At 34.8% G+C, this 72,089-nt stretch overlaps 3 protein-coding genes and 3 non-coding genes across 7 annotated transcripts; 4 read left to right on the top strand and 2 right to left on the bottom strand.

The window, feature by feature from the left end:
• The first annotated feature begins 13,357 nt into the window (after nucleotides 1-13,357).
• On the top strand, nucleotides 13,358-15,914 carry LOC111902680 (pentatricopeptide repeat-containing protein At5g16420, mitochondrial). Of its 2 annotated transcripts, none has more exons than XM_023898499.2 (2): nucleotides 13,358-13,513; nucleotides 13,692-15,914. In XM_023898499.2, the coding sequence occupies exon 2, from the start codon at nucleotides 14,116-14,118 to the stop codon at nucleotides 15,802-15,804; it is 1,689 nt and encodes a 562-aa protein (XP_023754267.1). In that variant the 5' UTR covers nucleotides 13,358-13,513; nucleotides 13,692-14,115; the 3' UTR covers nucleotides 15,805-15,914. The 2 variants fall into 2 exon arrangements, with proteins under 2 accessions (XP_023754267.1, XP_023754266.1); XM_023898498.3 differs by having other exon boundaries at nucleotides 13,360-13,513; nucleotides 13,689-15,914.
• A 5,561-nt stretch (nucleotides 15,915-21,475) lies between these two features.
• LOC111902701 (U6 spliceosomal RNA) lies at nucleotides 21,476-21,578 on the top strand. The gene has a single exon (XR_002853926.1). It is a non-coding gene; the product is annotated as a U6 spliceosomal RNA (small nuclear RNA).
• A 142-nt stretch (nucleotides 21,579-21,720) lies between these two features.
• On the bottom strand, nucleotides 21,721-21,823 carry LOC128127488 (U6 spliceosomal RNA). Its single transcript, XR_008225278.1, has one exon. It is a non-coding gene; the product is annotated as a U6 spliceosomal RNA (small nuclear RNA).
• A 307-nt stretch (nucleotides 21,824-22,130) lies between these two features.
• LOC128127489 (U6 spliceosomal RNA) lies at nucleotides 22,131-22,233 on the top strand. The gene has a single exon (XR_008225279.1). It is a non-coding gene; the product is annotated as a U6 spliceosomal RNA (small nuclear RNA).
• Nucleotides 22,234-32,585: 10,352 nt separating this feature from the next.
• Nucleotides 32,586-35,722, top strand: LOC111902679 (rop guanine nucleotide exchange factor 3). The gene is made up of 8 exons (XM_023898497.3): nucleotides 32,586-33,016; nucleotides 33,296-33,709; nucleotides 33,789-33,905; nucleotides 33,986-34,140; nucleotides 34,249-34,323; nucleotides 34,421-34,714; nucleotides 34,799-35,143; nucleotides 35,421-35,722. Exons 2-8 carry the CDS (start codon nucleotides 33,349-33,351, stop codon nucleotides 35,541-35,543), a joined length of 1,470 nt encoding a protein of 489 aa, XP_023754265.1. The 5' UTR covers nucleotides 32,586-33,016; nucleotides 33,296-33,348; the 3' UTR covers nucleotides 35,544-35,722.
• Nucleotides 35,723-37,302: 1,580 nt separating this feature from the next.
• LOC111902678 (uncharacterized) lies at nucleotides 37,303-43,897 on the bottom strand. Its single transcript, XM_042896387.2, has 7 exons — nucleotides 42,508-43,897; nucleotides 41,699-41,912; nucleotides 40,969-41,036; nucleotides 39,681-40,854; nucleotides 39,062-39,237; nucleotides 38,250-38,445; nucleotides 37,303-38,170 (listed from the first exon to the last, which is right to left on the bottom strand). Exons 2-7 carry the CDS (start codon nucleotides 41,853-41,855, stop codon nucleotides 37,566-37,568), a joined length of 2,376 nt encoding a protein of 791 aa, XP_042752321.1. The 5' UTR covers nucleotides 41,856-41,912; nucleotides 42,508-43,897; the 3' UTR covers nucleotides 37,303-37,565.
• Nucleotides 43,898-72,089: the final 28,192 nt, after the last annotated feature.

Below are 72,089 nucleotides of genomic sequence, written 5' to 3'. Positions count from 1 at the left end.
AACATGAGACAACGACGGTGGGTCGAGCAACTCAGTGATTACGAGTGCGAAATTTGTTATCATCCGGGTAAAGCCAATGTAGTAGCTGACGCCCTCAGTCGGAAAGAATATTATGGTCGTAAAGTCAAATCATTGACTATAACTATCCATTCACACTTATCCACGCAAATTAAGGAGGCTCAGCTCGACGCTTTGAAACCTGAAAACGTGGCGGGTGAATCCCTGAGAGGGATGGAAAAGAATTTGGAAGTCAAGGGTGGCGGAGCCTTATACCTCATGGATCAGATCTGGACACCGAAACACGGTGGCTTCAGAGACTTGGTCATGACAAAGGCACACACCACTCGTTATTCCGTGCACCCGGGTTCAGATAAGATGTATCTATAGATCTTAAAAAGTTATACTAGTGGCATAATATGAAAGCAGAGATTGCTACCTTCGTGAGTAAATGCCTTACTTGCGCCAAGGTCAAGGTCGAATACCAGAAACCCTCCGGTCTTCTACAACAGCCGGAGATACCGGAATGGAAGTGGGAGCGGATCACTACGGATTTCATAACCAAGTTGCCCAAGACAACGGGTGGACTTGATACCATATGGGTCATCGTTGACAGATTAACCAATTCTGCATACTTCCTGCCTATCAAGGAAACAGACAAGATGGAGAAACTTACAAGAACTTACATTAGGGAGATTGTACGACTACACGGTGTTCCCTTATCCATTATCTCGGATAGAGATTGTAGATTCACTTCGAGGTTCTGGCAGTCGCTACAAAGTTCCCTAGGAACTAGGCTAGACATGAGTACCGCCTACCATCCACAGACCGATGGACAGAGTGCGAGAATTATACAAATCTTGGAAGATATGTTGCGAGCCTATGTGATCGACTTTGGGAAAGCATGTGATACTCATTTACCCCTTGTCGAATTTTCCTACAACAACAGTTATCACACGAGCATAAAGGCTACTCCATTCGAGGCCCTCTATGGCCGAAAGTGCAGATCCCCTCTGTGCTGGGCTGAGGTGGGTGATACCCAATTAGCTAAAGGACGAGTTCCTGACAGCACTCTCACAGGTCCGGAGATCATACGGGAAACGACAAAGAAGATCGTTCAGATTCGTGAACGATTGAAAGCCTCTAGAGACCGACAGAAAAGCTACGCTGATAAGCAAAGGAAACCGTTGGAATTCCAGGTGGGTGACCGCGTTCTATTGAAGGTCTCACCCTGGAAGGGCTTGATACGCTTCGGAGATCGTTGAAAGCTAAATCCAAGGTACATAGGGCCTTTTGATATTCTTGCAAGAATCGGCCCTGTAGCTTACAAACTTAACTTACCACGCGAACTCAGTAACGTACATTCTACTTTCCACGTCTCGAACTTGAAAAAGTGTCTGTCCGACGAGACTCTTGTAATCCCACTCGACGAGATAGAGATCAATGAGAGCCTCAACTTTGTGGAAGAACCTGTAGAGATCATGGACCGAGAGGTCAAGCAATCGAAACAAAGCCGTATCCCGATAGTGAAGGTCTGCTGGATCGCCAAGCGAGGACCTGAATTCACTTGGGAGCGAGAGGATCAGATGAAACTGAAATACCCTCGTCTTTTTACTTAGTTATTTGTAACTACTTAATTGCTTAAACTCTAATTTCGGGACAAAATTCTCTCTAACGGGGGGATGATGTGATAAACCGAAATTTCTAACTTATACATTCTTCATTTTTATCAAAGTTAGCCTCGTTTTGCTGTTTTATAATGAAGTTTTGGGTCTATAGGAGTGCTTTAGACTTAGTATAATCAAGATATGAGTTGTAGAATGGGTTAGTATGTGTGTAGCAACACAAAATCGGGCCAAACACACCAAACAAGGTGTGTGCGGCCGCACACCCATGCCCAGCCGCACACTCTCCCATATATATACTACACTTGTCATTTTTGAACACTTTTTCACTTCTTCAAAGCTAGAACACGTTTTCTCTCAAGTACCATCCAAAGTTTCACGCCAAACTTCAATCAAGTGAGTGATTCATCCTTTGTTTAGTTAATATGTGACCTTAACTAGCCTTTCCCCTTGCCTTGATCCATGAAAACATCCATTTTTAGTCAAGAACACCAAGAACATGAAGAACACACACTAGTTTTGGACCTTAATCACCCTTTCAAGCCTCTATAACGTGTATACACTTATCATAACTTGTTATATGCTAAGAACACTTGATGATATGCTAGAAAACCATGATTTTATCATGTTCATAAAGGGTGTGCGGCCGCACACATCATGCTGGCCGCACACACCCTTTTTAGGTCCAAAAGTGGTAATACACTTCATATAAGGCTAAAACATGAAGTAAGAAACCTTCCTAAATGAGTCCTAAAGCTTTAAAATACATTTTGGCACATTCCATAGGGAGTGTGCGGCCGCACACACCCCCTGGCCGCACACCCTGGCCGCACACGCACAAATGGTGTGTATTTTGACCATACACTCCCTTATATAGCCATATACCTCTTATATACAATCATATATGGTTGTAACACTTCAAAATAAGTGTTTACTAGCCTCTAAGGTAGCTTCAATTCAATAATTAGATGTTATAAGCACCAATTATATTCATATATGTATCATGATATGTTAAATAGGATCCGCGTGTGTGCTCAAGTCTTCACTTGACACTTAGCATCCTATACAATCCGTTCATCCAAACCACTCACTACATGTGAGTTCATACCCCTTAATTAACCTTTTAAATGTTTTTAAATGCTATTATGGGGGAATACAAGTTGAACAATTATAGTTATTATATCAATCACATGTGATTAATAACTACCAAACAAGTGGTCTTCTTACTTTTCAAACCGTGATATCAAACTGTTTTACTTCAAACTGTCTTACAAACTCTTTTACATGTCAAAAACTATTTCTTAAACTCTTTTAAACTTATATTCTGTTAAAAGTGTATCTATATAGATATAGTTATATAAGTAGAATTGAAAGGACTTAGGACTGATAGCTCACCTTACTTCCTGTTCCTTGTTTGGTTGTGGACTTAGGGTATCAGGGTTATCTATCCGAGGGTCGTTTGAATCCTAGTTATATATTATGTATATGTATATAGATATAAAAGGTTACTTCATTCAGTACAATACCTTTGGGTAGCAAGGGTATACAAACAAGCTCATATACACAAACAACATTACTAGTAAACTATAATAGGTATAGTTTAGAGATATACTAATAGTATTACTAGAACAATGAAACATACAAAGAGTCAGTTCATACATGAGTCAATAACAAACAATAGATACTATGATGAGAAACTAACAAGAGATACTATAACGAGAAACACACGATAGATACTATGATGAGAAACTAACATACAGGCTAGACAGAGAAAGAACACACAATACAGCTAGCACATACATTAAATATACATTAATACAGTTATGTGAGCCATTAAACGGGGCATGACACTACCTTCCATGACCGTTTTTGTATCCAGAATCTCCTTAATTGGGGAGTGTATGAGTTTGTGTATAGATCTATACTGGATTGACTATCCTACACCTTGCTGCTCGCTACAGTGGGACTTGCAAGTCTACGGGTGCCAAATGTCATTTCTTACGGCGTCTTACATCATCGATTTACTATTGAGTCGGTAGCATAGTACAGGCCGATCACATGGTACTTTAAATAACAATTGGTTTAAGGTAGTTAGTACAGCAGTAGTGACTTAATACAACACTACAGTACTATAATATTTTTCCCATTACATTCACTTCGTGAACATTCACACGATGCACGGTAATGTAAAAACTATATTTTTGGTTAATGATAGTCGGAATTGGGAAAATACACACTCTTACAAGAGACACACATACATATACTAGATGCCTTGATAGAAGGCTACTTTTAGTAGGAAACATATGGTTTTCTAGGAGTGTTCAAACAAATACAAACTTTACAAAACTTATACATCACATCTTACAAACATCTTACAAATGCTTTCATACAAACACATACACTAATAGACTTATGATCTCACCAACTTTAAAGCCGATAAACTCTTTCAAAATAACTTGTACTCTCAGGTCACCAGTAGACAGGTAGCGGAGCTAGGTTTTTGAGAAGACGGAGCTCGTTCAAGACTCCTCTTTTATTTTGATGTATATTTTTGGTGTCTATATAACTTGACAGAACACACTTGTATGAAATTATATTTAATGCAATGGATGATGTTTTTGCTTGTTTACTACTTTGCATTGTTATGATAGTACATGACGTCCTCCACCCCCGAACGTTTCCGCCGTTCATGGTTTTGGGGTGTGACACCAACTCGCCGAGTCTAGATACTGACTCGCCGAGTTGAGTCGGGCAGAGGCAAGAAAACTCGTTTTCAGCAAGCAAACAATTAAAGCATCACATACAATTGAAACCAATCATGGCTATGATACCACTGATGGGTTTTATGCATAAGAACAATCTTATGTGCTCATACAAACCTTAATGCTTGGATCTAGGTTTCTCTATTGTACATGCTTTGAATCCGAGACTTACAAACCTAGATCTATCATATATAATTCGAAATTATCATTAAGAAAATAGATCTAAGTGTTTTACCTCTTTAAAGTAGCTTGAAATCCTTGTAATCTTCTTGGTCTTGAGCTTAGAGTCACAATTGTAACTCCTCTAATGGTTCACAAACCCAACAAGCAAGAAGGCAATATGAGAGAGGATGAGAGATGCTAAAATAGGCCCTAGGTTCTCTTGGAATCAAGTGTAGCCGATTTCCAGAGCCTAGGGGTCTTATTTATACTGCTGGCTGCTAGGGTTTCACTCTAAACCCTAATGGACAGCTTAATCACCAAGCAGCCCATAGAACCTTCTAGATTAGGGCCTTTAGAAAAAAAATACGATGGATCCCCGTCATAATTTCGTTCACCCCTTAGTCCATTAGGTTTTCAAGCCCAAAACTCAATTATCATACATTTAACAGTTTATACCCATTTATTCAATTAATCTCTTTTAGTCACCAAATTAATTCCTAATTAATTTATGACTAATACTAATTAAATAAATATGATTTCTCCTTTAATATATTATTCTTATAATATATTAATAAACCATAATATTCTCCCTCTCTCTCCTTAAATTACCTTGTCAAGTTGCTTTGGAGAAGGCAACCCAAAAGTACCATGCACAACCGGATCAAGTACATACCAAATATAATTACGGGCTTAGACACTAATCCAACATAAACTTGGATGTAGATTTCAATCGACTTCATTCTATTCTTTTTTTTATTAGGTAATTTGGTACTCTTCTATTTCTTCATTCTCCAAAGAAAGAAATATATTGCAAATATGTTTGAAGTGTATAGAGGCGAAGATGGTGGATAACTAATAGTTATGAGATTGGGTCAAAATGAATAATTTATCATTGTGAATCAGAATAGATGAATCCCAGTTGGTTGATTGATAAGTATTATTCTTAATATACATTATTAATTTGAGCTATTAAACATGCTTACAGAAGTATATTATTTAAATTATAATCCAAAGTTATCTATCTATGAATACATGAGATTCAAAGTATTTGAGGATATTTGGACACCTTTCAGCTCATTTCTATATATAGAACAATGTTAAATGTTTTTATCAAAATCTGCAATGAAAAGAGTTCTCTTACGAATTTAATCCCTTGCTTTTCAATCTCTAAATATTATTAAAAGAGAACCTTAAATTCTAATCTTAAGAAATCAGGACCGTTCATTACATTTCAATCATTGATTTTCTACCCTTGGATTGTTTTGTTGACATCATCCTGGATATTCAAACACCGTTACAAGATTGTCTCTTCTTTCCTTCGTGATCTTCCTTCTCTCTCTCAATAGTGAAGCCCGAATATCTTTGATTATTATCTTCGTGCGCACAACTAAAAGTCTTCTCCATCACCATATTCATTCCTCTCTCTCTCTCTCTCTCTCTATATATATATATATATATATATATATATATATATATATATATACACAAAAAAAAAACACGCTTCTGTTCTTCACATCTTCTCATATCCATCGCCTTTCGGTTTTCTTTCTCTACAATTCTGTTGATTATCGCCTCGATCTTCTCCGATCAATTGTCTGCGACCATGGTTAATCTCTTCAAATAACATTTCTCTTACTGTTTTTACTTCGTTTGACTTGTTACATGACATATCTGTGTACTTTAGTTTTCTTCCTTTAATCGCTATTATACTGATTGTTCGTTTTTAATCTATGCATGTGTTTCCGTATGAATGCATCGAATTATGTTTTGTTTAGTGTTTTGATGTTAGGTATTCGATCTGTTATATGTTCAGTTTTGATGAATTTGAAACCCTAAAGTTGTAAATGGACCCAGATTCGTTTATCCCGATGTTACTTTTCAGATTCGGAACTGATTTGAAAACTTAGTTGTCTGACTTAGTAGTGTTTAATCTTATTACAGTGAAACCGTGTGATTCTTGTTTATTTTCAAGTATAATTGATTTGAAAAGTTATAGCTGACAGTTGTTGTTCCATACATGGACAATTGTTTAACTTATAGTAAGCCCGAAGATTTGATGAATGTATTAAACATTTTGTTGTCTTTGTGTAAGGACATATGTATTGGTCATAACTTCTCGCAAAGAGGTTGGAACTTACCTTGGTTATCCTGTCTTCAGAGTCATGTCTATGAAGTTCTTATCCAGTAATGAAGGTTTATGCCATCTTAATAATCAGCAAGTAAGTTCATTTATTTTGCAAGTTGTTCCATTAAGTCTCACACCTTAATTGTTTCATAAAACTATCATTATACAGAAAAAAGATGAGGCTTACTTCCAGACATTGTTGAGAACTGTAGAGGAGACTCGTGGATTGTATTATTCCTACGAAACATATATTACATTAAAGTATGTGTTCTTATTGAATGATGAACTCCTATAATTTGGTATTTGGATATTGTTATTATGTTAGAAAACCTTTTTCATTTCAAAGAAATTTGATGTCTTACAGCTTACACAGAAGATATAAGATGGCTGACGGATTGATGAGTAAACCAATTTGGAAGCAAGTATATTCTCACATATGATATTCTGTTTTAATTGCAAATTTTATTGAAACTGAACAATTGTTGTAGTATGATGGATTCAAGTCATCATTTTTATAGGTCCGAGGTTCAATTCCTCTATTGTGGGAGCAAATTGTTGATTTAAGTTATAAACCGCGTCTTGTTGTTATTGAGCATCAACAATCAAGATACAGTATGGATTCTATCATAATAACTTCATTTGCTTTAATGAATTCATGATTTATACTTTAATGAGAATATTATATTATATATTATTTCCTTAAAGTGTGTGATGTTTTATTTACATAGTTAATTTTAACCTTGTGTTTAACTGGATGCAGCCCATGGTGGTGAAATGTCACTTTCATGATCTTATGCAAAGATATGGAGATACTATTGTTGTTGACTTAACTGACCAGGTAACACATTGACCCAAAGCATTAACAGATAAATGATGATTAAATATTTGACTATTTGGCCATCCCTGTTTAAATATATATCATATTTAATCTTTAAACTTGGAATTTGCCACAGAAATGGAAAAGCTTCCTGATGTTAAGTGATTCTTTAATATTTATTCATGTCTTAGGATTTAATAAGTTATATCATTTGATTGCAATTTTAATGTGAGCTTATTGTTGATTCAGATATGTCTCATTTTATTTCCATCAATGATGTGGCAACCAAAATTTTGAGAATTTGAAACTTTTGTATGATGAAATAGCTGATGACTTTGAAAAGAAGGGGTATTAGCAAAACTTAACTACACTGTTTACAATTTTGTCACCTGAAATGGTTTCCTTAAAAATGGAGCTATAATGTTTTTTTTTCCATAAAACCATTTATAAATTTCACTGTTCGAGCTCAGCAGACTCTTCCTCCAAACCACAAAAGGAGAGTTGGTAGCAGAGTAGAAATGAATCATCCGATCCAACTGCTTTTCCATTCTTCAAGCCCTAAAAGGGTAAAAATGTAAAATTGGTGTTTTTTTATTTATTTATTGTTGCAGAGTTATCTTGCAAGGATATCTTTGAATCAACGGATGTGTGCCCTAACACAATCAGAAAGCATTTGTAGTTTCACAGCTGATGAAGATCTTGAGATTTGCAGGACTTGTAAGGCCTTTTTTTCCATTAAGTTATGTCTGGCTAAAGTGATGTATAGATAAATTATGTTCAAACTTTTGGAATACTTAGGTGGATCAAGGTGATGAAATCGACCTCGAGTATTCTGGAACCAATGCTCTAAAAGCGGACATTGGCAGGTAATAATAATAATGATAATAATATTAATAATATTAAAATTTCTTATCTTTCGATTCTCATTCATGATGTTTTTTTAAGATATGGGAAACAGACTATCCGGCTTAATCAAAGATGGGATGAGTGCCCTTACAAGATATTCTTTAAATAATTTCCAAGATGGAGTTCGTCAGACAAGTTTCTCAATCTCTTGTGTTTGCAAAAAGACGTGAATGCCCTCATCATAGAAAATAGCTCTTCATCTTTTTTCATGATTATTATTATTATTATTATTATTATTATTATTATTATTATTATTATTATTATTTGTGTTTTTCATGATGCAATAGACCTAATAAGTGGTAACTATACTGCTAATGGAAACATTCCTTCCCCATTTCAACTAAACAAATTTGAAACATGCACTGTAAGTGATCATTACTTATCTCCAGATATTATATATTATATTTTGTGTTATCTTTTATCTTTTAATAATTGTTATATATTTTATTGGGGATATATATATATATATATATATATATATATATATATATATATATATATATGTATGTATGTATGTAGATATTCAGTTGTTTCTAGTGGCATCGGCTTTATTGATTGGAGGGTTAGCAACATTAACTAATGGAATCCCTGATTCCATAGCTCAAGATTGCAAATTACAGGAAATGTTCCCTAAGGTTTGATTGTTATTTCTGTTTCACTTTTGCACTCAAGATTCAACCATCATTATCCAGCTTATTATCACATTTTCTCTATTTATGTTCTATTTTTTTTAAATATTTTGATATCACAACCAAAGCAATGTCTTCTAATGATAAAATAGTAAGCATATCTTTTTGTTTTGTTTACATTTATTATGCGAACTAAATAGCAATTGAATCAGTATTAATTTTTGGAACTGATTACGATTAGGTTTTTCACTTCATATTAGGTGAAATAAATCAGATTTTGACAACCTAAAATCAATTGATTATGGTTCTTCAAGCCTAAATAATTGTTCATATTCAAACACAGGTTATGAGTAACTTAAAGTAAATTGATTCACAAGAGTTCTAAAAGGGCATCCAGTTCAAAACAAATATGGGCACGGGTTCTTCTTTACTCGAGTTCTTGTTTCCTTACAATGAAAAAAATATTTGTTCATTGTCATTTACAATTATTTTTTATGTAGTGGAATGGTAAGAATACCAAACAAGACAATAAGGCTAATAGTAACAACTTTTATCAGTGTTGTATTTGGATTCTTTTTAGGAGTATCCCCCCAACAATTTCATTATCGAAGGTACACTTTCAACAATTTTATCATTCTTTGATTCACATGAACATAATTTTATCAAAAGTAGTTAAAAAAAGTAAAAAGTATTATCTTTGAAACAGATGAACTTTCCATCTACTCTACTTCCATCCATTGATCTTGGTTACATAGAGGACAAATACTCAGGCCTCCCATCACAAGCGCTCTTGAATGTTTGGTCTTTAATAAGGCATCACAAGGGATTATAATCATATGAACCCGAGGGCAAAAAGATAATTTTGTTTATTGTTATTCCATTTTGTGTATCCGTGTGTGTTAAATGCTTTTAACTTGTAATGCAGATATGGTTGTCAACAAATCCTCAAGGTGTTGAAAGACTACCACTAGGTATATTTACTTCTAAGTCTAATCTGTACTCTATGGTGTTCCCAATGAGGTATATATGATATATCTTCTTTAAAATCCATTATTCTAATTTTATATTGGTAATTAGTTAACTACATTTAGTTGATTAGGTGAAATTTTGTATTTTTCAGGACTTGATTATCAAACCAAGGTACCTTGTAACATTTACAGTGGGTTATGAGTAGAAGGATAACATTGATAAAGCTGTGAAAAAGGTTGGTAATATGGAAAGGTTTCATTTCTTTAGGTATATTACTTTTTCGGAGGATATTAGAATGAAACTAATCCTGTTGATTATCAAACCATATTTGGGAATGAAACTAACTCTATTGATTTATGGTTCAAAGAATTTTGGAGGATATTAGACTGAAGTTGTTTGGTTTCAATTTAGGTTATTTGGGTCTAAATATGGAAATCTATAAAATTAGAATATTCCAGTTCAAAATGATGAATGTTTTCATGGGGATTAAAATCTTGTCTGATTTAGGTTGGAAGTTTAGATGGCAGAATTGCAGGCATGGGGAAAATAAATACAAAAGGTTTTACAAGCCTGCAGATTCTAATAACAGGAAAAATGATAGGAATTAGATAGTTAAATACTTAAAGGGGTAAAAGGGTAATTCCTAAATAGAGTTTGTTAGAGGTTTGCTAATAAATAGAAGGTAGGATTGCATTGTTAGGTAGGCAGAAATATTCTTAGATTGGTGTTAGTCTCAAGGCTGTTTGGTTCAAGTGTAGTCAAAGTTACTGGGTTATTTGGTTTTATTTGACCAAACAACAATTTTGGTATTTTCTTTTATGGAGGAGTTTTAAGTTCAAGATTGGATGCCTATCTTTTGGAATCAATAAAGGAATTGACTGTAAATGGTTTTTGAGTAATTTTTCCTATAAAATTACAATGCATTTCAGTTTTATCCTGAATTTCATTAGGTTCTTACCTTTTGATATAACTTGAAGTGTGCATGTATACTATATTTTTTCTTTCATCTAAAGTAATAAATTTCTTCTATATATATTTTTGTTAAACAACATATTTCTTTAGTATATAAATTTAAAGAAAAATGATGGAATAATAGATATATTGTACACATCAAAACTTTAAATGTTAAATAATGCAAATTGTAAAAGAAACGTAAATAAGAAGACGAAAAGAAACCGAATTATGAAATACAACTAATAATTTGGAGTATTAATTATGCTTACATAGTTAGTAAATTAAAAAAGAAACTCAGTTGACAAGTAAAAAAAACGACGCAATTGGCAATTGGTAAGTTAAATAGCAGTTTGTATATGAACTTATGTAATGTATATTAACTTATGTAAGGGAGCTGATACTTCCATTTATTGGCAATTGGTAAGTTAAATAGCACTTTGTATATTAAGTTATTAACTTATGTAATGTATATTAACTTATGTAATGGCGCAGATACTTCCACTTAGTGTTTTTATTAATCCACTTGATAAAATTGTATTTTTCCTTTTATGTACTTTAAAAACCTTTGAAAACATAGTCATAAAAAGCTTTGATTTCATCCCTTATATATTATATAGATTTTGTATAAGTTTTTTTATTTAAATCTGTTAAATAGCATCCTACTTTATGATTGTGCAGTTTCACACGTATTTACCATTTTCCAGTTTTACATGTTTTTGCCATTTTCCATTTTTACTGTTTTTCACTTATGTTTTCGTTTTCATTATGATAAGGATGAAAAGGGTATTCACATATTTTATGCTTACGAGATAGAGAGCAAGTTACCCCACCTTTTGAGTGAGAAATATTATTACTCTTTTTCTCTTCACAAAAGTCCCGATCTCAGTCCAATAACGCTTGTACAACTATCATTGCTTGATGTACACGCCACCAAAGAAAAATTATTGCAAGATATGTGTTTTTTTACATGTGTATTTTTGTTCATTTTTTCAAATTTACTTATATGTGACGAGGAAAGTCGTCAAACCAATAAAACAAAAAATAGTATCTACAAAGAGGTCTTTCAACAATTATAGATAATCAGAAATTTCATTTTAATTTTAGATAATATAATAATCAATAACACGAAGTCCATTTATGTTACTTTATTTTTTTTATGCGTTTAACACGGGTCATAATCTAGTTTGTTACTAAAATTTTACCGACTATCTTTACTGGAAAAATTAGCAAAATTTTGAAAGTTAAGATAATGTTTTCACATAACTTGATTAAAAGTTTGATTCGTTATGCATATTTATAAAATCATATAACTTCATTATTATATAGTAAGTTAATTAAAAACATCCCAAAAAAATTGAATGCCATCATCATTTCAATGGGCCGAATGAGTACGTTTCATAATGGATTTAAAATAGAAAAACAGATTGGGCCTCTTGTTCGTTTCAAAACGGTGAAAGACCCATTGTCAAACAACTACATAATATTTATATTAGAAGTTTAACGCATTTAGAAAAAATTGTACACTTAATATTTGGCAACTTGATAAAATGTTAATGAGTTTTCATAATTTTGTACTTGAATAAATTTATAAATTATACATGTTTTGAAGACTTTTAGTATAAATGTATATTTTATTAGGGTGAGGTTCAATAGAGAACCATAATTAACCAAGGAACCTAGAAACCATTTTTTTTCAACTTTTAGAACTTATTTTTTATAAAAAAAAACTAAAAATACAAAAATTCATAACTTTTAATCCTTTTTCCAATGATATCAAATTCGATTTTTTTTATTTTTATATTTTTTTACGTCAAATTCACAATGTGAATCCGAAATATATTTTTTATACGTCAAATTCACTCGGTGAATTTTTTACGTCAAATTCACAATGTGAATTTTTATATTTTTACATCAAATTCACAATGTGAATCCGGTGAATCCGAAATATATTTTTTAAATATTTTTACGTCAAATTCACAATGTGAATTTTTATATTTTTTTACGTCAAATTCACACAGTGAATCCGAAATATATTTTTCACATTTACAATGTTAATATATGAATTTAAATATTTTTAGATTTGTTTTCGATAATGAATAATTTCTAGAAATTGAAAAAAAATTTGTTCCTTGAAGAAACAATGGTTATGGTTCTCTATTAGACTTTTCCCTACTTCATTATATAATTTTTATTTTATTTTAAAAATATTTTTGTAAAAGTTTTTTTTTTGGGTGACAAAAACATCTTTAAAATAAAATAAAAATTAGTGAACATTCAAATAGGTAAGTTATTTCACAGTGATTTCGTACAAGCTATTACAGAATCATTTATATTGATCATTATTATGATTTTCTAAAAGAAAAAAGGAATGCAGTTAAAGTTAAACCCTAGGGTTAAGGGCTCTCCAATTTAAGCCCAAAATCAGATTCTCTAAAAAAAGCATCATTCCTTCCTGGGCTTTCTTCTCCATATCCATGAGAGCGGTATGGGAATGGGACTACTCCTTCGTCCCTCGACCTCCGTTTCTTGTCTTCCGGGCGAATTTCTCTGCTCCAGCTACTTAAGCGGTAAGTAAGTTATTTTAATTTGTAATTGATTCATACAATTTATCAGTCTTTGCTTTCCCTGTTCAAACCAAAGCGTGATTCTTGAGTTGTGATTATGTTTACGGTGTAAAATTAGGTTACAAATCAGCGACTCCGATTTTGTTTATTGACATACTGTTTATGTACGTATATACAGCAGTTCAGACCGAGCGATTTAAATGTCAAATTCTCATCATCGTCATATTAACTCACACTTGACATTGATTGATTTTGATTTGGGAAGTGGATGCACCAAACCAAACTGAAAAAGATCCAATATTATCTGCGAAGCTCATAGAAATTGAAATACTTATAAGGTGCTTTAGAAGAGGCTTGTTGATGCAACGCCATCCATGCCTATAGTTTGAAGATTTTGTGGATTTGTTTCTCTCATTCTTCTGGTTACCATTATGTTTGAGTTTGACAGTTAACCTCCTTGTTTTCAACCATGTGAGGAAGCAACAAAACCAGTCCAAGCTAAGTACAAACACACTGCAGATTGCAGAAGAAGAATCGACAAAAATACATGCTCTAGATATCTGGTATACCCATGCATATTGAAAGTTGCAGAGCTAAAGAGAAAGATGATGAAGGGCTCTCAAATCTTAAAGGAAGCCAGGAAAGTCCATCAACACATGAGCAACACATGCTGCTACTACTCCACCGCTAACACTCCTGTTCCTGTGGCTGTGGCTGTGGATCCATTTGCTGCCCACCCTTCACACCACCACCTCTCCACTATTGAATCCAAATCCCAACTTCTGAAATCCTACACAGTTACTCCCCCAATCAAACCCTGGCCTCAAAAACTCTACCCCAAACGCCTTGTCTCCATCATCACCCGCCAACAAAACCTTGACCTTGCCCTCCAAATCTTCTACCATGCTGGGAACTACCACCCTGGCTTTGAACATAATTACGAAACCTACCACTCCATCATCCACAAACTCTCTCGTGCACGTGCCTTTGAACCTGTTGAAACCCTTCTTTCCCAGCTACAAAAGAAATCATCAAGCATCAAGTGTGGGGAGAATCTTTTCATCGATGTCTTACGTAATTACGGTATCGCCAGCAGACCAAAAGATTCCTTACGCATCTTCTTGAGGATCAAGGAATTTGGTGTCACAAGATCCGTACGTTCTTTAAACACCCTTCTAAATGTTTTGATTCAGAACAGAAAATACGAATTGGTGCATGCTTTGTTCAAAAACAGTCAAAAGAAGTTCAATATCACACCCAATGTGTTTACTTGTAACATTCTTTTAAAAGCATTCTGTAAGAAGGGTGATATAGAAGGTGCACTCATGGTGCTCGATGAAATGCCTGCAATGGGGATGGTGCCGAATGTTGTAAGTTATACTACTGTAATGGGAGCTTATGTTTCCCAAGGAGATATGGTGGGTGCAAAGAAGATGTTTGATCAGATTCTTGATAGAGGCTGGATCCCTGATGCCACCACTTACACAATCTTGATGGATGGGTTTTGTAAGCAAGGGAGATTGGTTGATGCTGTGAGAGTGATGGATGAGATGGAGGATAATAAAGTTGAGCCCAATGATGTTACTTATGGGGTTATGATTGAAGCTTTTTGCAAAAACAAAAAGACAGGTGAAGCTTTGAATTTGCTAGATGATATGTTTGAGAAGAAATACGTGCCGACTTCTGCTCTTTGTTGTAGATTGATTGATGTGTTATGTGAAAATGGGAAGGTTGAGGATGCGTGTGATCTGTGGAAGAAGCTCTTGAGGAAGAATTGTACTCCTGATAATGCCATATCAAGTACACTTATACACTGGTTGTGTAAAAAGGGGAAGATTTGGGAAGCAAGGAAGCTGTTTGATGAGTTTGAAAGGAGTTCGATTCCTAGTGTTTTAACTTATAATACCCTGATTGCTGGTATGTGTGAGATGGGAGAGTTGTGTGAGGGTGGTAGGTTGTGGGATGACATGGTGGAGAAGGGATGTGTTCCTAATGCATTTACATATAACATGTTAATCAAAGGGTTTTGTAAAGTTGGTAATGCAAGGGAAGGGGTTAGGATTTTGGAGGAGATGTTGGGGAAGAGGTGTTTACCGAATAAAAGCACTTATAATATCTTACTTGTGGGGCTCTGTAACTCAGGGGAGGAAGATGAAGTGACGAAGGTACTTGAGATGGCTGCTTCAAATGGACAAATGATTGATGCAGATGTTTGGCAACTTCTTGTAACAAAGTTTGGTAGTAATTTTAGTAAGATAGGAGAAGGCCTTTTTCATTCCATATTGCTAAAGTAAAGGCCTTTTTCATTCCATATACAAAACATACTCATTTGACTCATTTAACATTAAGTTTAGAATTTTGATCATCAATTCAAATAGTATGAAGTTGTCGCTCTCTTTTGGAACCTTTGCATAAACTATCTCTTGTTTACATTTTAATAATTCTGATTTACATGAGATCAAATAGGATTTGAAATGAGCTCAATAGGGTCTAAGATAAGCCTAATTACATATTGCAGAAATGGATACAAAGAATAGGTGCGATAATGAAACAAAAAGCATAGAGACAAAGGAAAAATTGTATCACAAGACAAGGGGCAATGTAGGGTTACACACTATGTAACATAGTGGTACACCGATGGTTATGTAGTGGTACATAGGGGTAAAAAAGGGTCCAAACCTGACCCGATTAGCAACCACCACCATCTGTCGCCACAACCATCACCATCAAAACACACACAAACTTGGAAATTGCCACCACCACTTGCCTCCTCCACCACCACCACCCACTGAAAATCAAAAGGCATAACACATATGGCGGCAACCAAGGTTTTAAAATACAGAATCAGGCCTCGAGGCATATACCCCTAGCCTCACGAGGCGTAAGTCTCGCGGCGGAATAAAATAATAACAATAATATATTATATTAATCATAAAAACATACTAAAGATCAATTTCAAACATAAAAGTCTTACTTAATGTCCTTATACCAAAAATAAAAGGGATAATGACTTGAAAGGGTAACGAACTTTTGACTTTGTTCACATTTAGTCACTAAATTTTTTTTCGTTATGTATTTGTCATTGAACTATTGAAACTGATCACATTTTACCCTTATGACCGACTGTTACCGGTCATAAGGGTAAAATGTGAACAGTTTCAATAGTTTAGTGGCAAATAGATAACGAAAAAAAGTTTAGTGACTAAATGTGAACAAACTTCCTATTGTATTATGTTTTAGCAAATTATTTATTTTTGTTTAATTGTAGCAACATTTGTTAATGAAGAAATCTATGAAATAAAAAAACAAAATGTAACATTCCAGATTTTCAGGTATCATAATTTAAGTATTTTTCTTTTGAGTTAAGAAGAGAGACTCGACGAGTTGACGCCTCAACTCGTCGAGTAAGGTCGTGACTGATGACTCAGATTAATGAATGGACTTGACGAGTCGGTGAGGCGACTCGACGAGTCCGCGCTGTTGGCAGAAACCCTAAATCTTTGGACTCAAGCCATATTTAAAGGTACTTATGGCCTTCAATTGCGACTACATTTCCCATAAGTGAGAACCCTAGCGAGCTTGAGTGTGTAGAGTGAGAGGAAGAGCTATCTTGAGCTTTTTGGTGTGATTTTGCAAGAAAGGAGAAGAGTTCCAGCAAGAGGGACCAAGGAAGGTTATTGTTCTGAGTTATTCAAGCAAGGAGCTTCATTCTGAGGTACAAAAATGAACCCCTTTCCTTCCCTATTGTGTAGATTCCATTTTGGGGTTAAGACTTGAATCACTTCATCTTTGGGGTTTTGAATGCCTCAAACCCCTCTTGCAAATTTGTGTTATAGATCTAGACCCTTCTAGGTCTAGAGAGTCGAGAATATGAAGCTTTAGTAGAGTAAACCTTGGGGTTTGAAGTTAGGAATCTGGACCTTTCTAGGTCTAGAGAGCCGAGAATATGAAGCTTTAGTAGAGTAAACCTTGGGGTTTGAAGTTAGGAAGCATTTATTGGATTTTTATGGTATATATAGTTACTTTCACCTTACACATACTATGTGTGCATATTATTTGAATACTTATGCTGGACGTACTATTCTAGACAACCAGTGGAAACATCAACATGCCCATAACTTGTAGGTGATGAATTACGAGTTCAAGCAATGTTGTAACTGCGTATTCATGCGATGATACTCTAACCATTTACTATGAATTACAAGTTCAGACGATGTTGTAACTACGTATTCATGGGATGTCACAAATTCCGCATGACAAACCAATGGTCATAATTCACATCAGTGAGAATGGTTCATTTTTTTGTAAAACCAAAATCAGATTGGAAATTTTGATTTTTTATTTTGGAAAATGTCAAACCATTGGTTTTTTATTTCGGTTTCGGGTTTTTTTTTTTTTTTTTTTTTTTTTTTTTTTTTTTTTTTATTTCATAGATTTTTTCATCAACAAATGTTGCTACAATTTAACAAAAATAAATAATTTGTTATAAAACATAATACAAGAGGAAGTTTGTTCACATTTAGTCATTGAACTTTTTAGAGGGAAACGAACTTTCGATTTTGTACACATTTAGTCACTAAACTTTTTTTCGTTATATATTTGCCATTAAACTATTGAAATTGTTCACATTTTACCCTTATGACCGGTAACAGCCGGTCATAAGGGTAAAATATGAACAGTTTCAATAGTTCAATGGCAAATAGACAACGAAAAAAAATTTAGTGACTAAATGTGAAAAAAGTCGAAAGTTCGTTACCCTTTCAAGTCATTATCCCAAAATAAAAAGATACTAAAATTCTTAATAGTCTTCAAATCATGTCAAATTAGTAAAAACAAAAGCCAAATAGTAAAATTCATAATAGTATTCAAATCAAGCCAAATCAACAAAAACCAAGGTCATCATCATCTTCCATGTGACCGTCGAGCTTAACAGGGGGAGAAAGAAGAAACGAGAAAAGAAGGAAGACGGCTGGAACAAAATTAGGGCAAAAAAGATATCGCGTGCTTTCTAATGTCGAAAAGTCAAACAAAAAATGAAAAAAAAAAAAAAAAAAGCCTGAACGCCTCATACGATTCATATTGGAATACCCCGCCTCGGACCGATTTTTACCGCCTCATTAGGTTGAGGTGTACGCCTCATTCTCCCCCCTAAGACCGGAGGGTGTGGGTGAGAAACTCCCCTCACTTTTTGTGAGCCACAACACCTTTTCTCTCACTTTCCTTTCCTTCACCTAAACCCAAAGAATGCGTGGGAAACTGCCTCACTATTTTTTTTTTAAATATATTTCCTACAAATATTACTCATTTTGTAGAGAATTAAAAACCATGAGTTTTGATATATATATTTTTTATAACTTTTAGTAGGTATATAATTTAATACGTATTAAAAAAGATTAATAAAAAAGTTGGCCAATAGGAATGGGAGAGAGAGTGAGGGAATGGGCTCCCTCACCTCCTTCCATCACCACATTTCCACCAGTCAAGGTGCGGTGTTCAGCTGAGAGGGAAAGTTTCCCTCACCTTTTCCATCGCCCACACCGTCCGGCCTAAGAAGCGACACAGCAGAATCGATTTTTGGCCGCCTCGCCTTAAGGCGTACGCCTCAATTGATTTTTAAAACCTTGGCAGCAGTTACTACGGTTTACAACGAAAACATCAAAGGCAGCGACGCCACCACCACCACCATATGAAAATCAAAACACAGAGAGCAGGGCGTCGATGACTCGAGTTGGTAGTGGTTGCTTCTAGTGGTGATAAGGGATATGGTGAAACGGAAAGGGCGAGATAAGGGGTTTCAGTTTTCCAACAAAGGAAGGAGGGCGGTGTAGGTAGCTCCGGTGGTCGGAAGACAGCGATGGTTGGTGGGGTTTGATGGCAAAGGGAAAGCGTGTTTCCAGTGGTGTGTGCAAATCCGAAAGGGACAGTGTATGGTTGATGGCAAAGGGAAAGTGCATTTTAAGCGATGTGTGCAGACACGAAATAACGACATCTTTGGTTTTTCAGTGGAGGAAAGAAGGTGACGTAGGTAGCTTCGATTGCCAGAAGACAGTGGTGGTTTGTGGGGTTTGATGGTGGAGGAAGGTGGTTCTAACAGTGTTTGCAAATCCAAAAATGGTGGCAGTTTTTGGTTTTCTGGCGGAGGGAGGAGGGTGGTTAGTTAGTGGTGGTTTTAGGCAGGTTCCATTAGGTCATCCGTTATACCCACCACTAACCACTATAATGGTGGGTGTCACCTCATCACTACATTCAACCACTAAACCTATGGGATACCCACCACTATATGCTTCTTATTTTTTTATTTTTAAATTAAAATATATATATTTTTTAATTAATTAAAATGTAGAGAGAGATAGAGAGACATTGAGAGAGAAAAAAATTGATTGGATGTTGTTGTACGTTCTCCCCTCCACATTTGACCACGAATTTTTCCACCACTAGCCATCACTAAGAGTATGGGATGGTGTTCACATTTTTTGTTCGTGGTCACATAGACCACGAACATGCTCGTTATGAGTATACCATAAGGCCTTATGGCACTTGCAACACCTATTTTTTCTATCCGCAGCGGAAAATTTTTTGATTTATTTTACATATTTTTCATGTATCAGCAACCCCTACTATGTATTTCTGCGTCCGCCACCTATGGTTGTTAGTTGTTAGAAGTACCCACTATGGTCGATATCCAATTTCGGCTTAAATTGATACCCGATACTTAGACCAATTTAAAATATAGCACACTTTTTTTTTTTACGGCCGGTTAGTTTTTAGAAATTAAATATACAAATTTAGTTAATTCGTTTAGACCCTATGATGTTGTGCACCAATACACGATATCGTCATATTCGTATTCTAGCGGCAAAAAACAATTTCAACTAACTATTAACCACTATTCTTTTAATCCAATTTTCGAGGAAAGATTCTGCCAATCTCAACTCTATGATATGCCATACATATATATTGTCAAAATATAACTTAAGGAATATATAACATGGTTTGACAAAAATACAAGATATCCAAATTATTGATAATCATATAGCATACAATATTCCTCAACATAGTAATTGTGAATTTTTTTAAAGATGGTCTTTGACACTCAAGATTTTTAAATTTACATAATAATTAAGCGTATAACACATATAAATAAAAAGACTATATAATGATGTTATCCTTTATTTATTTTGATTGTTTAAGACTATGTTTTCAAATGGGTCATTTAATCTATTAAATTAAATTCCATCACTAGACCATAACTCAATTCTTTTCATAAATTGATTTTTTTTCCAATAAACTCAAAACTTGATGGAAAGCACGTCTATACAACTTATACATTTTATATATAACCACGTTGTGCGATATATATACTTTATTATAGTTAGTTATATTTTTTTTTTGTCAACTTTTTTCTTATCTTTTATTTTATGTTTATTTATTTTTGTTAAAATTTGATATTGCTATATAAATATACAGGTATGGGGAAATACTACAGTTATTCAAAATAACATTTCAAAACATATTTTGGATAGTTATACTTAGGGGGGAATTTGTATGATACCGGGTATTTTTTTTTCAAACCGTATACCGTATCAATTATAGTTAATATGTAATTTCAGTTACAACTACCGTACCAAATATAATTGTACCAACTTAATTGGCTAACAATAAGTTCAGTTGGTACATGTTGGTTGGTAATGGTATATACCAACATGTATGAGTGTTTTGCGAATTAGGTTTTGTGTTATTGTGCACTTAAAGCATACATGTGCTTTTTTTTGTAAATAAGAGTTTTGTGAATGGTTGGAAAGGAAATTTCATCCAAAAAGATTATATAATTTTGTATCATGAGTTTATACTTAACAATGGAGTAAATAGGATACGTTAATATGAGTTTAAGCTTTAAACATTACTAGGCGGTAAATGTTAATATCAAAGTTCTTGAACTCTTAACCATCAAATACATTTAAAGTTTTCCCTTTGGGGACATCTAATTAAATTGGAACGATACATAGAATATTAGCATGACCCTTGGGCAAGGATGATACACACAAATCGATAGTCCAAAAAAATACATTAAAGTTAAAATATACAATCTTTTATATATATATATATATATATATATATATATATATATATATATATATATATATATATATATATATATATATATATATATATATATATATATAAATAAAAGATTGTATATTTTAACTTTAATGTATTTTTTTGGACTATCGATTTGTGTGTATCATCCTTGCCCAAGGGTCATGCTAATCTTCTATGTATCGTTCCAATTTAATTAGATGTCCCCAAAGGGAAAACTTTAAATGTATTTGATGGTTAAGAGTTCAAGAACTTTGATATTAACATTTACCGCCTAGTAATGTTTAAAGCTTAAACTCATATTAACGTATCCTATTTACTCCATTGTTAAGTATAAACTCATGATACAAAATTATATAATCTTTTTGGATGAAATTTCCTTTCCAACCATTCACAAAACTCTTATTTACAAAAAAAAGCACATGTATGCTTTAAGTGCACAATAACACAAAACCTAATTCGCAAAACACTCATACATGTTGGTAAGTTCTTGAACTCTTAACCATCAAATACATTTAAAGTTTTCCCTTTAGGGGCATCTAATTAAATTGGAACGATACATAGAAGATTAGCATGACCCTTGGGCAAGGATGATACACACAAAACGATAGTCCAAAAAAATACATTAAAGTTAAAATATACAATCTTTTATATATATATATATATATATATATATATATATATATATATATATATATATATATATATATATATATAAGTTGGTTGTTACGATAATACTGTGGCATTTAAAACCTTGTGTCATTATTAGTTAATTGGTACGGTAATACCAGCCAAACTTGTTGGCTACAAAACATACTGGCTACCAACATAATTAGTTCGGTTGGTACACATGTATGTTGATTTTCCATGATATATATTTGTCATCCCTTGTTATAATGGTATACTTACATGTTAGTTGTACGGGTAGTTCCTACATCGATTATGCATTAAAACGCAAAATGCATGTGACTATCGATACAAATGTTATGGAATGGACTTAGTAATAGTTTTCAAGTTGATTTCAACCAATAATAACAACAAAATGTGATTAGAAAATATCTACGTGACTACGTGGTTTGTAGTTAATTGTACATGAATGATGATTTTCTATCGAAGCCATATGCATGATACCGGAATGCCAATCAAATGTTGCGACGTATTTTATTTTGATTTTAAACATAAAATTGGTTAAAGATAAATGTAAGAAATGTATTAATTTACTTATATTTAATCATTGCAGTTAGAGTCTACTTATGTGTAATCATTGCACTTAGGGATACAATAAAAAAAACAAAACCGAATAACCGAATCAAACCAAATGATGGTTGGTTTATTTGGTTAGGGTTATTCGGTAAATGCGGTTTGGTTAACCGAATAAAAATATCTTATTTGGTTTGTTTTTTTTTTTTTTTAATTTTCATTATTTTGATTAAATCAAAAAAATAGAATAAGCTATCTAATTAATATATATTTTATATTTGTAAAGTTTATATCTCTAAATTAGTATTTTTTTTATTCATTTTGATAGATTAGTTACTAAAAAAATATAACTCATTATTTGATTATTAACCATTACAATTTTATGATTGTTTATATTGTGTATTAAAAAGCAACAACTACTTAACCAAATATCAATCAACCTTCCATCATTTCTTTCATCTTCATATACCACCAAAGCTATTTTATCACGCCTCTAGAATTTGTATGACTACATCAACACTTTAAGATAATACATCGTGAAAAACCGAATATAATATTTTATGTATTAGTGTATTTTTTCATTTGGTAAAAGTTGAGTAAGTTTGTTTTTCTTTTAGTTTAATATTTAATTTAACATGCGAAATTTTATTCAGTTTAACAGGTAAACCAGACCAAATAAACCATAACCGAATTAACCAAAGCCGGTGAAATTGAACCTTATTTGGTTTGGATATGATTAGTTTTAATATTTAAAAAACCGATTAAAACGATAAATCAAAAAGAAACCGGTCGAATAACACCCTTACAATTTACAACCCTAATTGCAGTAAGAGGAAAAATGATGCAAATATGTGTGCCATAGCATAGTCCATATTTCGTAGACGCATGATCAATCAACTAAACAAGATGTCAGATGTTTATAAAAACTACGATTTTGTTCGATGCGTGCTGCGGCAACATCAATCGATTTTGTAAGTTATATTTTGACGATTATATTGATAAAAGTTAGGTACAATTGCATTTGTTGGTTGATAAATATACAAAGTCGATATCACTAAATAACTTCAATATATATAGTCGAATGAAAACGCATTATATGTGACAAAATCCATTCATAGGAATTGTATATAAAATAATCATGAAACATAAAGAAACTGAAATTTATCCTACACGTAAATAAAAATAAGTAAGATTTTTTTTATAAAACAAAATAACAAACGAAAGTTCAAATAATCAAAAACATATTAAATGTGACCCGGCTACGTAGGAAGCGTACATAAAATTGAGCACGAAAACTTTAAAAAAATTACACCGAAATATAGAGAAACTCAAATTTATATTAACACGTACATAAAGAAAGCAAGTAAGTTTTTTTTAATTAACAAACGAAAATTTTAAATTTATGTCGAAATGTTAACCACCTTGAATTTATACTGACACATAAATAAAATTAAGAACATAAAAAATAGTTTTTTTTTAAGTTATCGAACGCAAAATTTACTAAGGAAAAACAGATTATGTATATTATGAGGATAAACATGAAAATTTATAAAATAGAGGGTGCAAAAAAAAAAAAAACAGAGGGACAAAAAATATCTTTTTAAAAAAGTATTTTAAAAAGTAGAAGGGTAGACATTACCCACCACATTGTCTATTAATATATAACTACTATTTTTGTCCTCCATATATTGCAGAAGTGCTAATACGTTTTTTGTAAATTTAGTTTTGATGATTATATTGATAAAAGTTAGATACTTGTGCATTTTTTGGTAGATAAATATACAATATTAGTACTAACTAAACTATTGGTAGATGAGATAAACAATAAAGTTTAGAACGTTGAGGGGGTGAAAGCAAAATCTTACAAAGTTCAAAGTCAAGGGAGTCAAAGTGATATTTGACAAAGTTGATGGGTGGTAACTTTAGAAAAATCATATAAAAGTAGAGGTTTCGAAAGTGTAGAAAGTTCGAAGTCAAAGAAGTGAAAGTGACATTTTACAAAGTAGTGGGTTCGAAAATATAGAAGAATACGGGGTTAAACACCAAACTTTAGAATGAAAAAGGGAAATTGATATTTCAGAAACTTCAAAATCGAAGTACTGAAAATGAATTTTATAAAGTAGAATGGTGGAAAATATCATTTCTAAAAGTTGAGAGGATGCAAAGGGAGCAAAGTGTCAATTTTGAAAGTTAACGGGGGGTAAATATTATATGGAAGCGTCCACCAAAATTACATTTTAATATAGTTAATGATCATTAGGAATTAATGTTTAATCGGAACAATCAAGTTTTTGATGTCTTAGAAAAATAATTTTATGTCCTAATGGGTTATTTTGGACATTTTGGAATAAATTTATACTAAATTAAAGTAATTATTCTGATAAAAAAAATGTATTTTGAAATAACATACTAGGTTTTGTTTTGATTTTAGACAAAATAAACATTATTTAAGATTATAAACAAATCTGAAATCCGATAAACAATTCAAGAATTCATAAATACCTTAACTTTTAATAAAATCTAACAAAAAGTTACGAAAACAAATAAAACAGAAAGTATATAAAATAAATTTAGAAGCTCATATTCATTAACTTATGCTAATCTAAGTGATACGAGATGATGGCCTTCTTGACATTATTTATTCTTCCTTCTCATTGTCATCCAAATTTTCATCCAACACAAACGTAGTGTTGCCTTCAACGCCTTCAAGGATCCATTTATTTTCTTCAAAGTTTGAATCATTATAGTCTTCCATCTTACTGTAGTGAAGCATCAACATGAATATAACAATCACTAACTTTCAACCATTCACCGGTAACAAAAATTCTAACACAAATAATTTTTTTTTTACTTTTCATCAATTAACCAATCAATGTTATGGACTCTATCAACGATGTTTGGGACATTAATCTCACATGAGTTAAAGGAACCCTAATTTATTACCATCATTGAATGTTGATGTGGGTGAGGCCATGAGGGGTGTTTGGTTGTCCATTTTATGTAAGAACGGATGACCATTTACATATAGCTATATAAGAGGGTTAAATGAGCAAAACATCCGAGTCAAAAGGCTTACTCAGAGAAAAAAATGTGGTAGTACATTGAAAAAATCGAATAATATGTTGTTCGATTTTGAAAACAAATGGATTGTCAAAATTGACATATGATTATGTGGGGACTTTTGTATCATTTCTCTTTGATTGAATTACAAAAATAATATTTTGTTCTATTGCCAATTGCCTTTCAACAAAGCTTCTTCAAACAGATACAAAAAAACTATAAAAGAAGCAACTATTATAGATTTAGAGTTGCTCTTATTTAAGATTCCAAACGAGCAAGTGATGGTATGAGAAAGAAATAAAGAGATTTATTGAATAAACTAGTTGTGAAACTTGTGTACTACATGAGTTTATTCTAAAAAATATATATATGAAAATCTAAAATTTGGGAAGTTTGAATTTATAAGGAAAAAAATTAAATTATTGAAATGTAATGTTCAATTTGTTATTTTTACCTTGTTTTTTATTTCTCTTTTAAATTTAAACAAATAATTTAAATAAATAAATAAATAAAATAATTAGATTCTAAAAATTTAGAAATTAAAAGGAAAGTTACATTAATGAAATTGATATGCATTTATTATTACATTTATTACGTTTATTACATTTGAATATTATATGAAATTTAATAAAATGAAAAAAAAACCCCATAAAATAACAAGTGAAAAAAAATAAATGAAAAAAATTTAGAAAATGACATGTGTCAAATGCAATGAGAGCATGACATGTGGCAAAAAGATATTTATTTATTAGGTTAGATAGTATGACATGTGGCAAAAAAATCTTTATTTATTAGGTTAGATAAATATTATATGGAATTTAATAAAATGGAAAAAAAAAACCATAAAAGACATGTGAAAAAAAATAAATCAAAAAAATTTTAAAAATAAAATATATCAAATACAATAAGAGCATGGCATGTGACATAAAAATCTTTATTTATTAGGTTGGATATGGATTAAAGTCTAAATCGTAATATTTTTTTTATATCTAATAGAAGTAATATGATTTTAATTTTTGTTATTTAATGTAAAATAATCATATGTAAAAGGTGTGTTAGAGAATGTTGTAAATCCCCGATTATAAATAATATGTATTATTCAGGTTTTGGTACTTAAAGTTTTGTATAAAAACAACAATAAAAGAACAAAAACACTTGAGTCACATAAGAACGGAGAAAAAAGGAACCACTTGGGTTGTGGTGATTTGGTAATGCATGTGAAAGATATGGTGGATAACCTATTGATCCATGTTCAAATCCTGGCACTACTAAGCCCTTGTGGCCATGGAGGTTCGTCTGCAGTGACTCCAGGGCATGAGGTAAAGTCTCATGTTTGCAGCGGGGGATTAGTCGGTACGCGAAAGCTGGCCCGGAAACCCTCGTTAGGGAAGTTCCCTTTCCAAAAACGGAGAAAAATGGTAGATTAGATATAAACAATTGAGTTTGTACACAACTATATGAAAAATGCATTCTTTAATGTTTCATGTTAATTTGGGAAAATGACTTATATAGGTAATTATGTTTTAAAATCGTTCAAAAAAAACCATTTAAATTTTATGTGTCCAAAAAACACCATCCAAGTAAAACATTTGTACAAAAAACACCAACGAAGTACATTCTTTGTTCAAATTTGACCTTGTGGTAACCGCAAATTACTGGTAAAAAATAAGTAAAGAAAAAAAAACAAAAAGAAATGACTCAAAGGGGTAACTATGTTTCAAAATCGTTCAAAAAACGTCATCTAAGTTTGGTATGTTCAAAAAACACCATCCAAGTAAACTTTTTGTACAAAAAACACCAACAAACTGTATGTTTTGTTCAAATATTACCCACCAGTAAGGCAGTAACTGGCTCTTACAAGTTAAATGATGACTTGACTTAACTATTATGACATGACATAATAATTATTAACAAAACAATAAATGATATATTCCTCCTATAAAAATCGATTTAAGGTTCTTCATGAACGAATGACTTCTTCTTCTCATAATCTTCTTCTAAAGTGATGATCTCGAACTCAAGTCCAAAAACCTATTGACTTAAGGAAAAATGGCTCGTTTACCCTTGCCTCAATGGGCCTCCCTCCCCCTAAGGCCCAAATCCATAAAAGACCTAAAAGGCATCCAAGCCCAACTACAAGGCCTCTAAGGCCCAAGAACCCCCAACATGGCGTTAAGCCCAAAAATGACCTGCTACAATCAAGTGGGCCTGAGGCCAGACTTAAACAAGTCCATGCATACGCCCAACATATGTTGAAGCCTCTGTGATCCGGATGTCGAGCCAGTAAGCCCGACGTACTCGGCTAGGGTCAAGAACCTCCAATCTTCCGAATGCCATAACTTCTTCAATATAAGTCCGATTTCGTCATTCTTTATATCCACAGGAGCTAATTTAGGCATCAGACAACCATACCGATGTTTATTGCCTTTAGATTGCGATTGTGAGTGTTACCTTAATGCTAAATTAGATTTCGTCATTCCGGGGTCCAACCAAGGGTTATGGCCTTCAGAAACGAAATCACAGTCTGATTTGGACCCCAACATAGCTCTCTGATGCCTAAATTATATTGTGATTCTTAGTGTTATCCTAATGCTATGTATGCTATCTCTTTTTTGCCTTACCTTACTCTGCCTCGGATATCATGTCTTTGGGGTATTTATAGGTTGCTCGTTGTTAGAGGAGTTTATTGTCTTGACCAGTCCTTCATTTATTATCTGGTCTACAGACATGCACGCTCTGGTCCTTTCCTTGCTATTTTATTGTTTCGTACCATTTCTTTTGCATGTGTTCCTGGGATATGGCTCCAATACTTGTGTACGATGTATTCGAATTTATATTCGTTCGTAACAAGTCGTGGTGTTTGTAACGCCCATTTGGTGATGGGTAATGTAGGTTGTGGGGACCGAGTGTTCGGTTTGTGTTGGAGCCTAAAGGGCATATCAGTAAGTATTAGTTCGAGACTTTATGAAGTCTGGGTTTATGTTAAAAAAGTTTTAAGGCAAGGGAGAACTGATAGAAGTGTAGAGCTTCTCGTTTCCTTCCTGTGGATATAAAGAATGACGAAATCGGACTTAGAATGAAGAAGTTATGGCCTTCGGAAGATTGGCGGTTCTTGATCCTAGCCGAGTACGTTGGGCGTACGCTAGGAGTACGTCGGGGGTACTGGCTCGACATTCGGATCGCAGAGGTTTCAGCATATGTTGGGCGTATGCATGGACTTGTTTAAGTTAGGCCTCAGGTCCACCTGATTGTAGCAGATCATTTTTTGGGCTTGAGGCCATGTTGGGGGTTCTTGGTCCATATTGGGCCTTAGAGGCCTTGTAGTTGGGCTTGGATGCCTTTTGGGGCTTTTTATGGATTTGGGCCTTAGGGGGAGGGAGGCCCATTGAGGCAGGGGTAAAGGAGCCATTTTTGCCTTAAGTCAAGAATTAGGGTTTTGGACTTGAGTTCATGAAGAAACCCTAAATCGATTTTTAAAGGAGGAATATATCATTTATTGTTTTGTCAATAATTATTATGTCATGTCATAATAGTTAAGCCAAGTCGTCATTTAACCTGTAAGAGCCAGTTACCGATGAGTAATATTTGAACAAAACATATAGTTTGTCGGTGTTTTTTGTACAAAAAGTTTACTTGGATGGTGTTTTTTGAACATACCAAACTTGGATGGTGTTTTTTCAACGATTTTGAAACATAGTTACACCTTTGAGTCATTTCCTCTCGTTTCTTTTCTTTTATTTATTTTTTACCGGTAATTGTCGGTTACCACACGATCAAATTTGAACAAAAAATATACTTCGTTGGTGTTTTTTGTACAAATATTTTACTTGGATGGTGTTTTTTGGATAAACCAAACTTAAATGGTATTTTTGAACGATTTTGAAACATAGATACCCCTATAAGTCATTTTCCCTATTAATTTCCCTATAAAATTTAGTCGAATTTAATTCGTTACCCAACCGATCAATGTATTCAACTTGTCATGTCTAATCATCAATGAAATAACTAAATGTAGATCGACAGGAGAAAAGTAAAGGAATCTTGTAAATCAATTTCAAAGTCATTAATATTTTGTACTAGATACTAAAATTAAATAAATAGTACTATTTTAAAATTTTATAATACTAAAATATTGAGTATTCTACATAAATATTCATATGATTTACCATTTTCTTTGAAATATTAATGTGATTTATAACCTAACAATCTTTTCTGTATTCAAATTATCACTTTTAAAAACAATCATATTTCTATATTTTTGAACTATTTCTTAAGTTGTTCATGATAAAATTGCAAACTCATATCATATTATTGATTGTCATCACTTCCTTTCACAAATTCATAAATCATATGAACTCATTTTCTTCATAATTTGTCTAATCATCTTGACATTTAGCTTATAAACACTTGATAAATAATCATGTCCAACACATATTATTTCTTTTGAATAACAAGTTTGTATAACTCAAATTATCATGTTCGTACAACTCAAACTTGACTAATTGAAAACTTCCAAATTTCTCATCCGTTTTCATGAAAATTTTGTGTAACTTTACAAACTTGTAGTTTTCTCACAAAAACTCCTTTCGAACTTGATTATTTATGTCTTTATGATATTGTTCATTCAAGGTGTACAATAATTTACCTTTTTAGATAGCCATAAAATGTCAGATAGTCCATTCTCAAGTGGTTTACAATTTATTATATTAGAAAATTTCATAAAATGCAATGGTTTTTATGCTAAAAAATACATTGATTGTTTTAATGTTCATATAAAAAATAGGTTTGGTTTTTTGAAGTAAGTAAGTAAGACTTTTTGAAAATATTTGATTTTTAATGCACTAAAAAAGAATATAATGGTTTTTTTAAGAATCAAGACGAAAATATGTTAGGTTTATCTAACATATTTTTATTATTTGTATGGAATTTGTAATACGGAACATATTGATTTTTAATGTTGGTATGGAGTTTGTGTTTTTTAAGAATCAAGACGAAAAAGAGTATAATGGTTTTTTTAACTCATATATGTTTTGATAAGTTTTTTTTTTTTTGCTAGAAATTAAATACGTATTATTAGATATGATATTAATTCAGATTGCATTATTTTGAGACATCTCGCAAAATTCACACTTTTTTGTCCAACAATTTTGCAAAATTCATGCATAACACCTTTTATACATGATGTGCACAAATTCACGCAGGACACCTTTTATACATGACGTAAACAAATGTTACACCTTTTAAATATATAACCCCAAGATAGCAACAAGTTTATAAACCCGGTAAAAATTGTATAAAAACTTGTTAGCTATACGGATGGACGTGCTGGAAATATGATCAATGCAAGCAACTTTAATTCCTCAGCGACCTTAAATATAAACTTTTTATTATTTAAAATTGTAATAACTAGATAACCGGTAATTTAAGTGTTTTGACAAATTTTGTTTTTTAGAATTAACTGATAAACTATTTATCAATAACTTTTTTTTTAATTTATAAAGCTATACGGTGTGGGAGAGTTTTGTCATTGGTAAAAGCCTATGTGACACTTTTACAGGTGTTCACCACCACACCCTAACTTTTTTTTGCCAATGGTAAATCTTATAGGTGAACTTCCATCGGTGGCAAATTTCAATGGTAAAACTTTTTCTATTTCCTGATTGGTCATTGTAATTTTTTTTAACATAAATATTAAATACAACTATATATATACCATTGGTACAAAAAAACCATAACACCCCATTCATAGGCAAAGTATGACAAAAATTGTAAAATTTTATATGACGCCTATGTAACACCCTTTTACCATTGACAAAATTAAACATCACGACAGTCTTTAGCCTAATTTATAATTCCAACTGCTAAAGTTTCCCCTATAAATATCAATATACTTTGTATTACTTATTTAATGAGGTCCTTAACATAAGGGGGTAAGAATCTAAAATAAAAATAAAATAGTAATTTTTATTTTTTAGATAAAATTTATCAAATGACCAAAATGAATGGGTGTTTGTAGCAAATAACCATGAAAAACATAAATTTATTAAATGACCACGACATCCGTTAGAGAGGTTCTGCGAAAGTCCTTACACTCTGAGAAATGGGAAAGTAACTATTGAGGATCCGAAGACATGGAAAAACTATTATTATTTTATTATATTCTATAACAAATCATTTTATGTTTTGTTCATGTGTTTCTTAAAAGAAAATCACATTTAAATTGATTCTTTTTAACGGGCAAACTCATAAAAATGGATTAGTCTACTTATAGGGTTTTAGAAAACTCAATATATTATCATTTAATCCATGAAAATTATTATTTTGTATAATAATATTATTTTATGTTTTGATTTTATCTTCCTCTTTATTTCCTGTATTTTTTTTTCTTCAAGAAACATTTTGTTGAATATTTTTACGAACATAAAATGATTTTATTGTACAAAACAAAAACATTATTATCTTTTTAAGAATTTACCGATTACAAAACATTATTTTAGACCCAATCAAAATATAAAATATTTTTATTAAATAAAATAATGTAATAATTTTTCATATATTAAAAATAATATACTATTATTTTTTTTCTAAGGTTTGTTTATATAATAATTAAATAAAATAAATAAAAACACATGTTGATCACTCCAAATTTCAAGAAATATGAACCTGAACCTTGTCTAAAGTAATGATATGGTTTCCATATGGTATCTTTGTTATTAATGGAAATTTAATTTGGGTCAGGATTCGTCAACTTCATCTCTGTAAAAAGGACAACCCTTTATTATTTACATAACGACACCACCTCTTAAGTTGTATAGAACCTTCTCCTGCTGTACCAACTCATGCAACAAGGTCAATCAATCATTGTCCTTCATAAGAATCAAGACTACAGATAATCGTTCATCATCATCTTTCCACCATTTTAATTTCAAAGATCATTTACCAACTGGGGTTCGTTCAGAAATGGTCGCATTAAGGATCAGACGCCTGCAATTTCTACTGGGTTAGCGAGCAGCACGCCTCTGCAGTTCCTTTTTCGAGAAAAAGGGAAAGGGTGACCAAAAATTGAAGAAAGAGAAAAAGGAAATCAAGATTGTTTATTATTTGCTGCTGTTGCGGTTAAAGAGGGAACTGTTTCGAATTCGAACAAAGGTAATAACTCTCTGTAAAGATTCGTAATCTCCTTTTTATGTTGGTATTGGTATTTTGAATGATCTAACCGTTGGGTTTAGTTTTTTTGAAATATAAGCTTTTTGCTAGCGAATTACTTGTATATATAACAACTATATAAGGGAAGGTAACAGTGACGTTTCAAGATTTCTTTTTGTTTTTTTGCTTTTCCTTTACGAAGATTCTTGCAATTCAAGTATTTTCCCGGTATTTCTTTCCGTTATCCTTTTTAATGCACGCCAACTGTTTGTATAAATGCAGGAGTGAATTTCTAGCACTAATCCAAAGTTTCTAGTGCCAGAGACCCATTAAAAATGGAGAAATTAGACGATTTTGAAGAGACCTCTGATTTGGGATTTGAGTCATCAACGATTTCTTCATTGGATCAAGGAGCAGATGATCATGATCATGATCATGATGAATCACCTACAGTCAATTCAACACTCAGTGGCAATTCTTTTGCTTACTATAGAACTAACTCAGAGACTTCAGCTTTCTCCGAGCAATTAACAGATGACAATAACAGCTGTTCATCGGAGACACAGTCTCCGGTCAGCTGGCCGGCCACCGGAAGATCCCCTTACAGGCCAGCCCTCTCAAGATTTGGTCTAGTGAAGCCCAACCATAAATTTGAAACAGAAGATAAACCCGAGAGTCGTGAACCTATGGATTTAGGTGAGAGTTTTTAATTTTTATTGCATTTCAATTTATTAATCTATACATTCTTTTTTATACAAAATCTTTCTTGGAACAGAGCTTGAAATGATGAAAGAGAGATTTTCAAAGCTTTTGCTGGGAGAAGACATGTCTGGAAGTGGTAAAGGAGTTTCAACTGCAGTTACCGTGTCTAATGCCATCACAAATCTTTATGGTATGCAAAAGACATAAATGCCCTTGAATGATGAAATTCCATGTGTTATTATCATATGATTGTTTTTATGATGTTTTCAGCTTCTATGTTTGGTCAACACCAAAAGCTGGAGCCTTTGCATCCTGAGAAAAAGATGATGTGGAAAAGGGAGATGAACTGCTTACTTTCTGTTTGCGATTACATTGTAGAGTTCATTCCTTCATCACATAGTTTACAGAATGGAAAAGCCATGGAGGTACCCATTAAAAAAAAATTGTTGTTTTTATTACGTTTCTGATGAGTTTCTTATAAGTGGTCGCTATAAAATTATACTCCTGGGGTTAATATTGGAATAACTTTTCAGGTGATGTCTAGTCGGCCAAGGTCAGATATTTATATAAACCTTCCAGCATTAAAGAAACTTGATGCGCTACTCTTAGTAAGACCACAACATCTATTTTCCTCAGAGTTTAATAGTTTTTTTTTTTTTTTTCCAGAATTAAGGGTGAATTCTTCTCTTGTTTCTTGTAATATAGGAAATATTGGAAAGTTTCAAAGAAACAGAGTTTTGGTATGTGGAACAAGGAAGCATGTCAAATAACTCCCGAACGGGATCATTCCGGAGGATTCCTCAGCCTCAGAGAAAAGACGAAAAATGGTGGTTGCCGGTTCCTTGTGTGGGCTCCGAAGGTCTCTCCGACACCGCCAGAAAACATTTAAGACAAAAACGTGATGCCGCCAATCAAATCCACAAGGCGGCAATGGCCATCAATAGTAGCATTCTCGCCGAAATGGAAATACCACATACATATATCACTTCCCTCCCCAAGGTATAAAAAAACCAGGGTTTCAGTCTGAGAGTTCCAATTCCAAAATGGATTGGAATCTTTACATCTTATTTGTTGTTTTTTCAGTGTGGAAGAACAAGTGTAGGGGATACGATATACCGATATATGACATCCGGGGGGAAATTTTCACCGGAATACCTTCTTGATTGTCTTAACATAAGCTCGGAACATGAAGCGCTTGAGTTGGCGGATCGAGTCGAGGCATCTATGTATACATGGAGGCGTAAAGCGTGTGCAAGTTATTCAAAATCATCATGGGAGATGGTTAAACAACACGTGGCGGAAGTAGAACGGAGCGATAAGAATGTGATTTTAGCGGATCGAGCCGATAGTTTGTTGTTTAGCTTGAAACAACGGTACCCCGAACTCTCGCAAACGACATTGGATACAAGCAAGATTCAATATAACAAGGTAACTTCGACTTAATTAAATTAGGACTTGTGGATTCTACGGAATTGGAATTCGAGATTCTATCTAGCGTGTTTAGTTGGCGATGGAGTGAATTCCATCCGTCGGAATCCTTCAAATTGTATATTTTGATGGATTTCATCGTTTATTGGGGAATCCATTTCCTTTGATGGATTTATCCAATCGAAAAACATTTTACAAACAAAAGTCCCCTTTGTTTTGAAAAGGTAACATTTTTAACCCTCATAATTCATTTGAAGTTATATATGTATTTGTGTAGGATGTGGGACAAGCTATATTGGAAAGCTATTCAAGGGTACTGGAAGGTTTGGCATTCAACATTGTTGCTTGGACTGAAGATGTTTTATTTGAAGACAAATCCATGAGAAACCAAGAATCATAAGGCCTTGTTTTGAAGACAACTTCAATCTTTCGTTTGCCTCTTTTTGTGCTCTCTTTTTTTTCTTCATGTAAATGACACTTGAAAAGTTAGGAAGTAGATGTAAAAGTGGTTTGACTGGAGTTAACAGTAATGGGTAGAACCTTTTTGCCAACTAAATTGATCAAATTCAAATTCGTATACACCATTTGTTGCATATGCTACAAGATCATTTAACTAGGGAGAATTAATAGATAATTTACTAAGCAAAAGCTAGGATTTGGTAGATTAACTTATTATATAACATCTTAGAATAGATTTGATAAATGGTTGACCTTTTATGGTTTATTGTAACATACTTCATTTTTCTACCATTCATTGCAACATACTTTTAGTTTTAGTTATTTTACAGTTTACAGCGACATGCGTCACCTTCGGACCGTTTATAACATCATTCTTTTAGGTTGAATACATAAAATGATAAACTAACAGCCTAGTTTCATATTTAACCTTTTTAAAAACTAATACAATGTGTGTAACATATATGGCCTTATATGAAAGTAAAAGTCAAGCAATTGTATCGGATGATATTTTTGAGAGAACCCGAAGATAAAAATTTCAATTATGCGTGGTCGTAACGGCGTAACCCTACATAAAAAATGAAGAAGCTTAGAAGCATAATAACCATAGGCGCATAAGCTTACAACATGGGCCAAAAAAATAACTTCATGCCCTTTTTCTATTTATGAAAAAAAAAAGTTATTTAATTTCTCAAAAGTGCTTGTATAAATGCATGTATATATTATATATACACCGTGAATCCATGATATTTGATGAATATAATGTTTTGTTACATAACATAATTTAGGAGAAGTCGGTGGAAAGTAACAATGTGGAGGATTTTTTTGTGATTGCGTTAATACAACATGTTGATTGACTAGCTTCATGTGACTTAATTTTTTTTACACATGTTTAATAGGAAAATTTTATTTAGAAGAAATTCGCGTGATCCATGCAAATAACAAGCCTAACGTTCGAAGATGAAGTTAATAGCCCTTTCGGTGGGTGTAATTACGTAAAGTCAAGCAAGCATTTATTTAGAATTAAAGTACAAACATGAATGGGCAACCACTAAAAGAACAATCCAAAGTGATGGGATTCAAATCCCGACGAGTGATCTTAGGTGATGACCGTGATGTTTGTGTTTTTTTTTTTTTTTTTTTTTTCTGCGTCATGTTGACCATGTGCATGTATTAATATTAGTCATTGCAAATCATTTGTTTTTTAAAAGGTTGCATGGATTTTTTTTGTTTAGATGTGAAATAGTCTTCTAATCTACTCAGATATCTTCTAGCCTAGAACAACACCCTTCTCATAATGGTGAAGATGACATTCTAACCCAATACAATACATGTCAATCACATTACAAGAAAAAACAGCTTTTCATGTCACTGGCATTACAAAGAAAAAAAACAGCATTTCATGTCCTCTCTAACAAAGGGCTTATAAAACAATGACATAAACATTACAAGAAAAATCACCATTTCATGTTTTGTCTTGTCCTATCTAACAAAGGGCTTATAAACCAAGTTTTGTCTTGTCCTATCTAACTAACAAAGGGCTTATAAACCAAGTGGGTGTGAGTTCTAAGTATGGAACAATGATGTAATTTAGGAATAGATTAAAGCATGTTATAATGATGTAATTTAGGAATGTATTAAAATGTGTTATGTTATTTTTAAATAAAAAAAAAAAACAATATAACAATATATACTCACTGATCTTTTATAATAAAACAGCTATCATAAATGAATTTATTTGTTATATGTGATTGTTATCGAATACAAAATACTACAAACCACCACCTATTTATATGATTATATATGTAGTTACAAACTAACCTCCATGTTCATGTATCTTTGTAACTATGTGAAAAAAGTAACAGAAACACACAAAACATTGAAACACACATTAACCAAACCCTAAAATCCTCCCTAATCAAGAAAACAAGAACACCATCTTCCAATCCCAAAATCAAGGTCTTCTTCATGAACAAGATAAACCATGGTTCGTTGTATCAAATAAACTCAAAAGGGTATCATCCATTGTTTCTTCAAAGATTGATTCTTCGATCTTGACAACTATTTCCCGAGACTCGGATCGAAAATTGTCCAAATCCAACCACATTTTTGATGTTCCCAATTCATTTCTCACAAGCTTGTCTAAATCTCGAGGGTAAACCTTACAAAGACGTGACTCGATTCTTCTCCAAACCTCGTTTATTAGATCCATTCCTTTAGGAACGGGCCAAACGGCCTTTTTGATGAACAATGATTCGGGAATAAAATGATCGCATACCTCTTCAAGAACTTCATTGGTCGAATCAAATAGAAGGCGTTGATCATATTGGGCCCGACCCGAAAACGTTTCCACTTCCTCGAATATAGATGGATCGAGAATCTGTGTACCCGAAAGCCACCTTTTTTCAAAATCGGCCCAGTTTAGGTCAGATGAAAGGAGCACAGCTTCAATGTATTCAAACGCAGATTCCTCACTATCCTCAGAATTTGTGATTCGTATTTGTTGATCTTCAGAACGGGAAACAGGTTCTTCATCAAATTGGATACGCAGTGGTTGAATCGCAGGTTCCACTGAAATTGAAAAAATAGCGTTAGTTTAGGAAAAAGGGTATTTTAGACATTTAACTAATTGAAAATTTCAAGGGGTTACCGGGTCGAGAAACGGTTCTTGCGGGGCTGATGTCATCATCTGAGAATAACGGGTCGAGAACGGAAATAGGACTCGGCTTTCCGGCTTTATCAGAGGGAGTGATCTCGCGTTCTTCTGTCTTGCTAGCTACTACTGTAGCCTCTATTATATTTATATGTGGTCCACAAGATGATGAGTCGTTCTCATCGGGTAAATCCTGCAAATCAACAAAAAGAATGTTTCAATTTCTATGTTATTTTGTGTTCTGATTTAAATTCTGTGAATCGATTTTAGTGTGATTGGCCACTGAGTTGATTTGTTAAAAATGATGAATATGGTGAGTTTCTTTTTGGGTGGTAGAAGGGGCAAAATGGTCATTTGCACACATATATCTCTTACTCGGCCAGACATCATTTTAATGGGAAAATGAGAGTAAATTACATTTTTGGTTCTTGAATATAGCTGATTTTAAATTTGGTCCCAAAAAATGTAGTCCAATAAATAATATTTGACCAAAAACGTTACAAATTGCAAGAGAACTTTTTGGGACCAAAACACAAATCAGCTATACTCAAGGATCAAAAATATAATTTACAAAAAAAAAAAAAAAAAAAAAAAAAAAGGCAGTTAATCTTATAAGCTATGTACAAGTATGATTTCTTGACTCAATGCAGAAAGAACACTTAATAAAGAAAGCCCAAAAAATGGGAATTTCCCACTTGAAGTCCCAAATCTTTTACAAATTTGCCCTAATTTACTTTTACCTTCCATTTCCCGTGTAACATCATTATCTCAAATATTTTTTAAAGATTATTTATACAGACAACACTTACCTGTTTCAAACTGTCTGAAGAGCTTTCTTCATTAGAAGAATCCGGAATCACTGCAATGTGGTTGTCCTCTACGCCATTTAACAACCCGTGTGATTCAGACAAAACATCTACACCTTCTGTTTGTTCTTCCTCGTGTTCTTTATCACAAGATTCCGATTCTACAATCACTTCAACTCCTGCACAAGTTTTCAATACACAAGATTTACGGGCGTTTCATTCACAAAAATGCTTTCTTGGAAAAGATTGGAATTGTCAAAGGAATGGAATCTTCTGTAGGGCGTTTGGTTGGCATTATTGGAATGCTGAAAACTTATTGACTTTTAAATCCATGAATATGGCTGATTTTGCAATTTTAGTCCCAAAAATAGTCATTTCACTTGGGACAAAAATCGTTATGAAAACCTCAAATAACAACCAAAATTGCAAGAGTTTTCTTAGGACCAAAACTGAAAAAAATTAGCTGTACTCAAGGATCAAAAATGTAATTTACTCTTAAACTCTTACTTTAATTAATTTTCTTTGTCAATATTATATACCAAACTGTCATGGAATAGAATCTCAAATTTCAATTTTGTCGGAACCAAACACCCCCTTAAAACTTAAAAAAAAATAAGAATACCTTCAGAAGTTATATTCTCTTCATGATTGTCGTTGTCCGTAGAAAGTTGACTTTTGTTGACCAAACGAAAATCTTGTGCTCTAGGACTTGTACCGGGAGAAAGAGAGTTGTACTCTCGAAGAGACAAAATCCTGCCAAGACTTTTAGGTAAGCTTCTCATCATCAAATCAGCATCTTCATCTCCACTTGTGAGCATCTCTGATAAATGTTTCTTAGCCTCAACATAAATATTCGATATCCGATGATTCGTATCCTCCTCGTTCATTTCGGATTCTCGTAATTTCGAAACCCTTCCATGGGCTAAATCGTCTTTTGACCTCCATGAATGAAAATTAGTAGCTGTGGCGAATCTTTCGGTATAAAAATGATTTCTATTTGGAGAACTCCATCCACCATGTCCATCAATGGTTTTTCCCAGTGTTCTTTGCTCCTTCCCCATCGCATTTTTAAGCCGTCTTTTAATCTCCATGAAAGAAAACTGTGACGAATTTTCATTCCCTATTTGATTTTCTGGGGAACCCGGCTTCAAAATGACAATTTTGCCCTTTTCATTCATGGGTATATTATCTACGGACTTGCTCCTTCTTCTGAAAAACTTGCGGTGTTTATGGGTCACAGGCTCCTCCGTTTCTCGGTCAGTTAGCTCGGTCTCCGGAAACTTCGGGCCCGAAATCACCTTTGACTTTGACTTTGACTTTGACTTTTGGTCTTCGTTTAGTAAAATGGAGTTTTGATCTTGAATGAGTTTGAAGAACATTTCTTTATTGGAACTCAACATCTGAAACATCTCTCTCGAATGGTGAAACTTCTTGTGGCCACCGTTTTCATTAAGCAACGTCTCGATGGCCGCAACAAGCTTTTCTTCGACAATAGGAAAAGACCGTTTTGCCCCTGTGTCTGGATCATCATTCTGTTCGTTCTTTTTTTGGTAAATCAGCAAGATTTCTTTCACGAGAGCTTCGAGATCTTGATAATGTGAGGTTTTTTGAGGTGAAACTTGATGAGTGATTGAGATTTCTTGATCATGAGATTCTTTTAATATTTTTTCTGTATGCTTGGGTTTGTGGTTTTCTAACTTGTTGATGTCATTTTGCTTCTTTGAATCTTGGTCCATGAACATCTCTTCTTTAATAAGTTCCTTCACTCTTGTCCTCATGAGATCAAATCCCGGTTTCTAAAAAAAAATTGTATCGACAACAATGATCAAATAAGCAATCATAACCTAAAAAGGTTTTAGGGTTTAAATTTCATGAAAAGCTACAAAAATTATATTTATAACAGTCTATACCTCGATGCTTTGATGCAACTCTTCAGAATTTGTGGGCAAACTCACTTCAGATGTAAGGTATGGAGAATCTGAAAAAAAAAAACAAGAAAATTACAAGTTTACATTTGCTTATATAACATGTCAAGTCAAATGGGTCAATTTGGGTTATGTTTTATCTCTAACGGATCAAATGGATGCAACTCAGAAGATTTTAGCTTAAATAGATAACGGATCAAATTAAAGGTCACCCAAATATTTTGCTTTTTGTTGGAAAAACATACACCAAATAGTTTTAGTTTGGGTTAAGTGCAAGAAACAGCAACGTACTTAAATTACAGAATTGTAGTTGAAAAAATCTACCCCATTATATGCAACACATAGCAATTTTCATTCCTATAATTGAGTAGATTATTTAAAGTACAATGTCCAAATAAGAAAAAACTAAAAGTACAATGCTATAATTGGTATAAAGTATAATGCCTTAACAAGAAATGAAAATACAAGGATGTAATAGAAATGTCGAAAGTAGGATATGCTATAATAAATACATAAATGAAAGTAAGTTACTATATCTTCTTGCATTTAGCCCGTTTTAGTTTCCATGTAAGCAGAAGTCTTGCCAAAAAATGAAAATACAATGCTAGAATTAAATATATATATATATATATATATATATATATATATATATATATATATATATATATATACAAAGCTATTTGTTGCATTTATGCTATGGAAACAAACGTCTTACCATGAGTAGCATTAGTGGGTGTGTATCTTTTGCGATCTGAAAGAAGCCTTTTTGTAGCCCGACCATGTCGAAAGTCAAACATACTAATTAATCCCCACATACAACCTGACTGCTCTTTCTTTTGCCTACCACCACGTTGTTTTGATCTCTTTGCCATTATATTATATTATATATATGATATGATTTTATCAAACAAAATCCGTGTTTTCTTTTCCTGATAAGAAAGAATCGGGTAAGTGTAAATTTATAAAATTATCCACAACTTTAATCAGCTAGTTATGTTATTGTCAACAAATGCTTTCTAGGGATATTTCTGATGATAAGGACGAGGAGGGCATTTGTCACTATCCCACCTTTTTGGATGGGACAAAAAAGTTGCAATTTTCGTACCATTCACCGTTCTCTTATGTTTGGCCTAAACAACCAACATATTGGCAAAAATACTATAAAAATCCTAGAGTTTACACAAACTAACAAAAAGATCAACACTATGAATAGTAAAAATTGAAAATTGCCAAAACAGATTAGTGAATTTTGCTTTGTATTTCGATGGCATTGGTATAATTGAGAAAAAATTACAAACTATAATGTTGTCACAAGGGGAATTAAAAGCAGGATGCTATATAAATATAATAAACCAATCAATGAAAGAGCGAACAACTTTTGGAACCATCTTACTTGTTTTTTTCGAACAAACCATCATTCTTGCAAGATCGAAAGGTTTTAGATCATTGTGAAAATATAAATGTTCGAAAAGATACAAATGAAAAAAGCAGGATTAATGAGTATATGCATCGATGAGAAGATACCTGAAATTTAGAACCCTTTGAATTTGAATTCTTGTATTGATAAAGAATCAAAAAGGTATTTTCCTTTTTTCTCTTTTCACCCAATTTTACTTCGTAATTTCAATTTGAGAAGTGTGATTTGCAATCCAGTTGAAGAACGTGATGATCAACACCTTGGAAGACAAGCAATCATGCCTTTTAAGATTTATAAAACCCTAAAACTCAAATCTACAACTCCAGAAAAGCCGCAAATTTGAAGGGTTGGAGAAATCAAACATCCGGATTGTAACCAAAATCTTTGATGAGTTAGAGAACTTAATTCAATGTGGGTATTGCAAATTTCTCAAAAACAAAAAACCCAGAATCTGATCGATTATCTTGGAGATAACGTCAAAAAAAAAGTCGAAAATTATGCTTCAATAATGCTTACGCTAAGTATATAAAAAAATAAGAAAAAATTGAAAAAAATAAGAAAAGGGTTTTCTTCGATTGATCAAAAAGAGAGAGACCCCAAATGGATCACTAACCCACTTATTTTATTGAGTGAAATTAGGTGTAAAGTTGTGGCAGCCATTAAAGAGTGTAGAAATGTGAGAAAAGGGCAGTGGGGTGGTTGCTATGAAGAAGAAGACGAAGACGCAAATGACACTTAGATTTTGCATTGATGTGATGGGGCTATCAATTCACGATACACTAAAAAAACACACTAAATCACACAAACACAAAATAAGAATGCCGAAAAAAATGAAGTTTTTTTAGAAATACTCAAAGATCTGGATGAATCACTATAAGAAAATACAAAATAGGATCTTAATACAATGTGGGAATCTCAATTTGCTCAGGAAACAGAACACCCAGATGGATCTTTCTGCAAATCTTTCATCATCTAATCAAATTACATTCGAGAAAATGTCCAAATAAAACTGAAGTTAGATCACGAAACAAAATAAGGATAAAAATAAAAAAGAATTTTGAGAAAAGGGTATCATAAACCGACCAAAAGGAGAGAATCCCAGATCGATTAAACACCCAATTCACTTATTTTATTGAGAAAACAATGGGTTTTGGTATGGCAGCCATATAGTTTCAGTGGCGATGGAGATGACGAAGAAGAAGTATGGATCTTTTTCACGGTGATGGTGAGTGGGTGGGTGGGTGGGAGGGAAATTGGCGATGAGAAATTTGGTTTTGGGATTTGAGAAGAGGAAAGTTAGCAAGTTTGATGTGGTGGGGCCGTTGGAATCAATTCATAACACACACCAAAACACTCCAAAAAACACGCAGATGACAAAATCATGAAAGAGAAAGAGAAAGCTTTAAACAAAAGTTTCCATTGTTTTTCATCTCATCTGCAAGTTTTTTTCCCATGTCGGATTCGTCATCAATATCACCACCACCCCCACCAAGACTATGTCATATCTCTCACAACTGTTACAGATTTTGTATAATTGGCATGCCTTGTGTGTGTGTTGGGGGTTGGGGGGAGGGGGGGGGGGGGGGGGGGGGGGGGGGGGGGTAGATTAGGGGGGGAAGGAAATTTGACCAAACATTGTTGGGATGCACCTTTTTAGAAGGGCGAATGACATGTGGGAGTGGTCCTTGCTGTTTTTAAGTTAATTGTTTAGTATGTATTATATCACATTAAATCGCATTTTTTTATTTCACAAATATTAAATTAAATCAAGTGTATTTCTTTTCATATAAAACCGATAATATTAATTTTATATGTAATTTAAGTATATTATTTAGTTAATATAAAAAAGTTTAATTATCTTATGATAAAATATAATAATTTTTTTTTGTAAAAATGTAATAAGTTTGGCTTGTTTTAAAGGGATATAAGGTGTGCAGTGTGGACAGAGACGGACGCAAGAATATATAGTAGGTGTTGTCGGAATAAAATAGGTGTTTGATAATACATGAAAAATAGGTAAAAAAATTCAAAAAATTGAAAATTTTTCTACTACGAACAAAAAAATCAGGTGTTGTCGGTGCCACACCGGAAGCCCTTAGAACCGCCCCTGAGTATGGACCAAATTTGCAGACATTTATAGAAAATGAAATGGACCAAACGTTTGCAATTTACAAAAATAAAAAAATAAGTTTATTTTTTTAATGTCTACATGTTGATAAAATAAGTTGAAACATAAATAAACCGTTTTATGAAACTTAAAAAAGTTATTCAACACTGAAATTCAAATAGTTTTAGTTGTATAACTGAAATATAATTTATACAACCACTATAACAATTTTTTTAATTATTCATTCCATATAATTCGAAACAATGCATTGGGTTGCTTGTATTAAGAAAAGAATTTATCGCTGAAACTCTTTTTTCTTATAAAATTATAAGGCACTCAAACAGTTGTAATGTTTTTTTATGTAACCAACTAAAATACTAAATGTTGTCATCCTCTTCAATATAAAGATATCATTGAATTTAAAATAAAAGAAGAAACAACATTTTATAATTACAAAAAAGAAACACTATATTAATTTGTGTCTATTATAATCTTCACAATTTGTGTCCATTATAATTTTTACATAATTTTTAACACATATAAAACCTCATATATTAAACACAAGAAACAAATATATAATTTTATTGAAAAAAAAAAGTAATTCAATTGTTTTAGAAAATAGATGGTTTTAATTTGTACAAATTTAATATAAAAGAAAAAAGTTGAGGATCCTTAATTATATATAAAATAATTTAATCATTATTATTGACTAAAGATGTCTACGAGAAATGTCTTATGTCTTCTTGGAGAAGAGGATGCGCATACGTATGGACGTTTACGGTCTTCTAAAAAATAAACAGTTTGCAAAAAACACGCATACGTAAATATCTTCCCCCCCCCCCTTCTCTGCATACATAAATGCTCAAAAAGAGCTTTTCCAAAAAAAAAAACACCACCTAAGTGTCCGCAGTCATTTAAGTGTAACTGGAATTAATATGAATGTCAAAGAATATTATTAATTGTATTATAATGTAAAATAGGTGGTACGAAGTGCACATTTATATCCGATCAGTTTGATCTCAAAACGACAAATGACGGGGGTCTAAGGACTTGCGCCTCCAACAAGTTATTATCTTCTAAAAAATAAACAGTTTGCAAAAAACACGTGTTTGGCTGTCAAACCAACAAATAATGGGATAAAATATAACAATAAAACTTAAATCACTGCTACTTCATACACTAAAGATAGTATAGAGTAAGCAGGGTCGATCCACAAGAATACGGGACTTCTTATTTAGTCATATTCTCACACATCATACAAATAATATTAAAGTGGGGGTGGGGTTACGTTTGAACTAGAATTAAACTTCATAAGTAAACAAGATTAATACTAAAAATCAATAAAAGAAATACAATTCTGATTCAGATTCCTATACATGCATTATGTTGTAAGATGTAATATGACGATGATTCATGTTCAATCTAGGTTGGTAATTTAGATACTAACAAGCTCTAATACCCAAGTTGACAAAAGTGTTTTATTCAAAACATGCTCTTTAAATAAAACTTCATTTAATTGATTCAATTCAAACAAGCTCTTGCATCAAATCATTAAATGACATTAAGATCTTGCAACAATTACCTACAATATCCAACATTCCTCATAAGTTCGGGATTATGAACATCTAATCTTTTATTACACTAATTTTTGATCTAATTACAACAAATTAAGTGCATGTTACTAACATCAAATCATAAAACATATACGAATTTCATAATTTGATTAACTAGATTGATAAGAACCCTAATTCATTGATCAAGTGAAAAGAGAACCAATCAAGCATATAATTAAGATCAAATCAAAGATTACTAGATGATAAACATAAAATCAAGTGCAAATTACAACTTAACAACAAACACTTAGGAATCCAGAATCAGAAATGATTTAGAAATTAGCCACACATGTCTAAGTTAACTACAAATCTAACAAGTATAATCTTCAAATCAACTTACAAAAAGCAAATTAAAGTGTTTCCAAAGTGTTAGATGATGATATAAACTCCCCAAAATCGCCCTTGAAGTTCCAAGTCGAAGTTATGTTTGAATATGCCAAAAGAACACGATAAATCGGAAGTTAAGAATTCAAAGTTTGATCAGATCACGTTACATGGCCCGTGTAACGTATGCCTTGCCATTACACGGCCGTGTAATGACTTTGATGTGCTGAAATACTTCCAAAGTGCGGCCGCGTAACGTATGCCTTGCCAAAGCGCGGGCCGTGTAATGAACTGTAAGATAGTCAATCTCCAATTTTCTTCATTTCTTCAATTTAGCTCCAAACGTTCCGAAATTTCACCAAGAGCTTCCCTTGACCATCCTAAGCATGCTCCAATCTTCAAATCACCCTGAAACATCCACAAAAAATGGTGAAATATTGATAGATCCTCGATAATGTCCTTAAATGCAAAATGAATGAGTATTACACTAAAAATGCAATTCAATGCTATAAATAAACATGAAATTAGGTTATGAAAATGTGCAATTTATGCATCTAACAACACGCATACGTAAATATCTCACCCCCCCCCCCCTCTCTCTGCGGACATAAATGCTCAAAAAGAGCTTTTCCAAAAAACAATCACCTAAGTGTTCGCAATCATTTAAGTGTAATTGGAATTAATATGAATACCAAAGAATATTATTAATTGTAATGTAAAATAGGTGGTACGAAATGCACATTTATATCCGATCAGTTTGATCTCAAAACGACAAATGACGGGGATCTAAGGACTTGCGCCTCCAACATGTTATTATCTAACTATTTCGAATAGTTTTTTAAAATGATAGCTTATAACTCCAATAAATATAAAAAATAAACTAACTCATGCTTTCCAAATTAGAGTACATCAAAAGTTGTTACTTCATATATTGTCAATTACACATATAGGATATCTCGAAGAGTAAATGTTATGTCGGAAATGCAATATCGAAAGTCAATCTCAATGAATTCGTACAAAGCAGTCCAACCAAAACCTTACAGTATATCGGATATATCCTATAAAGGTATTTGTACATAGAGCAATCCACATAATAAACTGTTAAATGCACATAATAAAACACGGATTATGTCAAATATTACAATATTTATTTATTTACATATAATAATTACATGCTTCATTTCCATATGAAAAATATGATAAGTTAAAGATCACCTTTAACTGTTCAGCATGTTTAGAGGTAGAAAATCAAGTTGGGGTCTTTTCTTTCTTTTAAGAAATTTAAAATTTCTTAATGTATAGTTATGGTTATTAAAGTTAGAATATTATAATAATCATCTCTTTTCTAATGCTCCGGTTTAGGAAGTTGTAAGAATTCCAATACACTTCAAACTTTGAGTCATTCAAATTGTATATGAGTTTTTATGTTTGACCCTATGTAAGATGAAATATAATGAAAGTGGCACGTGCGTAATATAAGAAATTAAGGTGTTGGTTAACATTGGAAACGATTTATGATAATTAGCCTGTATGTTTTTTATCACATAACATTATTAGTAATCATTTAAACATTATATTATAAAAAAAATCCACGTATTTGAGATATACATATTACATAGGACAAATTTGTGGTATGAAAAAGAAACATTCATGATATGACAATGACATGCATCGATCGTTAAAGAGAACATAACGTGTAGGGAAGAAAGAAACGTAGGGATGAGAGATAAAATGCATGAAAAAGTTAGCAAAAGATGGAGAAAAGGTTCATGTTTGGAAAAGTGTAAAACCAATACGTTGCCCTAACTCGATTAAGATTTTAGAACACTCAAAATGAAGATCATAAAACAAGTCATGTTACAATTTTCAAAAAGATTGTCTACGCTTCATTGAAGAAAGGAAATATATAGCTGTCAAATTAATGTCGTTTTTGTTGTTCTTTTCCCCCGTTTTGAAAACGTGAACAAAAGGTTGGTTCTCGTTGCCAAACGATATCTTAGGGTGTGTGGTTTTCGTTACTCGGTCCAACAAAAACATGAAAATACAAAACTTAATGGGATTGATAGCAATAAATCATAACGAAGTTTCATTAAATCTTCATTTGATTAATAAATAAAGAAATTCTATACGCTTCTTTTAATGATTTTTAAAATCGAGTTTCCTTTTGATCATTAGAAATCCAAAGTTGCAGGGGGAATTCTTCGCAATCTGAAAAAATCAATTGAATGTTATTATTAAATATAAAAATATAGTGTGCAATTAAAACAAGGTAAATTGTATAAAAGACGTCAATATTTTTTTTTTCAAAAAAAAAAAAGATAGACATTGTGTTATGTTTATATATTTTTTTGTAAATTTAACCAATCGAATCATTTGTTTATGTATCGTAATTCGATTTGTTTATGTATCGTACTTATTTGACTATGCAAAAAGTTGAAGTAGCTTTCATATATGATCCTATTTGACAAATATTTTGGTTAAATTGAACACTTATCTAAATCTATATTCACTTTTCTTTATTTCTTCTTTTTTTATTCTCTTAGAGAATCATGATTTTTTGCAATGACTTTTCAACGTAGCTCAAGTGGTTCATCATCTCAGGGTGATGTAAACAAGGAAACATTTATTGTCTTGCTTACACCACTCTGATATGATGAACCACTTGAACAATCTTAAGAAGTTATTGCACAAAATTGGGATGTTCTAAGAGAAATAAAATAAGAAGAAATAAATAAAAATGAATACAAATCTACATAAGGGTTCAATTTAACTAAAATGTTGGCCAATTTATATCATATACGGAAGCAACATCAGTTTTTGCCCAGTCAGTAACTGAAACATAAAACACCTAAAGTAAACCCGGTCGAATGGTTACATTTGCAACAACAATATAAACTTAGAGACTTAATCGAGAAAATAATAAACACAATGTCAAAATTAAATATTTTTTTCTAGACCTAATGTCTTTTATACAACTTGTCCATTAAAATATACACCAAAAATTGTATTGCTGCCTTGTACGTTTTTTCCAATGAGTTTTACCTTAGTTCTCCATTTTTTCTGAAGACAACAGATTTTTCAAGTGGTTATAAAATTATGTATCATTTTATTCGTTGATATGTGCTAATTTGCCTCTAAACCAAAGGTTCATGTTGAATTCATGTGCTCACCTAACCATCACCATAAATAGACCTAAAGATTCTTCCTTATCAACACATAACAAATTATCATATGTTTTCATTTTCAGTAAAAGTTTAATCAAATTTTGCAAAGTATGGTAACTTTAATTCAAAATTTTACATAAATTTATAACAATAAATCGAAATTTGAAAGCTTAATGACAAAAAACACATTTATGAAACTTGGCTTCCTTTTAAATCATTAAATGTATTAGGACATCCACGTTAAATGGGATTTGGGAATAAGTGGAGAAAATGGATTCGAGGATGTCTGTCATCTGCCCGTGCCTCTGTTATCATCAACGGTAGTCCAACTAAAGAAATTAAGATCTCAAAAGGAGTGAGACATGGAGATCCTTTATCCCCTTTTCTATTCATTATAGCAATGGAAGGACTAAACGTATCTATGAAGACTGCTGGTCAGAAAAACATATTCAAAGGGATAAAAATTTCAGGAGTTGATACCAAACTATCGCATCTGTTTTAAGTAGATGATGCGTTATTTATGGGAGAATGGTGCAGATTGAATATGAAAAACTAAGCTCGTATCTTACATTGCTTCCATATGGCCTATGGCCTCAAGGTAAATTTCTACAAATCCACGGTATATGGCATTGTGGCATCTAGTTGTGAAATTGCATCGGGTGCTAGGATACTCAGGTGTGAGGCTAGTGTTTTACCTTTTATCTACCTTGGAGTACCAGTTGGGACCAGCATGAATTATCAACAAGTTTCAATCCAAGTTCACGAGATGGAAAGCAAAAACATTATCTTTTGGGGGGTGGGGGGAGATTGACTCTTATTACTTCTGTATTGGGAAATCTTCCCATGTATTATCTCTCGCTTTTTAAATCTCCTCTAAGTGTAATTGATAAGCTTGTAAAGATAAGAAGATCTTTCATATGGCGGGAAACGATGAAAAAAATAAAATATATTGGGTTTCGTGTAAAAAAGTCACTAACCCTAATGAGTTAGGTGGTTTAGGTGTTGGTTCCATAAGATCTCTAAACATTGCACTACTGGTCAAATGGTGGTGGAGACTGAGGAATGATACATCAGCTCTGTGGAGAAAGATTATATGTGGAGTTCATAACTTATTCAATAAACCTAAAGACTATCTTTCTAAGAAATCTCTCAGTGGTGTATGGAACAACATAGCAGGTGTCAAAAAAAGCCTTGGAATAATGGAATCTATGGGCATGAATATCAATGATGTATTTAGAGAATGTGTCAAATCTGGGGACAACATTCAATTCTGGAACGATATTTGGATTGGATCCTTAGAATTAAAAAAGGTATATCCATCTCTGTAACATCCCAATTTTCAAGGCCAAAAATTTTGTTTTTAATTAAGTAACTTATAAAACAATTTACTGAAAAACATGTTAGATTCATATCATTTCATAAAACGTTGTCACGTGTCTCAAACCATAACATAAAATAGTAATAATGTCAGAGTACAATCCCAATAATCTCTTAAGGCGGAAATCCTGTGTGTGTGAGTGATGCGTTGCTACTGTGCTGGCTCCTTCCCCTTCGATGAAGAGGTACCTGAAACAAAACTGAAAACTGTAAGCACAAAGTGTAGTGAGTTTTCCCCCCATCATACCACATACCATACAACATACATACTGTCGGGCAAATTCTGGGGTGCCTGACCTACCCTGCCAGACATTTTTAGGGTGCCCGACCTACCCATGTCAAGCAGTTCTGGGGTGCTTGACCTACCCTGCCAGGCAATTATGGGATGCCCGACCTACCCTCAGGTCCTTACGAGCGTGTCACGATGACTATTCCCTCCACTGCTACTATCACATATCATGTAACATCCCGATTTCAGGAGTGCAAGTTCAGGGTTCGAAGTGTAAATGTGAAAGGGCAACTCGGCGAGTCCATGGGTGGACTCGGCGAGTAGGGTCGCGACTCTGGTCGCGTGTTAAGTGGCCAACTCGGCGAGTTGGTGGCTGGACTCGGCGAGTTGGTGATGAGTGGAGAAAACCCTAATTTCGGAGGATGAGCCATATTTAAAGGACATTATACCCTCTCCCCAGCCTCTTTACCCTCTCTTGAAGTCCAGAAAATCCCTAAGGCACGTTTGTGAGTTGTTTAAGAGCTTTTGAACCTTAGAGAAGAGATTTTGGAAAGCTAAGAGGCTTGGAGCAAGGGGCTTTGCAAGGATTTGGATTTCTCTTCTGTTGGATCTTTCCTTTGAGGTATTATTTCATTGCTTGGGCTATTATTCATCATTTTGGAGTTTTTGGAAAAGATAGCATGTGGTGTTTTGAGTTTGGAGGTTAGATCTGAGGTTGCTACCTCAGATCTGGAATGGAGAAGGTCTAGAGTGCATTAAAGTCCCTGTTCTTGAGTGATTGGTGAATCCATCTTGTCCCAAACCCTAACCCTAGAGTGTATTATGCTTAGATCTCTTTGGATTCACGTAAAGTTTGCCACTTTACGTGATGGATGGGTTGTAGAAGGGTAGATCTGATGTTTGGATCTTTTGCATGGCCTGGAAAGCTTTTGTATGGATTAAGATCTAGAGGTACTCGGCGAGTTGGAAGAATAACTCGGCGAGTTGGTTGAAGATAGCCTTGGACTCGGCGAGTCTGGTCGCAAGGTCCTAACCTTCTTCTGGTTGAGCCGTGAATCGGTGAGTCAAGGGAGGACTTGGTGAGTTGAGTGCGAGGGGACTCAGAGTTATGGGACTCGGCGAGTTGAGTCGCGGATTGGTGAAGTTATGAGCATGGGGACTCGGCGAGTCATCGGGTTGACTCGGGGAGTAGAGTCAGTCAGGAGATTGACTTTGACCAAGGGTTGACTAGTTGACTTCCAGGGGCATTTTGGTAATTGTTGGCGTTTGTTTTGAGTTCAGTGTTGGTGTCGGCTAGTGGTGGATATTGTGTCAGTGGTCGGGGCATCTTGGTCATATTTTTCAGTTGGCAGTTGTGAGGTGAGTTATCCTCACTATATCGACAGGGTCTACGACACCAAGGACGGCCCTTTATCGGATTGTGATCCGGGTATCATTGTTATGTTATTTGCTTTGTTATGTTGCATCCTGGTAGTTAGGATGGTTATGTTAGTGACCGGTTAGGTCGGTATACTGGTTAGGATGATGTTATGCTATGTGATTTGCTAGATCAGTTTGATTGGATGTGAATTGTTATATGATCGAATGTTTATGTGCATATAGTTGTTGGACTGGAGTTGGGTTGAGGCGGGTCCTGCTTTGTGCTGTAAGCCAACATACCCAGGGCGGACCGGTTATCCCGAAAGTCCAACGAGCAGTCCGGATAGGCTGTAGGCCCCAAGAGGGAGGACCAGACGTGCCGAGGCTCGGAGAGTGGACCAGGCCGACAGAAGGCCCAGTGCGAGCGGACCAGTCATAATGTAGACTCAGAGAGTGGACCAGGTGGATTAAAGGCCCGGTACGGGCGGACCAATCACACTGTAGACTCGATGTATATGGTTACACTCGGAGGGTGGACCAGGTGGACTGAAGGCCGGTGTGGTGGACCGGTCACACAGTAGACCCAAAGTGCATGGCTATTCTGTGTTCTGTTATGATATGGCATGTTGTGCATGTATGGTATATGTGGTTGGTATTTTGGGGGTATCTCACTAAGCTTTCGGGCTTACAGTTGTGGTTTAATGTTTTTCAGGTTCTTCAGGAGACCGTGGCAAGGCAAAGGCGTGATCGTACCGCTCCTCATGATTATGTTTTATGATGTGGTTCTGGGAAGACTCTGATAATAATTGTATTGAAAACCTTTTTGTAATAACTTAATGAAACGGGGTTATTTTTGAAAAGTTGAAATTGTTTGAAATTTTAGAGCGTTACATATCATCATATCATGCTAGCACATAAAACATATCAGACAGTAACAACCTAGATAATTATCACAAAGACAATCATCTAACATACAACTTCTACTAGTGGGCCGACATTGTGCCCGTAGACCCACCGCTACTAGAAGGTGACTCACCTCAATGTCGTGAAGTGTCTAAACTGCCCTCAACGTCGGGATCAACTCCTCTCAACTCCTACACATAAAAACCTTCCTTAATTACCATTACATACTCCTAACCCTAACCAAGGGTCAACTCAGGTCAATGGTCAAGGTCAAGGTCAAGGTCAACATCATGGTCAAAGTCAAATTCCAGTTGCCTCAACTTGTCGAGTTGGTCCACCAACTCGTCGAGTTCCATAACTCGGAGAATCTCAACTTCGCGATCTAACTCGTCGAGTTGTCCTCCAACTCATCCAGTTTCTCCTTGTGACAGAATCGAGACTTTCCATTTGAACTCGTCGAGTCCTTCCCTGGACTCGTCAAGTTCATCTTCATGTCAATCTGGACATTGCCTTGAACTCGCCGAGTTCATCCTTGAACCCGTCAAGTCTTTTGATCTTCAAGTCCATAATCACGTTCATCTTGTTGAGTCATCTTCTAGACTCAACCAGATTCCTCAGAAATAGAAAAGTTTGGGGAACCATTACCCGACTCGCTGAGTTCTTATGAACAACTCGGCAAGTCTCCTAAAGTCCATGTCCATACAGTCGATTTCAGTTGAGCTCATTGCATCCAAATTGTAGATCTGACCTCATAGGGTTGATATACCACGTAAAGGCACAAACTTTACGTCCATGCATGGGTCTTCAAGCTCAAATGGTCCAAAAATGAAGTCTACGAGATGCGTGGGGCTCTTATGGAAATAAAGTTAGCACCTTTATGCCATGAGAACCCTCCAAGGTTCAAGATCTGAAGTCATCACTCTACTATACACTCTACACCCGAAAGTGACTTAGAAATGCCCCAAAAAGACAAGATTCAATCCCTAAAGAAGATCTAATGGGAAGTCAAGGTTGAAGCTTTTTACCTCAAACAAACAGGAAATGCAACCAAGACCCTGGGTCTACTGCCTTCTTCTTGAACCTCCAAGCCTTTCCTTCCTTCTCCAAGCTTCAAATCACAAAAATGGCACCAAAATATCTCAAGAACACTCATAACTAATTAAGGTTTCGAGAATGGGGTATGAGGGTGATAGAGGCTGGAGTGGAGGCCACTTAATGTGTTTAAATAGAGTGCAAACCCTCAAATTTAGGGTTTCATCTAGACAGATCTACTCATCGAGACGGGGCTTCCGACTCGGCGAGTAGACTCTTCCACCCACATCCCAAAACTCACATCCACTCGACGAGTTGGCCCTCCAACTCGTCGAGTCCCAGAGTAAAATGCAAAAACTTAAATTAAAATATGTACCGGGAATTGGGCATTACAAAGCTCCCCCATTTATTCTAGACTTCGTCCTCGAAGTCTACTGCTTCATCCGCGAAAATCTCGGGGCAGTTGTGACATCCCCATTTTCACGACCAGAAAAGACCGATTTTGTTTATGCTTTATAAAAATCAGAGTACTTCTTTTCATAAAAATGTTGCGGAATTTGTTCCCAGAAGAACATGATAAATACGTTATCAAAACATTTTTGAAGAATCATATTTTATTTATTTTAAAACGTTTGGGATGTCATCGTTAATACAGAAACATAAGCATAAACAGAACTTACTAGTGATCTACATCTCTTTAATCTCTCAGTGTAATGTGACTTCATGACAACACCTGTGACATAAATAAACTGAGTGGGTCAGGTTGGGAAACCTGGTGAGTACATAGGGATTTCAATTCCACAATGTTATACCATATATATAGTTTAAAATTCACAAAATATACCATTTCACCATATATATAAACAACTCTTATCCCACCCTGTCGATCCTCACAACGAGACTATCCATATTCTCGGACCTAAGATTAGCCGTTTTACCTAATCCATACTCTCGGATCATAAATGAACGACTTTACCTAATCCATACTCTCGGACTAGGGACAAATAACTAATCCATACTCTCGGATTAATGATGAATGATTATGCCTAATCCATACTATCGGACTAGGGACAATGACTATGTCTAATCCATGCTCTCGGATCAATGACATATACTAAAGTTCTATTCTCAGAGTATAAGTCACTCGTACTCATAAGAAAATACTACCCAATATTCCTCATAATTAATTTAGGTTTACTCTTCATCCTAAATCATCATATATAATCAGGTATGTTCTTTAACATGTATTTCAGGCAACATCAATTAACTCGCACATAAACATATAATTAATACTTCAATCAATACTTGTATTAAAATCATGTTCATGAAAGGGACTATGCACTCACCTGGGAAGGTGGTGACTCGGCACTTGGACAGCACTTCGTTACTCTTAAAACAACTTCATCGACAAAACCTAGTATAATTACCACTAGAGTTTAGTCTGACGTTAACCGCGACAAATTAATAGTCTAGCTATTATTATTATTATATAAGCGTTAAATAACACTCAATATAACTCATAATAATAGCCCAAATACTTATTATAAGGTCCTAATAACATTACTATATTGAAACATGAGCTATACTAAAGATAGCGTAGGCATAGCTTACTTACATCGGGTTTTCTCGAAAACCGGGCTTTGCTGGAGCAGCGTTCCCAAGCCGAAAGGCTTTTTTCTTGGGACTCCGGGAGCCTTGGGGCTTCCTTCGGGTGCTAGGGGGTTTACCTAGACTTTAGGGGGGTTAGGATAGGCCAGAGAGAGTGTAGAGAGAGAAAGAAGTGGGGAAAGGTGTGAGAAATGAGAGAACCCGACACTTCTATTTATAGGGTGAAATCCTGACGGACTCGCCGAGTCAGTGCCACGTGTCATCATCTGATGGCTTTCCTTGGGGAGAAAGCCTTGGCCCATATTCAGCCACATCACCCCTTTTGCAGCAGCACCCTGCCGACTTCTAAACCCCGTAACTTTCGCATACGAGCTCCGTTTTTGACGTTCTTTCTTTCCACGCGTAGGTAAAAACAAGATCTACAACTTTCATTTAGACTTCATCGGCTAATTCTCGACCGATCTCAAATTTAACAGTAGGAGGCGTTTAGACTGTTAAATGACCGCGAAGAATTCGTAACTCCTTCATACGAACTCCGTTTTCGTCCATCTTTTTACCATTGAGTTCCTATTAATGAGATCTTCAACTCTCATTTAGGTCGTGTAAGCCAAAAACCTCTCGAACTAAAATTCGAGTTTCCGGCCGTGCACTGCTAAGCCGAATCTTAGAAAAATCATAACTTCCTCATACGAAGTCAGATTTGGGCGTTCTTTTTATCGACGCTCTTAGTTTAACATATTCTACAACTTTTGTTTAGATTGCTAAGTCTAAATCTTTCTCTATCATAAATTCACTATTTATGCTTCCCGGTGCCGTGCCGGTTTTGCCGTAAAACTTCGACGGGCCATAACTTCTTCGTTATAACTCGGATTTCGGCGTTCTTTATATGTACGGAAACCTTGAGACATATTCCAAAACTTGGTTAAGATTATTTATTCTAAATAATCTTTTGTCGAAAAGTCGTTTTCGACCCCTATTTCCTCTAAATTGACTAGCCCGGATTTGCGGGCGTTACAATTATCTCCCCCTTAGGATGATTACGTCCCGGAATCATCAACGAAACAGGGTCGTATAATGACTCCATACGTCATCTCTTCATCCTAGGTAATAATTATAACTTCTACATTCCTTCAAGTCTATCTCTCAGACTTATTGACTGTATGCAGTACTCGATCGTACACCTGCTCTCTACCTCAGGCTAGACTCCCAATTATGACCTTCAAGTCACAATCTCGATCCTTAATGGATACGAACTTGAGATGATTTCTTTTATTACTACTATGGATTGATGTGTCATATTCTAATGACCTATCATCGTATGTTGCAACACTTAGACTTAGGTCTCTTAGAGTTAAATTCTAAAACAGACTATGCCTTCCTTCATGTTGTAATGTGATATAATCACACTTCAACAAATGGCATTTCTAGCTACCAACTTCTTTAACAACGAGCGCGATATTTCTATTGATGGCTTTGATTTCTATTGTTTGGTTTAAGTCGGACGCTACATCGATCTTGATTTTCTAAACCACATAGCATACTTAGCGTAGTCGGACTCAATTTGATATGACCACTAGGGTCAGAACATCAACACTCTTCTTAGTCATTACCGAACGATGGTAATGACACACTTGAATAAAACGAAATCAATTACTAGCTTTTTGGTAACCTTGTGACTTTCCCTGATCCAAGTGTGAGTCCTGTGCTTCCGGTAGTATAGGCCTCTACTACCATTCACACCTACTCATACTCGTCCCAAGTATTGTCCCGCAGTTTTTCCAAGTCACCATACAAGAAAACCACACAACAACTTAACACATCAGATAACAAAACTAAGGTTTCATATTATTTCTTGAAACGATTACATAGGTGTTCAAGTTCACCCTAATTATGTCTCTAATAGGCTACATCATATGACACTATCTATATGGTATTCTTATTCAATACATATTCCAATCAACAGATGAGACACATACACATAACACGTATTTCATAGAGAATAAATCATATCTATGAGATAGAAGAAAGTGAATATACATTCACACATATAACAACAAAATATACACATAACACGTATTTCGTATAAAATACTTCATAATTATGCGTTAGAAGAAGGTAAATACACACTCACTTGATCAGAAAATGATCGGACAGCACTACGGCTCTAAGAGTAGTATTCTTCGGTGAAACTGGGATCACTTCACACACCGGGTTTCTCGCGCGCAGAGCTTTGGCTCGGAAACTCTTTTCTTCTCGGGATCTTCGGGCTTCGGGACTTGCTTCGGGTCTCGGGATGAACATCGGGGCCTCGGGGGGTTAAAATAGAGCTTAGAGAGAGTATCGGGAGTGGGAGAGAAGAGATGGAGCAACCAAAATCGGCTGCCCCTTGAATTCTATTTATAGGGCAAAAATTTCGGGCTCACCTCGTGAGTTTTGCAATTCTCACCTCGTGAGTTTTGAAATTCTCACCTCGTAAGCTAGATTCGTCATCATGGCCACTTGCCCTGGAAGACGTCCATCATCTGCTCACCTCGTGAGCCACTTAATGCTCACCTCGTGAGCTCAACACAACCTTGGGGTTCACGCCCCGAACTTCAGAAATTCATAACTTTCGTATACAAGCTCCCTTTTTGACGTTTTTTATATCCACGCGTAGGTGAGATTATGCTCTACAACTCTCATTTAGACTCCATTGGCTAATTTTGACTTTAATTTTAATATATTATTAATATATTATTTTTAATAGGTCGGGACAGGAAAACTCCGTTAGAAAATCATAACTTCTTCATTCGACATCCGTTTTCGCCTATCTTTTTATCGTTTCACTACTATCGATGAGATCTTCGATTCTCATTTAGATTGTTTCGGCTAAAAATCACTCGACCTCAAATCGAGGATTCAGGCTGCATACTGCTAAGTCGAAACTTTGGAAAATCATAACTTCCTCATAAGAAGTCAGATTTGGGCGTTCTTTTTATGCACACTCTCGGTTTAACGAAATCTACAACTACCGTTTAGATCACTAAGGCTAAACATCACTCTAACTTAAATTTCACTTTTTACGTCATTTAACGTTGTCGGTTCTATCGCGAAACTTCGACATGTCATAACTTCTTCGTTATAACTCGGATTTCGACATTCTTTATATATTCAGAAACCTCGTTTAAACTACTACAACATTATCCATATATATTGGCTTTATCTAATATTTTATTTTGACGCTTATTTTCATTCTTAATTTAATTAAGACACACAATTAAACACAAAACACATAATACTCAAATAATACACTTCTATTATTTCAAAACGGGTTACAAAGGTTAACCTAGACTATTATATTAACATTAATGACAAGCCCTGAAACACAGGCGTTACACTTGCGGTGCTGCCACCACACATTTACCAACTCCACCCTCTTGTTCCTTAGATTCTTTGACTTCCTGTTAAGGATAGCTATTGGTCGCTCAATGTAGTTCGGACTGTCATCAACCTGAATATCCTCAAGGGGTACTACTGTTGAATCGTCCACTAAGCACTTTCGCAACTGAGAAACATGGAAAGTGTTGTGGGTCTGGCTGAGCTCTGCTGGAAGGTCCAACCGGTAAGCAACTCGACCCACCCGAGCCAAAACTCTAAACGGACCGATGTACTTGGGGCCCAGGTTGCCCCGCTTCCATAACCGGATGACATATTTCCAAGGTGACACCTTCAGAGGACCATGTAGCCACCTGGAACTCTAGATCTGAACTCCTCTTGTCGGCGTAGCTCTTCTGCCGACTCTGAGCTGTTTGAAGCCTGCTCCGGACCTACTGAATCCTCTCAGTAGTCTTAAGTACCACCTCGGTACTCCCCATGACTCTCTGGCCGACCTCGCCCCAACATATTGGGGTCCTACACTTCTTCCTGTAGAGCATCTAAAAGGGAGGCCGGTCTATATTGACGTGGTAACTGTTGTTATACGAAAATTCCGGTAACAGAAGAGACGTATCCCAACTGCCATCGAAATCCAAAACACATGCATGAAGCATATCCTTGAGAGTCTGTATCGTCCTCTCACTATGCCCATCCTTATGGGGGTGAAAGTAGTGTTGAAATGGAGATGAGATCTTTAGGAATTGTACTATGATATTATCTTGTACGACTTGATTTGATGTTTCACATTCTAATTTATTTATGACATGAGATGACACTATTGATGTTTTCAGAGTACTGGTTTTCTTAAGTACTTAATTAAAAATGAAATTTTTTGTCTCAAATTTTAGGATGTTACATGAGTTCATAAGAGTTTTGTATGTAAAAGTTCAGTAAGTTTTTCCTTGTAAAATGATAGTGTTAACTCCCAAAAAATCCAATGGTTTCTTAAAAATGAGTTGTGGTCTTAAAAACCCTAAGACCAAAAATGTATAAGTATTTTCATATTTAAAATAGTATTACATAGTTTTGTTCTTATATAAACCATTTGAATGCGTGTTACCTCGTAAACTAAATGTATTTGTTGATTCTCCATGTGAGTTATTATAACCATGTTAAAACCATAGTGGCATGCTACGACGTTCTTCATGCGTTGGAATGTTTGACAATTGTCACCCCAGACCTATCGGTCTAGCTGTAGTGAGCAACTTAGGTGCGGATTTGTCAGTCCCGTATAGATCTATACACAAGTGTCATGCTCTCTTACCGAGATTCTGGTTATAATTCAGAACTTCAGCGTGTACTATGATAGGTACAGTGAGGACTATGTCTCACATAATTGTAGCAGCAAGTTTACGTATAGTGTAATGAAAACTCTTTGTAAGTGAAATTATCACCTTTCCATAGTATTTACATAGGGTAAAATAATTATACTTTTATATGATTATTTGTTTTGTCTCAAAACATTAAAATATAGCTAATGACCCATAAATTATACCCATTATAATTTATCATAAATGTTTTGTTGTGCCCATACACCCATATATATGAGATAACATGTTTATATGTTCATATAAAAATAAACATATTATATATATATATATATATATATATATATATATATATATATATATATATATATATATATAACATAAGAATATGAACTATTTGTATGATAAAGTCAGTTTTCTGGTTTTTTGCCTTTTTACGTTACCAAACGGTGGACCTAGGGGTAATTCAGTCTTTTAGTTGTGGACCAATTACAGTTTTGGGTTATGTTTTAGGTACTTCAGACGATCGTGGGAAGGCGGATGCGTGACCATACAGATCCTCGTGTTTTGAATTATGATTTTGGAAAACTCTGATATTAAACATGTTTCGAAAACTATGTTGTAAACAATTTATGATTTTGGATTGGTTTTAAAAGTTTAAATTTTTCAGGATTTTTATGGGTGTTACATCATACATGGCTTCTAAAACGTCTTATCTTATGTGAATGCAAAAATATTAAATACAATGCTCAAAACATTTCCAAGTCAAATTAGTTTTTCCAAGGTAAGCAAAACCCTTTAAAAAATAGATTTCAAGAAATGCACAAGGTACTCCAACTATAAACGCATTTTGATATCAGCTAAAAAGTTAACACTAAATGCCTGTGATGCCATTCGTCCGAAAATATTCAATCCTAAATATCATATCCTCGCTCGTCAAAAACAGAAACTATAAATACAAGGCCCAAATAACATTTCAAGATTTCCCTTTAGCTAATTACTTCAACATAATTAGGGCCCAAGTATCAATCTATTTTCTTACTAGAATTTGACCATTAAATTAACCGTTGGGCCATTAAATTTGTTGTTTAAGTTAATGGTGTAAAACAAACATAACTATATCCTTTCATTTTCATTATTACCATTTGAGCGTAGACTATACTTATATGATAATTCCAAGCATAGTCAAACACCTAACCTATGTTATACTCTAACCTATATTATACTCTGTAGACCACCATCACTTCATCATCACTTCATCATTGTAGCCACGACAAATCAAGAGTAACTCCATAGCCACTGCTAGAGATAATACCAACGTTGATTGGCAATATCCCACCCACCGGATGACATCGTCCGACATGGACGGAGGGAGTAGGGGGCAGACAGACATTTAGCCCCCATAACGAGTCTATTTTTCTATATCTAATGTTCATAGCATAATTAATATAACCGTGATATATTTGAAAACTCACCCAAGCCAAAATAATGAAGATTTCAAAGTCACGTCTTCTAGACTTATATTACTCACGATTGTATTTAAATATTTTTACCCACTTTTATAATTTTAAATATTTAATTAAATTTATAATATAACTTAATGATTTCATAGTGTTGATAATCATTCATTTGTATTTGATTATCTCTATCACCCACTTTTTATTATTTTCGATTTAAATTAAATTCATAATTTAACTAGTAATTTTATGAGTATTGGTCTATATAATCATTCTTGTGTATTTTGACGTCCATTTTTGTTAGTTTGATTTTGAAATAACATATTTTTTTACTGATAGTTGGCTTAATGACTCTTTATGCAAGTATATAATCACAACAGTTGTTGAGAAACTGGTATTTTAAATGCCTTATAAAATCTAAAAATAATGTTTTTTTAAATAAAAGATGTAACATCCCAAAAATCACAATAAAATTTTTCATTTTCCAATTAAGTAAAATCAGTGTTTCTAATCAAAACTTAAGTCATAAACCAAGTATCAAATACAAATATTCCAAAATCAGTGTATCGTAAAATCTACAAAACATATCCCCGAAGAATGTGTACAATCACACTTTCGCCTTGCCCCAATCGTCAGAAATACCTGAAACACAACACTTAACTGTAAGCAAATCTTTAGCGAGTTCCCCTCAAAATACTATCACACCTAACAAATGACAGTATGTATATTGGCTCCACAGTCATCGGACTGGATTATCCATGAGCCCACATCATGATTATGGCTTGCCTTTCAGGCCTACAACTCATGTCTAGATTGCTCACGAGCCCACAACATAAGTTTTGTTTGCCTTCTTGGCCCGCAACTTATGCTTGGCTTGCTATCGAGTTTGTTGGATCCCGCACATAGCAGTAATGCCTCAACCCAACCGCACTATGTCGACATATGCAACAAATAAACATATAACAACAAATAGATAAACATACATATCTTAACATATTACTACAACATAGCAACATCCTAAACGACGATATATAATCTATTGGGTTCGAATTGTTGCCTTTGACCCACAAGTACAGCGATGAAAACTCACCTCACAGTCTAAAAAGATAGTTGAACGAATCACTGCTCCAAATACTGCCTCTACCGATCACCTAAACATATACAAGGACCCAAGCTTCAATCTACTACTCAAAGTACCCCAAGTGACCTAAAGTCATACTTGGTCAAAGTCAATTCCAGCTAGTCGCCACGTCGTGGCCACAAATCGCCAAAATATACAACCTTAGCCCAGTCGCCACATCATGGTAGCCTAAGCCACGTCGTGGGTCCTGGGCTTCCAGTAGCTTAATGGATTAAGTTGATTTCTTTGATCCTAAGGGCTCCAAAGCCCATATCTGGTCCATTCTAAGGTCTAAATGGATAAAGTTTCCAACTTTATCCCTTTAGACCCTCTAAGAGATAGAGATCTCATTTCCTAGTCATAGAAAGGGAAAAACATAACTTGGCTTAACTCATTAAGCACTTAATCATGAAGGCTCCTAGTTCCACACTTCCAAAAACGTTTCTAACATTACATAACAACATAAAAACCTTTACTTTCCAGACATGCATGTCCAATGCATGTTTTGGACTCTATTAGCTCAAAATTAGGGTTTTTGGCCAAAACTCCCATCCATGATACTAAAGCTCAATATTACTCCAGATCCAAAGCATCAAAGGCACAAAATGGTCTGGAGATTCAAAAAGTTGCAAACTTTATGAGATATCAATACCCAATAATCAAGGACATGAAGATTTAGGGACAAAATTCAAGATCTAACCACCTATCATGATAAAAATCGAATGTCGGACACTTACAAGGGTCCAGGAGATTGTTATAACAAAGGATGGTGGCTTGCTTGCAGATTATAAGCTCACTTCTTCTTTTTTCTTCCTTCAATGGCTTCAAATATCACCAAAACAAGGTTTGAACAAAGGAGGTGGGTATTAGGGCTTCTAAAATCTCAAAGAGGTTGAGGGTGAGCAAACCCTAGCCTCCTCGTTCTTTTAAATAGAGAGAAATACGGAAATAGGGTTTTAACATTTTCGAACTGCCATGTCATGGCCATATACTGCCACGTCGTGGCGGCCTTAAATGAACCCGCAACTTTTTCTTGAAGCGCCACTTCATGGGGCCTTTCCCATACTGTGAAAACCTTGAAATGCTTAAAAATATTGGAAATTGAATTACCTCGGGATCCGGATGTTACAATTATCCCCCACTTGAATCATACTTCGTCATCGAATTCCGATGCTGCGAATAACTCAGGGTAGTGCGCCCGCATCTCTGCGTCAGGTTCCTATGTCCATTTGGAACTTTCTGATGTTGCCACTGGACCTTGACTAGTGGGACCACCTTGTTATGAAATGCCTTCAACTTCCTATCCAAATCGCCACTAGTCTCTCTATATAAATCAAACGATCATTGAACTAAATATCGTCCAATCGAACCACTGCCAAATCATCAATTACACATTTTCATAACTAAGAAACATGAAAGGTGTTGTGAATCTATCTGAGCTCCTCCGACAGATCCAACATATAGGTTACCCTACCTACCATGGCTAATACTCGAAACAACCCAGTATATCAGGGTCCCAACTTGCCCCTCTTCCTGAAGCGTATTACAGCCTTCCAGGATGATACCTTCAGTAAACCAATATCGCCGACCTTGAACTCCAACCCGGATCGACGCCTGTCAGCGTAACTCTTCTGCTGACTCTGATATGTCTGTAACATCTGCCTGATCTGTTGAATAAGCTTTACCGTCTGAAGGACTACCTCGGTCTTTCCCATGACCATGTGACCGACCTCTCCCCAACAGACTGGGGTATGACACTTCCTCCCATAAAGAAACTCAAAAGGCGACGCACCGATACTGGAGTGTCAGGAGTTATAAGAAAACTCAGTCAGAGGAAGGTAGGAGTCCTAAAACCCACCAAAATCGATAACATGGGCTCTCAACATATCCTCGAGCGTCTGGATGGTCCACTCACTTGTTAGTCAGTTTGCGGATGATAGGCAGTGCTAAAGTGAAATCGCGTACCCAGTTTATCGTGGAACCTCTACCAAAATTATGAAATGAATCGAACATCTTGGTCGGATACAATGGAAACTGGAACACCATGTTGGGCGACAATATCGCGTACATATACATCGGCCAATTTTTCGGCCGAGGAGCTCTCCCAAATAGCTAGAAAGTGGGCACTCTTGGTCAAACGATCTACTATAACCCATATTGCATCAATTCTCTTAGCCGTACGAGGCAACTTGGTGATGAAATCCATGGTGATTTATTCCCATTTCCATATGGGAACCTCCAAAGGCTGAATCTTTTCGTGCGGCCTCTGGTGCTCGACCTTGACCATCCGATAGGTCAAGCACCTCTCAACATACCTGGCTATCTACCTCGTTATGCCCGGACACCAATAACTAAGCCTCAAATCCCAATACATCTTACTGGCTCCATGGTGTATCAAAAATCTGGACTTATGTGCTTCTTCTGGAACAATCTGCCTGATCCTGCCAAAATCTGGTACCCAAACCCAACTGCATTAGGTCAAAAATCCACGACTATCGGTAGAAAACCTATCAGTCTCACTCCTGATTTTCTCATGCATCCAGTTTTCCTTCTTAACTCCCTCGACCTGAGCCTCTCTGATTAGGTCCAAAAGTGGTGAATCAATAGAAATTTTGCATACATATGCTCCCAACAGAAGAACTAACCAGCTTGTGGCCCAAAGCATCAATGACCACATTTACTTTCCCCAAGTGGTAAAGAATCTTGCGGTCATAATCCTTGACCACGTCAAGCCATCTACGATGTCTCATATTCAGATTCGGCTAATCCATGAGATATCTCAAACTCTTGTGATCCGTGTAGATGGTACATCGGACCCCATAAAGATAATGTCACCAAATCTTGAGGGCGAACACCACCACCCCTAACTCCATATTATGTGTAGTATACCATTCCTCATGTGACTTCAGCTGTCTAGAAACATACGTAATAACCCTCCCTCGCTACATAAATACAACCCCCAAACTGATGATAGAAACATCAGTATAAACATAAAAATCATCCACACCCTCTGGGAGGGTCAACATCGGGACCTCACATAATTTCTGTCATAGCGTCTCGAACGCAGTATGCTACTCGGGCCCCCGGCGACCATGCCCTTCCTCTTCAAATGAGTGAGAGGTACAACAACCTTAGAGAAATCATGAGTGAACCTCCAATAATACCATGCTAAACCCAAGAAACTCCTGATATCTGAAGGAGTCTTCGGGACCTCCCACTGCATAACTACCTCAATCTTGGTCGGGTCGACCAAAATCTTGTTCCGGTTAACAAGGTGTCGCAATAAATGGAGCTCCAGTAACAAAAACTCACACTCTAAGAACTTGGCATAAAGCCTATCCAGTCTCAAAACTCCCAGAAGCTCTCGAAGGTGCTCCTCAAGCTGCTCCTGTTCTTGGAATAGACCTGGATATCATCGATAAAAATAATGACCGAACGATCAAGCATCGGCATGTACATCCGATCCATCAAATCCATAAATTCCATCGATGCATTGGTGAGCCCAAACGGCATCACCACGAACTCGTAATGGCCATAACGTGTTCGAAACGTTATCTTATCCATGTACTCCTCTCTAACTCTTATCTGATGATACACTGACCTTAAATCAGTCTTGGAGAACCAAGATGCACCCTGCAGTTGATCGAAGAGATCATCAAGCCATGGAAGTAGGTAACGATTCTTCACCGTCAACTTGTTCAACTCCTGGTAATCAATACACATGCGGTGAGACCCACAATTCTTCTTCATAATCAAGATCAGTGCTCCCAAGGTGAATTGATCGGCCTGATAAACTGCTTGCCCAACAACTCCTGAAGCTAGGAGGACAAGTCCAACATCTCTGGTGGTGTTAATTGATACGACGCCTTAGCAATTGGTGTGTGAGAACAAGATCGATGCGCCGGGACAAGGTTTGAAAACTCAAACCTTGAGTGAATGCTTAAGATCAATGTCTACTCGCTAAAAGATGTTTAAATCAAGGCTGGAAAGACCAGTCAAGTCTTAGATAATATGTTCAACAAATGATCAAGTCATTAAATGAAGAATAGGAGTAAATGATCATGGTAAAGCTAATAAATGAAGAAAGAATAATGTGTTGAATACGCTCAAAGTAAATGCCAAAAGTGAGTGAAAATCCGTTGTCTACTTGTATTAAATGCTCCTATAAATAGGAGTGAATGTTACAGCGAGTTAACCCAAGTGTTTACATAGGACCGGACAAAAGAGATAAATCTGACATTCTGATTGTCCAAATACAACTATAGACTAAGTCTTATGAAATGTTACATCAATAACAAGACAAATGTAATAAATGCACAAGAGACAAAACATAGATGATCCGGATCAATATTCATTCCGGACGTGAGGGTTAGCTCCGGAATGCCTTCATTCTTCTCATCTTCTTACTTGGTCCAGACAGGTTCCAGACCACTCTTCACTTCGGAAATTACACCCTTCGGAATAAGGAATTAGGATTGCTAGAGGTTCACTTTCAGGTTCCAACAATCTCCCCCTAAGTGAACTTATCAATCCAGCAAGTTTAGTTCATTTCTTCCTTGATGAAGGTGTAGGCTCTGAACAACCATTCTTGCACCATAATGTACCACGCCAGCTGACTTACAAACTTTGCCTTGACCTGTTCCGGAGCATCAGACTTGGACGCCTGGGATATGAACTTCTTCAGAGCTTTAGTCGGAACAAGGTGTTTGTCAAGGTCTCGGAAGAAGTCCTTCTTGTTTGTTCTTCTGGTGGTGTAGACAAACCCTAGAACCGAATCTTCAATGGGACCATCTGCAAGAGTTTCAGCTTCTGGAAGAACGAAGTTGATCTTGGCAACGAATTGTTCCGTTCTGTAGAGGTGTGCAAGCTCGTAGTCACATCGGCAGAACTCAGCAGCATAATCTTTTAGAAAGCTCAGAGTTGCGTGGTAAGCACCCATACTGATGTCATCCTTTTGATTTTCTCTGAAGTAAGCAGCTAAGGTGAGGATGTCGTTCGGATTCATGGAAGGAAAATCCACATCAGTAACGGTCCGGGGAGTTGGCTTGTTCCGTAAGAGGTGAAAATGGAATAAGGGACAGTTCAGCTCAAATTTCACTAATATTTTTCTTCCAAAGCCCTGAACTTTGGTAATCCTCTTTCTCGTCCATACTTCCTTGAGAGGTTAAGCGTTTTTAGCATAGAAAGTTTTGAGCCTTTCTTGCTCTGTCTGGATGATTAGTTCTGGATTGTCAGTTGGGTGAAGAGGAGCAAATTTGGTGTAGAATTTGTTGTAAGGAGAGAGAGGAAGATCCAGATGATCAACATCATCGGAGGGAAGTTCGTAGTAGAGGCACAGAACAATTTCCTGAGCCTTGAGAATGCCTTCACGGAAGAGAGGAGATATGCCATGCATCGGATCAGGATTGTCTTTCAAAGCTTGGATCCGAATGTTTTCCTCTAGTGCCTGATTTATTTCATCCTGAGACCATCCATGTTTTTGCTTGAGAGGAGGTCTGGAGTGAAGGGCTTATTGTTCGGAAGACATTGGTTTCTTCCCGTTGTCTCTTTGAAGTGCGGTTATGACAAGCTTCAAGTGTTACGCCCGTAGATCAGGGCTAGTCAATTTAGAGACGATAGGCGTCAAAAATGAATTTTTGATGAAAGATTATTTAGAATGAATAATCTTAACTAAGTTGTAGTATATGTTACAAGGATTTCGTACATATATAGAACGTCAAAATCTGACTTCGTATGAGGAAGTTATGATTTTCTGAAGTTTCGACTTAGTGGTATGCAGCCTGAAATACTCGATTTGAGATCGAGCGGTTTTTAGCCGAAACAATCTAAACGAGAATCGAAGATCTCGTTGTTGGTATCGAAGCGATGAAAATTTAGGCGAGAACGGACGTCAAACGAAGAAGTTATGAATTTATAACGAAGTTTTCCTGTCTGGGCCTACTAAAAATAATTAATAAAAATAGAGTCAAAATTAGCCGACGGAGTCTAAACGAAAGTTGTAGAGCGTAGTCTCACCTACGCGTGGATATAAAGAATGTCGAAAACGGAGTTTGTATGAAGAAGATATGAATTTTCGAAGTTTATTAAATTATTAATAATTAAATTTAATTATTAAATCCCGGTATTATCCGAAGACGAGTCATCAGACTCATCCGAAGTACGCCCGGCGTACTAGCCTACGCCCCGCGTACACCGAGGTATGTCGGCATTCGCACTCGAGTATTTCGGATACGTAAGCCATGACGATCCGAGGCGTACGCCCCGCGTACTCCAAGGTTCCAGCCTCTATAAATAGGATCCGAAGGCAACCGACTCCTTTGCTATCTTTCTCTCTTCTCTCTCCCGTTTTACCTCGATTTGCGTGCCAGAAGTACCCCGAAGCCCCAGTAATATTCTCGAGCCCCGAAGCAAGTCCCGAGATCCCGAAGATCCCGAAGATCCCGAGAAGTGCGATTCCCGAGCCAAAGCTCTGCCCGAGAGACGTTCGATTTTTGTGAAGATCTTCCAGATCTGCTAAGGATTACTACTTCTGCAAGTCGTAGTGTTGTCCGATCATCTTCTGATCAAGTGAGTGTATACTACCTTTCATAAACACGATAATAATACAAGTATGGTTTGAGTGTATTAAGTATATTGTGGTTTATACGTGTGAGTGTGTAGTTACTTTCTTCTAACACATAAATATTAAGTATTTTCTATAAAATACGTGCTATGTGTATAATATGAAGTTGTTTATATGTGTGGGTGTATAGTCCCTTTCATAAACACGGGTATAATACAAGTATTGTTTGAATGTATTAAGTATATGTTTGGGAAAGTGTGTGGTTACTTTCTTCTAACACATAAATATGAAGTATTTGTTATAAAATACGTGTTATGTGTTTATATATTGTTGTTTATTTTGGAATGAATGTTTTATATAGTTTTTAAATGAGTTAAACTGTATATGTATTTAATATCTACAAATATGTTGGGTAGAACATGGGTAGATGAGAAAGTTGGTATGTGATAAAATGATGAGGTATGAAAGATGATTAAGAATGATATTGGTAGATGCACCAAATAAAGAATGTCATAAACTAGCAGATGCGCTTGAGAATAATATCGGTAGATGCACCAAGTAGTGAATGTCGTGATCTTGGCAGATGCGCCAAATAGAGATTGTCATAACAATAGCAGATGCGCTTATAGGATAATCTTGGCAGATGCGCTTATAAGATAATGTCGGCAGATGCGCCTAAAAGAGAATGTCATAAACCTGGCAGTCGTGCCTCATAGTGTATGATGTAATCCTGGCAGAGGCGCTTAAAGGATAATGTTGGCAGATGCGCCTTATGTAGCATTGGAAGTTTGTGCTAATTCCTTAGGTCAATCCTTAGGAATGAATGAATGACGTGTAGTTGAATTCCTAGGGTAAAATCCTAAGAAAGATAATAGGGATGAGTAATTGAGTTGATTGTTTAATGGTTGAATATAATAATTATATTATTGTGGGTTGAAAACCCTATATGCTCACCAGGCTCCCAAGCCTGACCCACTCAGTTTTCTTTGCATTACAGGTAATGGCACAAGAGTATAAGCTGGTGGACTTGACGAGAGATTTTGGATTATAGGCCAGTAGTTATGAATAACTGTTGTAAGGTCTATTTTGTTCTGTTTATGCTTTTGGTCTGTATTGGACATGACATCCCGAGATTTTGTTATATAATGAAAATACATTTCTTTAAGGAAATGCTTTGATAATTTTTATCATATTTTGTTTTGGGAACAAATTCCGCAACTGTTTTCTTTAAAAGATTACTCTGATTTTATAAAACAAAGCATAAACAAATCGGTCTTTTCTGGCCGTGAAAATGGGGATGTCACAGTTGGTATCAGAGCATTAGTTTAAGCGAACTAGGAATTTGTAGGATTTCTAGACTTAAACTTAGAATGCTAAGTAATGGTTGTGAGGAATGTGTCTAAAATATGTTAGGTAGTACACCTAAATTGACACAAGCACTAGTTTATTTTAGGAATGATGCCTAAAATGCTCTTATGTGCAAAATGTTTTGTGTGATAGCTATATTGATGCTATTATTTGTTCGGATCTATGGTCTGTTGCCGACCGGATCTGGAAACCTTATGTGTGTAGGATTCTAAGCGTACGTCTACGATATTAGAACTAGCATGTAAACGTTTCGGAGTGATAAGGATGATTTGAATATCTATCGTGATTGAGGATCTAATTTCACCTTATTCGGTGTATAGATCAAAAATGGTGAGAACAAGAAGTGGATTTGGAAATGCTGATGAAAACAGGAATCAACCACCAGTGATTGAGCAAATACCTGTCGTAGCAGCAGCATCTGAGCCAATAACCATGGTTGGTGTGCAAATGATGATTCAAACAATGTTGGATTGTCAGATGGATGAAACTATGCGGTTGCTTCAACAGAATCGTGAAGAACTGTCAATTCGTGTGGAAGAGCCTGAATTAAATGAAGGGCACTCGGAAGGTGGAAACTTCAGTGGGTCTGTTGGTCAAGCCAACCCACCGATAGTTAGGCGAAACAACAATGATGGAAGGAATGATGGAATGGGATGCAAGTACAAGGACTTTCTAACTTGAAAACCATCGACCTTCAATGGAAAGGAGGATCAGATTGGAGTTATGGATTGGATCTCCGAAATGGAGTTAGCCTTCATGACGTGTGGTTGCAAAGGCAAGTTGC

The sequence above is a fragment of the Lactuca sativa genome, chromosome 7 (genome assembly GCF_002870075.4).
Source record: "Lactuca sativa cultivar Salinas chromosome 7, Lsat_Salinas_v11, whole genome shotgun sequence".
Taxonomy (NCBI): Eukaryota; Viridiplantae; Streptophyta; class Magnoliopsida; order Asterales; family Asteraceae; genus Lactuca; species Lactuca sativa.
This window is presented reverse-complemented; position numbering and strand designations above follow the sequence as displayed.

Coding starts and splice junctions, on each gene's coding strand:
- LOC111902679 (XM_023898497.3), top strand. CDS start 33,349: ATGGAGAAATTAGACGATTTTGAAGAGACCTCTGATTTGGGATTTGAG. Junction 33,710..33,788: donor TCGTGAACCTATGGATTTAG/GTGAGAGTTTTT, acceptor TTCTTGGAACAG/AGCTTGAAATGATGAAAGAG. Junction 34,141..34,248: donor AGAATGGAAAAGCCATGGAG/GTACCCATTAAA, acceptor ATAACTTTTCAG/GTGATGTCTAGTCGGCCAAG.
- LOC111902678 (XM_042896387.2), bottom strand. CDS start 41,855: ATGGCAAAGAGATCAAAACAACGTGGTGGTAGGCAAAAGAAAGAGCAG. Junction 39,238..39,680: donor AGAGAATATAACTTCTGAAG/GTATTCTTATTT, acceptor AAACTTGTGCAG/GAGTTGAAGTGATTGTAGAA. Junction 38,446..39,061: donor CTTCAGACAGTTTGAAACAG/GTAAGTGTTGTC, acceptor GTTGATTTGCAG/GATTTACCCGATGAGAACGA.
- LOC111902680 (XM_023898499.2), top strand. CDS start 14,116: ATGATGAAGGGCTCTCAAATCTTAAAGGAAGCCAGGAAAGTCCATCAA.